At 49.0% G+C, this 60,948-nt stretch overlaps 1 protein-coding gene across 3 annotated transcripts; it reads right to left on the bottom strand.

Moving 5' to 3' along the window:
- Window positions 1–1,095: 1,095 nt before the first annotated feature.
- On the bottom strand, window positions 1,096–28,264 carry LOC144179734 (uridine-cytidine kinase 2-B-like). 3 transcript variants are annotated; one of them, XM_077708178.1, is made up of 8 exons: window positions 27,869–28,264; window positions 25,435–25,576; window positions 23,830–23,904; window positions 19,122–19,218; window positions 11,907–12,052; window positions 7,544–7,641; window positions 6,211–6,259; window positions 1,096–3,839 (listed from the first exon to the last, which is right to left on the bottom strand). In XM_077708178.1, exons 1-8 carry the CDS (start codon window positions 27,983–27,985, stop codon window positions 3,736–3,738), a joined length of 828 nt encoding a protein of 275 aa, XP_077564304.1. In that variant the 5' UTR covers window positions 27,986–28,264; the 3' UTR covers window positions 1,096–3,735. The 3 variants fall into 3 exon arrangements, with proteins under 3 accessions (XP_077564304.1, XP_077564310.1, XP_077564315.1); XM_077708184.1 differs by having other exon boundaries at window positions 23,830–23,898; XM_077708189.1 differs by lacking the exon at window positions 23,830–23,904 and having other exon boundaries at window positions 27,869–28,263.
- Between the last annotated feature and the right edge of the window lie 32,684 nt (window positions 28,265–60,948).

Raw genomic sequence — 60,948 nt, 5'->3', positions numbered from 1 at the left:
ACGTTGACTGTATTTGTTGAAGGCCTTCGAGTAGACACCCTTGTAGATACTGGTGCCAGCATTTCGATTATCAACGCAGATTTGTGTTCTCGTCTCCGAAAAGTGCGTACTCCTTATGTCGGTCTACTCCTACGTGGTGCTAACGAAGCCATGATTAAGCCTTCTGGAGATTGCACGGCACGTGTTCTCATCAGTGGAGTTCTTCATCATATTCAGTTCGCAGTGTTGTCGCCATGTGCTCATCAAATCATTTTGGGATGGGACTTTCTCTCATCATCGTCTGCGGTAATTTCCTGCCGTCAACCCTTTATTCACCTTTCCAACACCGACCTTGCCAGTTTATCAGGGCAAAGGCTGCTGCACCCCGGGGAAATTAGCTGGCAGTCGCGATGCACAGGTTCACCACGAAGGCAACATTTTCATAGGCACGCTCAAAAAACTTTCGAAACTCTTCAAACAACTTATTCTCTGAAATAATGGTAAAATTAATAAAATCACAGTCTCTAATAAGTTACCCCCCAAATATTAACATTGTTCGTAACTACAACCTTTGCCTGCAGAATAACAGGCACAACCGTTCCGGCAAAAAGATTCTTTACTTTTTTTCCTTAGTTTTAAAACAGCCTGTTTTTATTTTCCACTTACATAATTTCACACTATTCTTCGCGTTTTTGTGGCACTTTGTTTAAATTTGCGGTCACTAAAACATTTCAATGCAAGCCAATGATGAAACTAAGGCGAGCGCGATGTATAATGGCGGTCCATGACGACACAGACGACCTTGATGTGAGCCGCATAGATGCTAGCGCCAGATTCCTCGCTAGTGTATACTGTAAGAAACTCTATGGTGCATACCACACGTTGAAGCAGAATTTAGGGCAGGTAAATTTTCGTTGCAGTTGGCCTTTAAAACACCTGCACGGTGTCTCGGTGGCCAAGTGTTCCCATGCCTTAGCCCTTTCCCTTTTCAGTGTTGCCTATGATTACCCTTCGTAACACTCCACCAGCTGCTTTGTCTAACTTCTCGTCACCCGCAAGTGGCGAGATGTTTCGCAGGCAGCGCCGATAAGAACAGACAACATATTGCACACTGCATACAGTTGCCAGCCAGGTATAGCACGTTTACTGCATTGCAACGTAGACAAAAACAAGAGGACCAGTACAGATGCGATTTCCGTATTCAGTCTTCCCCACTTTATTACTAAATATACCTACTCACCTGACATATATCTAGCCGCCATAATGGTGACAAAGTGAAATTTGACTCGAAAAAAAAAAATTCAGTTTGAAATGGGCATTTAATTCTGATAAAAATGAACACGGTGGCAAAAAATTGTGCACAGAAAAATATGCATACAAGAGCAATAAAAACAGTTCAGAGAGGTTGGTTACAAACAAAACTGTAGACCGTTCCATCAGAAGAGGGGAAAACCTAGCCTCGCACTCAGATGACACGGCACATGGCAGCCTCTCCTCCTCTCAGGCGTGTGCATGTTGGCCATGGCACGGACGCTTCCATGCCTTCACTAGGCATTGTGCGTGTTAGTTTGCCAATACTGTAAGCGTATGCTATATGCACAACACTGTGTGCGCAAGATGGCTAAGAAATGAGCCAGTTGGGAAACTTGTACCTTGCAGTGTGGAACACACAAATAAAATTGTAAGTTTCGTCCAGCTGAACTCTCCCTCCCTCCACAGTAAACTAGGAGCAATAGTAGAAACATTTTTCATTATTAATAAGGACAACATTCAAGTGGGCCCTGTGCTTTGGACACGAATAGTACTCTACTACAGGCTGGTGTTGCAATGAACGAGAGATGGGGATTGAAATTTAGTCCATTGATCTCTGCCAGAAAGCCATCGGGGCCTTGCGTACCAAGTATGCCTTTGACTGTAGCAGCTACAGATTTTCTTTCATGCTTCACGCTTCAAAACGAGTTCTCTTCCTACAGACCGCATGCCTAATTGGTGAAAAGGCCACATCTGATCTATGCTGCATAGATTTTTTAACCATCTCTTCTAATAACACACACCACTTGGTATTTGTGCTCATGAGCTTGCAGTAGTTAGCATCTCACAGATGAAAAAAAAAAAAAAAAAACCAAGAGCAGTTTCTGTGTCCTTGAAACTTGCGCTCAGAACTGAAATGTGGCACTCTGCCCGTGCCATGGGTAGTGTTAGTCCCATGGCAGCAGCTGCTACACAAGGCTAAAGCGGCCACTTTGTCACAGCCAAGCACTACGTGGGCTAGCCACACCAGTTTTCCGCAGGCAGCGCGACATCGCTGGGTCATCACGTCCTCCAGCAAAGAGTTAGGCCTGCTGCCAAAGCACGACTCTCTACCACCGGTAATATCGAAATAAAAGATGACACGACATCCAAAAACTTCATCAAGTAACAACTTCCGTGCATACATCACAAAGCAAATGCACAAGCCAGCAAATCGGCCAGCTACCAGGTGGCGTGTAGAAGAGGTCACTTGAAAATTAACTACAAGCTCCTCAAACCAGCCTGCTTCAATATCGCTGCTGTCACCTCGTTATTTCAACACACAACGAAACCTCCGACTGGGGCACAAATTGCAGTTAAACTTGCTGCCCAGACAGACCTGACTAGACTGTTAGCCAGCCGTTACAAGCACATCCTTACAAGTACATCCCTTCTCCCCCACCTTTCCCAAATACAAATAGTACAACCCACAAGCCTCCCTGGCCACGCCAGCATGCGGCTAAAGGCCACCACTGCACTGTGATGTACGTCAGCAATAACACAAATACATTACATCAACTGAGAAAGTTGAAGAGGTTCACCACTGCTGCCAGCGTGACAGAAAGGATGCGTGCAAGTCCCTTCACAAAATCACCACACATGGCTAGCACTCTTGGAGATCTGAACAATAGCTTCTTCTCCTTTGGCACTCCTAAAAATAGACACTAAAACATTTCGCCTTATTCCAAGTTAGGCAGTAAAGGTGAAGATACGACGATAACTGGAAATTTCAACACGTAACGTCCGTCTTGTTGGGCCACAACCAACGCGAGGCAAATGCACGACGATGTAAAACAGTAATAACATTACGTACTGCACATCACAATGTGACTGAATAGGCCAACGACTGGCGATAGCATAGAAAATGCAAAAACGCGAAAACGCAATCGGCAGAACTGCTTTGCAAGAAAAGTAACCGTTTGCATCATTCAAGTCGCTAAAACCGGTTATTTAAGCTCCCGGCCAGAGGACAGCATTCCGGGCAGAACATTACTCGACACATCCCCTGCCGGTCCGAAGCATTTAAAAGCTCAAAGCAAAGTGAGCCCAAAATTTCTGAATACAGTGCCCTCGTCTCAATTGGCTTGTGTTGCTTCTGGATCAGCAACAAAGGTGCATCAACATTTGTCCCAGCAGGAGGGCACAATGATTACGGCATACCACTGCTACATTGTGCAGCACGACACAAAATTTGCTTTATGGCTGATAAAAATTTTGGTCGTTACCAAAGTGAAATATAAGTACCGTTTGGGGGGGGGGGGGGGGGGGGGGCGTGTGTTGCTCCTGACCCACCCATAGCGTGGATCGATATGTACGTGACACCATAAATTATTCTCCGCTATATTGCTGCGGCTGCACAGCCACGCTCTAAAACTTGCGACGCACAGAGGTTCTGCTGGTGTGTCCACGCAGTACGAGCTGTGCGGCACACTGGACGCCGGGTCACACGTGGAGGCGGCCACTGGGTCAGTGGGGGTGCTTGGCCAAGGATGTTCGCGGCAGGGGATCGTCCTGATTGTGGTGGTGGTGGAGCAGCTCCTGAATGGTCTGCACAATTAGGTCGATGGCCACTGCAGCAAGAGAACCATGCACCAGCTAAGGAACTTGTCGGCACAGGAGCAGGCACAACTCATCCTTGGGGCGGCGACCAGGGGTGGATCATTTCGCATGAAACGCGCACCATTACCACCGCACAAGCTGCAGCCGTAGTTCACCAACACTGCACGACTCCTGTCTGCGAGGCTTAAAGCTTTCCACTGCTGGGATGAGTTAAGAAGATGGCTCCCTGCAGCTCAGTCAAGGCTGTGCAGCTCATAGCGAGTCTGTTTTGGCCACATCTGCTGCCAGCCTTAGTAAGCCCTGCTCCTACCAACACTACACAAGCCACCGGCGCTTGACGCAGTGGGAAGGGGTTAATACCTGCGGCCCATCTGGCCTGGTTGGAAAGCATGCAGCACCTCAGGTATGCGCCCTCAATTTGCACATCCAAAAAAATTCGTGGGTAGCCCAGGGATCCATTTTTCCCCCAATATTGCACAGCTATAGATGGGAAAAAAAAAAAAAAAGAAAACCAACGCTGGACTGGCATTCCAGGAGGGAACCACCTAATCTAAAACAAACAACTGAAGGAGGCAACTGTATTTATAAAACTACCGCAATTATTAGGGGTGTGCAAACAGTGATTTTATGTTACAAGCAAATACAAAGCGACTAATGGTTTTGTTTGAGTAGTTAGTCGCAAATTGAAGAGAACGTTTTTGAATCAAAGTGAAGAGTTTGCGATTTCAAATAAAGAAATTGTATTTGAACACTTCTCAAGCACGCATTCGTAAATAGTATGGGTGTGCAAATAGCGATTTTAGGTTTCAGGGCATGAATACAGACAAACTATGATTTTTTTCAAATAAGTGCCAATTGAAGAGAATATTTAGCCATTTCCAATAAGAAAACTGAAATTTCTAAGCATGCTTCGGCAAATAGCCTGTAGAAAATAACAAGCTTATTTAAGGGGATACACTGGTCTTGGAATGAAATTCATCCATGTATGATAACGAAAATCACTGTGCGCACGTGTTTTGTCTGCCTCATTTCAAATATGCAATTAGTTTTCAGGTGGCATGATTACTTTTTGAGTTATAAAGAAAATACTGAAGCCTAATCAGGTCATTTCTTATGGGCTGTTAACGTTTTCGTGACCACGGAAAAATCGGTTGTTTTTGGGTAGTCCAGGAAATATTCTTTTCCTGCCACAGAAAATGATTGGTGCTAAAGTGTAAGGTATGAAATGATAGAGGAAGAATAGGTCTTACCAACAGTATTAATTTCAAACAACAAAATATTGTTAGAAAATTATCAAAACAAAAAAAGTAACAAAGAAAAGAAGGAAAACATCGATGCTACTTTGCACAGGGTAAACATTAAAAAAAATTGAAATTTACACTTTGAATACAAGACCCTTACGGAATAATACTGCAAATATAAGCTCTGTAAGAAAAAAAGTTATTTACATACATACAAAAATATAAGCACTAGTTCCTATCATGCCACCGAGCAAAGCAGTTTCTCGACACAGTGAAACAAAAGTTGGCTGCACTCTGTGTGCAGCCGGCACCAGAGCAAAGTCGGCACCGTTCAGCTGCGACCTTTAGAACAGGCCGGATATATTTACATCAATGTGCAGCCGCGATAGAATGACCCGAGGAGAAAGTGAAACTTGCCGGCAGATACCTGTTGATGTTCTAGGGCGGTTCGAGAATCGGGTTGAAACGGAGCAGACGACGCACGCCAGTGTTATATTTTTCTTTGGCGTGTGGGTGCAGTGGTCAAAGGCGCGCCATGTCCGTGGCGCATCGGCCATCCGTGGCGCATCGGCCATGTCCGTGGCCGTTTCAGTGTTGCCAAATGAAGAAATTCACAGCTAAACTTTTCAATGAATACCGGCTATACTTTGTGTGTTGTTGTAATTCAAGTGCAATGACCGCTTGCTAGTCCTATTCGTGCCTTCTCGATAGCTTGGGGAGACCTGTAGAGAGCCGTTACCAGCCCCCGGCACACTGGTACGCCTTTTAGCCTTCAAACTGTTAAGCGGGCACATCCATGCAGGAACTCTCGTGCCGGCAGAGCCGAAAGCTGGCGTGTTGGAAAAAAACAACAATGCCCCATATCTACAGCTGTCATCTCAGGGTGGCTAACTTTTAATGCTTTTGTTGCAGGCAATCCGGGTTATGCAACATGGTATGGTATTCTCCAAACTGCTACGCTGCCCCAAATGTTTGTGTGGGGGCAAAGAAAACTTGGAAAGCTGCCAGCTACCTGCACCATGTCGTGTGGTCTATCTCGCACCACTAGACAGGTGGGAAATCTTGGTTCACTGACTGATTGAAATCACCGCTGAATATAAAAATAGGCGTCAGACAAGAAGAGAACGAGCAAGCCACAAACCTTCATTGTCAGCGCCTCTCGGAATTATAACATCCGCATACTTCTTGGTCTGAAAAAGAGGGCACAGCCAGTTATAGCAGCAGGGCTAAGAGAAGCGTGCTATATGAAAAGGGAAAGGCACACACAAGAGCAAATATTTCAGGTAATGAGAAGCACCCCTCAAAAATGCACAGTATGTATGTTACAATTTACACCAGCTCAATTTTCGATTCCCCCCACTGGAATTCTTTTGCACCAGAAGATTTGTTCAGGATTCCAGGTAAGACAAATTCCCCAGGAAAAGTGAGAGGTCATTTCTCTCAATTCTTTTCACAGAAAAAAATTAACAAAACATTGCTGCGTTACATTGTAGTTCAAGCAAATCTGAATATTAATTTTTCGTAAGATTCGTTAAACAATTTCTGGCAAAAAAAGGAAGGACTGCCAGGCCCTAAGAAACTTGTTTAGAAACAGGATGAGCATGAAAATCTCGGGATCAGTCCCTGGGGCAAGCCCTTTCTGAGCAGTACGTCCAGAGAAAAACTGTTTTGAGAAAGCGGCCAGTAAAAAGTTAAGCACTAATGTTTTCAACTTTCATGTCTTATTTTTCAACGACAGTAGAACACCATACTGGTAACCGGGAAGTTTAGTAGCAACATCTGGTGTAGTTTTTGTCCTATACTTACCAATGTCGATACAAGTCACAGTGTGTATTCACAGTGCAAGGTGATTTCAGAAAAATTCGAACAAAGAGTGGCTGGTCAACCTCTTCAATTTGCCTGAATTTTTTTTTGTATCATTCTCTGATTCTTCAAAAGTCGAGATTCATCAATATACTCGCTGGAAAAAATTTCACCAAAACAAAAAAAATTCTGGAACGCGACAAGGTGGGCACCCGCCGCTACCTGCCGTGCACCTTGGACAAACTTAGCGACATCTATCAATGAAAATATTTATGAGGGGCGTTTTGTAAGTTTTATGCTAAGATATGCAAGATATGTAAGATATGTAAGATATGCGGCCACTTTTGTTTTCAGTTTCTATTTGCTCTTTTGACACTGAGACAGGTCTCCTAAAAATATATGTTTAACATGATTTCCGTGATTTAAAGGCCCCATCCCCACCTCAACACGAAACACTATTGGAGCATAACTGCGCATTTCTAGCATGCCTCTGCAATACAATCAGCTAGAAAAGTTTTTGTACTTTAGTTTGGGTATTCTGTTTTTGTAATTCGTATAAACAAATACTTTTTTTTGTTTCACCGATACATCTATTGACTGGACTGACTCATTACTTATTTAATCCCCACGAGTGCGGAGCTGGCTGGCCCGTGAGGTAAGTGGGCACTGACCGGTAGGCAGAAGTCCTCGAAGGCAGGCTTGACAAAGTTTGTGTATTGTTGGAGGACCTTCTCGAGATCTCGGCCCCGCTCCTTCACGTCACGCAGGACTGCGAAGGAAAGGTGGAAACCCACGAATGAAAAGCCACACATGATCCCAGCGCAGTTTTTCATCTCCAAGCAAACCACGAGTGTGCGCAAAGACAAGAAAAATTTTTTCATGCTTGTGGAATACTGCTTGTGAAAAGCCACGATGCAACATGTTTTCAAATACAGTTAAACCTGCATATAAAGAAGCCGACAAAAATTTGCATTTTTTTCGTTACATCCAGGTATCGAGTTAAAGCTCGCATGAATGAAGCAGAAATGAAACCAATATGCTAGACATCAGTGATGCTGAACTCACCCTCGTTCAAGGATATATTCCGCACAAAAACTGCGTGATTTGTGCCTGCTGCTGCTGCTACACGGCCCCCGAATTCACAAACGTAACTAAGTGGCATAAATTCTGCCTTTTGATACTTTTTGGTGCCTTAAAGGGGCACTGACACAAAATTTTGAAGGCGAGATAACTTCAGAGATAGATTGGTGGGAACACATATACATCATCTGCAAAATATCAGTGGCGAATACAGCCTAGAACATATTTAAAATCAATTTTAAAGCGTGCGAAACGCAACCGAGCAGCCAGCAGAGGACCACGCGCAATCGACATCCCGAGGATATCGTGTAAATAAACAACATGCAAACACGTCACGAGTTTGTGTTTGCCGCTTCCGCACTGCCGGCGTTTTTCGCCGGCTCGCCCAGCTCGCCGCTCCAATCGGAGGGCCGGAGGGCGGAGCTTCTGCTCTCGAGAACGAACGACCCGATCGTTGGCGGCGGAGGCGCCGTGATTTCGTCAGCTCATGGGGCAGCTGGCCGCTACCAAAGTTCTACAGCGATTCCAGGCACTCTGTTTCTATTACTGTTTATTACCATTGGATGCGAAAACGTGCCGGAGGCACGAAAAGCCCACTGAGCTAGCCGCACGGTCGCTGTGCAGGCGGCGGCCACGGCCGCGAAGTGGCCCAGGCCGGCGCAGGTAGCTCGAGTGATAGCTTGTTACCGCTGCACAAAATTGTCTCCAAGTCCCGACCACGGCGGTTACATGAGAAAGGAGTTAATGATGCGATGGCGGGTTGCATTAAAAATTGTCATCTGCACCGCTTACGAGAGCGGCACTCGAATATCCGCCGCAGTGCTAAGCCGAACACATCTGTAGGCAGACCTGTAGGCAGACCGGCCGGCTGCTCCCAGCGCGCATCTTGCCACCCACCGTCTCGAGCGTCGCGCGTCGTTCTTTAGCCGCGGTAGCATTTGCACTCGCAGCGCCTGCGTCACATCCACGGTCGCTTTTTAATTAAGCGCCTCACGAGATCAGTACGTGGGGGCATTCGCAGAAACTGCCGTCTATGCGGATTCGACAGTGCTACGGCGGCTCTGCTCTGTGATATCCCTCCGACGGTCACGTGGTCAGCTTTGTTCACACAAAATCCACAAAATCCATCGTTTCGCGGCACTCGCTGAAACCGAAACTGCGACTGGCCGCATTTAAAATGCCTCTAATTAAACAACCGTCGCACGCTGAAGCAAATGAGGTTTCTACAGGTTATAAGTAGGTCACTAGCTACTTATCGCAACAAAAAAAATGCAAAATTTTTGTGTCAGTGCCCCTTTAATGCGTTTCAAGAAGCAAACACGCTGAAAATGCGCCTTTTCGTGAACTTGATGCTCTTTTCCAGACTCAAAATTGCTGAGGGGATGCTAGCTGGCACACTGTACTGGATGGTGACGTTCTTTCTCGCCGGCGGAGAAAGAATATTAATATTGCGAGCTTGTGTTGAACAGACAAACCTTGTCGTTTTCAGGCAGCAGAACTCATCACCCACAAACCCATACCACAGGCATCAGTGGAGACGAGCGACTACACGTTGACAGGCAGGCCAAGCACCTAACCGACACCGAACTCGCACGTGGAAACGCATGGGAGATTGCGGTGCGGCCAAAATTTGCTAAACCAGTGCATTTTGCCAGCCGATTTTTCAGAAAAAGGGGCAAAAAACTGACTTGTCAGCGTAGCGAATTCGTTACATCCAGGTTAACTGTAACAACTCCTTCGTTACATGGAGGTCGGAAACACATGGACTGCAATGAGGGTGGAAATGGGGAAATTAAAAACTTCGTTAAATCCAGCAATTCGTTACATACAGGTTCGTCACATCCAGGTTTAACTGCAGCTGCATAGCTACATTAAAATGAAAGTTAAAGACTTTTTCCAACCACATGCACCCCTACTTTCAATTTTATAGCTAGAAGGCTGCCCATGTTTGCAGCAAGATACCATAAACAATTACCCTCCCAGTTCACATACATTTGTTCTGCACCTTGCTTTTGCAGTTTCCCTCAACTCGGGTGAGGTGGTCCTGTTTTTGTTAGAAAATGAGCAAAACGTCTTTTTAAGGTAGTACTTGATTCCCGACACAAGGGCATCTGGGCCAAAGTAGGCCCAAACCCTGCATGAATGGTCACTCAACATCATGTTCATGTAAAAGGGTTGAGAGTTGGGCGAGTTGGTAATGATGCATCTCAAAAAACAAACTGCTCGCAAATTAACGGGGACAAGAACACATGACGACGGCACAAGCGCAGACTCGCACCTAGTTTATTATTGCACAATACAAAGCTTTAAATGCCCAAGCGCCCAATCGCCACGCCCCCAATGCGTCCCAGTTCTCGGCGCACTCAGCCGACAATACAATTTGGATTCAAGGATTCAGCCGACAATTTGGATTCAAGAAAGCAATTTTAAAAATGCAATGCCACGAAACGTGCCAGGGTTTAACAGGACGTGCTTTGCATACAAAAGTGAGCTCGAGGGGCACTTCTGCACTCCAGATAGGGAGTACAACATGCACTTATGAAGAGCAAAATTACAGCAGAGAAACTCCCCATTTCGACCACTAGAATGCAAAAGAACAAGAGGCCCGCTGGCTGTGGCTCAGAAACAATACACAGGCGATTTTGGCAAGGCCAAGAGCCCGCTTCAAGAGAATAGTGGCATTTGTTTGTGCACTTCTTCCGAAGCAGCAAGGCTGCCAAACTCTCCTCCGCACACACGTAGCATCGAGGACCTCGTGGGAGTTTACCTTGCCCCACAACTTCCAACTAAATTGACTTGGCACTACAACATTCTTCTCTCCCTTATGCCACAGCGTGAAAAAAAGAACTGCTCGCGCACTCATACGCCATCCTTAAGCACACTTTTCAGTCCTGCTCAGCTGCAACTGTATTACCTCCTGTTGCCACACTACACCGTGACCGCAATTTTCTCAGCTGCAGCAGCCAACAGCAGGGATCAAAGAAATGTACTTTGGCCTTCCCAGTTTGCAAAATGTGGACAAAATAGAACTAAGCCTCACACAACCTTTCACAACTACTGCGGAACTGTTCAAAAACCCAGAAATAATTCACGAAATTTTACCAGATGCAGCCACAAAGGAAAAAAAACAAACCCAAGAGACGTACAAATTGAACTTTTCTTTTTTTAGAACATTTGTGTTTGTTGCGTTGTTTCCAGGCCAGAATATATTTTGCTTTACCATTACAAAGAGGAACAAGGGTGGCGGCTCATCAAGAGTCCCCTAGTTTGGCAAAAGGGGACCTGTTTCAATCAAAGCCTTCCGGGAACCAGTCATTTGACTGATTGTAGAGTTTAACGCACCAACGCAACGCAGGCGATGAGGCACGCCGTAGTGGAGGGTTCTGGATTAATTCAGACCACCTGCGGATCTTTAACGTGCGGCGAAATCTCGAACACACGGGCGTTTTTGCTTTTCGCCTCCATCAGAAAAGCGGCCGCCGCGGCCGGCAACCGAACCTGCATCCTTGTCCGAGACAAGTCAACCCGTTGAGATGCAACACCAAACAGGAGGAAGCTACAAACTCCTGCGCTGGTCTGTAGCTGCTTGCTGGAGTGGTTCTGAATGCATTCTGCACGACGAGAGATGGTATTCATCATGCGCTATTCTCGGGCATGCACTGGGAAGCGCATGCCCGAGAGTAGAAGAAAAAAGTTTCAGTTATATTTTCGAGATCAACGGGGATCGTGATGAGCATGCCCTCGATAGAAAGAGTTAATGCCCTTCCTTTTCTTTTCCATCGTACACACACCCCACCTGTCCTCCAAGTAACGGCCTTCTTCAAAAAGAAAGAAAGAAAGAAATCCCAGCCAGTCCTAGTGCTATTGGAACGGCCAGCAGAGACGTACAGCGCACATCGCACAATTCCACACAGTAGCTCACACGTGCGTCACATGGAGAAAGGCAGAGCCCACCTCTGCGTGCGAGCCGCGTGTCTGGATCCGTGTCCACGAAGAGCTTCATGTGGAACATGTCCCGCAGGCGTGGGAAGTAGAACAACAGCACCCCTTCCACGAGGACCACGTCAGCGGGCGCTATTCTCGTCCACTGGTCCCGCAACCTGCAATCATGCACAGGCACCACCCGTTAAGGAGCACTTGGGCAAGCCTCGAAACAAGGCCCAGCACTCAATGCTCTTGCAGGTGCGATACAAAGCTGCAACAGCTGGGGGAGATCTAGTGAGGGGGACAGAAACGACATCCTTCACGTTTGTATTGGCAGGAAGCCGGCGGACGTACGCACATACCCAGGTGTTTCCAAGTAGTGCCACCAAATAAAGCTGCAGTGCAGGAAAAAACTTTTAACTGATAACAAAAGCAGCTTTGAAGTGAGCGCAACATTTTTATTTGAGAACTTGCCTGACTGCACACGCGTCTACTGCTAACGTACGTCATTTTCATTCCTAGGTTTGAGCACAGGCTTATGACCACTCATAACCACTCTGCAACTGCCACTGACATCCTTACAAAGAAAAGTTTTCCGTGTATGCTTATTCAATAAAACTTATCCCCACCAGAACTTTAGCCAGCCAACTAATCTCAAAACCAGCTTACTGCTCTTCATGTGTCGACCGCACATACAAAGCTGCAAACATTTTTTGCCACACAAACTCTTTTTTTGTTCCTTCCTCCTGCATACGTCGACCGAATGGAAACACCTTCGCCGAGATATGGCATCAATAGCAGATTACAATTTTTTTTCAGCAATCGTTGTTCGCCTGTTTCGGGTGTAGTGCTTCCGTGTGAATTTCTTTTCGGTGCTCGTTGTTTTGTTTGCATTTCCCCTGAATAACTGTGATTGAGCATGTTTTGCATGGTTTCTTGTGTAGTACTGTGTAAACTTTGTGTAGTTTGTTTTGCAGCTGGCAAATGCTTTCTGATTTTTGTTTACATTACGAGCATTTCTTCAGGTCTGTCCAGAACAACCACTAGCATATTTTCTTATCTATTTCTGTGTCGGTATTTGTAGTCTATATTACCTTTCTTGCCGCTTTGTTACTTGCTACTTGCATTAAAAAAAAATACCACTCCCCTTTTCAATGCTAGTGCGATTGAGGGCATGAAAATTAAATAAATAAATAAATAAATAAATAAATAATGCCAGTTTCAGTATTGGTGCCATTTTTCAGGATAAATGCATTGACCATCAAAAAAGAGAAGAACTGCATTGCAGTAGGTGCATTGAAGGCCACACGGAACTTCCAACGCCCCTCCCAAGCTCATGCTTGGTGATCCTTGCCTGGAATCGTCCCTCAGCTGACGTTTGGTGATGACAGTCGTGGCAATCTGCTAAATGGGAAGCCAATTTGGAGATAATGCTGCAGAATCCTCCTGAGACTACCACCACTCAGGGCACTAAATACAGAGCAATGCTCAAATGGAAAACTGCTTCGCATTTGCCGATGAAGTTCATTGGCTGTTGTGTTGCATGTGCTACAATAAAACAAAGTGGCCCACCTGCCAAGTCCTCACTACACCGTTCATGGCTGCTGTTGCCTACTTCCTTTTTTCTTTTTTTGCAACCTTATTTGGTGCACATCCGCTTCGAAAGCAAACATCAGAATTCGCACAACACGCCCAGTGAACAGACTCCACCCGTGCAGTCTTCTGAAACACACCCCTGTTCAAAATGGTACACCAATGCCCCTTGGCCATGGGTGCATTCATGTGAACCATCATGACTGATGGAACGACGAACTAGTGTGAGTGGCTGCTGCACTGCTGTTAATGTCTCACGTACAGGGCAGTGGGATTGACAGCAGCGCGGCTGGGCGCACTCTGCTGCCACAACTTCAGATAGTAAACAAAGGTGCTTTTCATGCCAGGAAAATTTCTGTGCGTTCCTGAACATGCAACCCTATGCGGCGCAAATTGCGTCCAGCATAGCTGCACCCTCCTGCTTTGACTGGATGGCCAATTGCGCCCTAGTGCAGTGCAGTGGCAGAGAAAAACCTCCCTGTGACACTTTCAGCACTAAGGGCCAAACAAGTAGTAGACAAGCTCAGCTTCCCAATTGCAAATTTCATGCCATCGTTGTCTACCCTTTGAAGTCCCGTGTTCTGCAGCGCTGAAAACGTCACCGGCAGCTTAGCCAACAACTAGCCTCTTTCAATGCCTCAATCAAAATCGCTTCAAAATTTGGACTCCTCCCACTCAAGCGCACTACTGAAAAAGAGTCGCACGGCTACACCTTGGTCACACTTTTTTTTTCTTTCCCCACACTTCCAAGACGAAAATTGTTTTCACTGTTCAGACGGGCCAGCACATGTGCCCTTTGTTCTTGCCTTCAGGACCACTCAAAGTGTTGTTTAACTCTTTCGTTACCACGCCTATTCAAATCGATCACCGGTGATCGATGATTTATATTGCCTATTTCGAGATGTTGTAGTCGTTTCACGTACACCTAATTCGGACAGTGGCTGGTCTAGGCACTGCACTTTTAGAATCAGCTTAAATTTTCCCGCTCCGGCGACACTGAGATTTTTGACGGCGTTTTTTGCGAGCTGAGGTGCGTGTGTTTTTGAGGAAGGGGGCGTGGCTGCTGCACTTGGCAAAAAAGCATGCCGCTCGTGGTTAGGCTGCGTTACCATTATATTTTTTATGTCAAAAGGCTCCTGGCAAGTCAAGTACCAAATAATGTTATCAGCTTTGTAATCTGACAGCGTTGAGCGGTGATAATTACTTGAAAATGACACCAGCTATTCACTAGTGATCTTTGGTTCGGAGAAAGGGTAGCTATAATCTGCCAAAGCTTATTTCTGATGGTCCCCCGCATTTTCAGCCAGTTTCAAACAGTTTCAGTTTCGTTTTAACGTTGCGAAATTCATATTTGGCGCTACTACGAGGTTACTCAACTACAAGCTCATTTGCCATGGCGCCTCCGTTGCCCGCTACTGTTCCTCGAAACAAGCATGCCGCTTGTGCTTCCACTTTAGCCATGCCTTACTTCTGCGATAACAGCTTCCGCTGAAAGTAGAAAGATAACACCGAGTCGGCGGATATCAGTTCAGATGAGGAGAACACTTCCAATTGGCCTTAAACACCGCCAGCTGCTCGCCGGCTAGTTTTGTTTTTGTCTGAGGGTATTTTCGGAAGTCTAGTGTCGCTTCTTAGTAGAGCTGTCTATTCTGACAAAGTCTCGAACAGCCTTGTAATTGTTTCTTTTCAAAATTGTTCAGTGGCGCTGCAATGTAGTAGGCTCGTAGTGCTGAACTCACTTCATAGCACGGCGGCGGCTTGGTGAAAGCTTGCTAGGTACCTACGATTCTAGTGCATCGTACCTTATTCCTGCAAGCAGGGCTACTATAGCGAGTCAGAACGTGATAATAAACTGCAAATTAAAGTTCTGACTGGTAAGTGATGATCAGAACGTCAACAAGCATCCACCACAGAGTTTGGTTTTCAACTCCAAGCGGATTTTTTCGCATCGCCTGCTTGCCTTCAATGTTGCGCTTGTCATAATCATTGACAAGGTGTTTTTACATCATGTGGAGGCTAACTGGGGCCTTTAATGATGTCAAACCACCAGATTTCTTCCAGAGAACCATCCAAAAAAGCAAAATTTGAAATCGAGGTTAGGCTTCACTGCAAGGCACGGGCACCATGCGTGCTAACATTTTTTTTTATATCTGACAAATTATACCGCGCAATTCAATTTTTTTCTAGGACGGGTATTTGAAATGTTTACCTACCGTATATTCTGAACTTTTTCTACTGCTGGTGGTTTATTATACCCAACTTCCTATTGTTTGTTTTCTTCAACGAATGGACAAAAATTTCAAATTTGATCATTTTTTTCGCAATCATTATTCATGAAAACATTAAAACTGGTGTTGATGGAAAGCACGTGGAATCATCTGCACTTTATGTCACTGCAACGTGTGCCTAACCAATATGTATAGCACAGAAAAAATGTTTTGTTAGACCCCTCAAAATTGGTCAATTTCCCGCGGTAACGAAAGAGTTAAAGGGACCCTGCAACACTCTTTGAGCAGTGCCGGTAACCTGTGCGACGTTTAGGTTACACTGCAAGGAATGCCTGAGCCAAATGTTACACGTGCTCGTGAAGCAGTGAGCGCGAAAATCGCTGTGAAAGATGTGGAAAAACCAACCGTGCTCTCTTCAAATTTTCCTCATTATGCACCCCTGGCATGGCCTAAACAACGTCATTGCGGCCATGGCTGTCCTAGTGGCTGTCACTGGTCAACTTCGCGGCTAATTTCTTGCATTTCCTGTGATGATCTGCTGGCACCGGCGCTGTGTAAACCGCGTCTATGCCTGAACCTGCACGCAGTTTTGATGTTTTTGTGTTTCGAGTGCGCGCGGAGTTTGAGTGATGAACTCAATACTCCTCTTTCAACCAGACCACTCGAAAATAAACGTCTGTTGCTTCAATAATGCACTACCAGCCTGAGTGCGCACTTGCAAGCAGGCAGCCATGCCTGTTTTTTTGTGGCACCAGCCCAGAAATAGACCCCTCCACGTTGCGGAGAAAAGGAGAAAACTCCCCCGGCCTGTGATACTATTCGCCGCGAGCTCGACATGTAGGTGGCGACACCGTCGCGCTGCTAGTGTGGATGCTCCGCTGAGCGGCCCGTAAGAATGCACACTGTGGGCGCGCTTCGTGCCTTTTTCTCGCCGTATGTGCGCACGAAAGGTGCAAACAAGAGTGGTACGCGGTAGTTCGGTCCTTCAACGTTCAATGCGTAGCATGGAAGCGGCAGTCAGTTTTCATTACTACGCCAAAAAAAGCGACGACTCATCGGGAATCTCAGAATGGCCGTAATTGTGACAATGAACTTGTACGCTGTCGCTCGTAGCAAGCTCGATCTTTCCAGACTATGGCTTTGAGCTTTTAATAAAAGCATAAATATAAACAAATCAGGAAGCCTCGATCTCTGAAATTCAGTTTACAACGGCAATCTCAATCGCTTTCACTGGTAGCATGACGCATTCTTGCATTTGTGGAATGCCCTGAAATGGTAACACTACTTAACTGCCCCAAAATTCTTTCTAAGAGCTTACGATATTTTTTGTGTGTTCAAAAGGTAACATAAGTTTACTGAATTTTGATCAGTGCAGAGATATAAATGTAACCGCTCTAACGGGTCTTTTAAATGAAATTTTAGTGACTCTGGAGGGAGGTTTGATGAATAACGGTTTCGGATCACTTATTTACGGCTTTCGTCGCAAGTGAACTTGCGAATTGAATTGTCAACGCACGCAGTACAATGAACATCTCATGTTTAGCTAGGTTTTCGCGAAGTGACAAGCAGGTTTACAGTGGGCAAACCAAGCTTCTGGGACCTCACAGTGAGCACAAATTTTCTGTTACGGCTGCTGTGTTGACCATTTCCGTTCCTTTTAAAATTTAACAGGTGCCTGCAACAGCGAGATGTGTTTGCATTCTTGCGTATATAAGGTCGCTTACGAACCCTAAAGATGGCAATAAATAAAGTTGCGCTGTTGCAGATGAAGTAAAACATTTCCTTTTTGTTTCTCGTTGCGAATCAGCGCAGCGGGTTCCCGGTAACTACTTTGTTTTGTAAACTGAATATCGCCTTTGTCTTGGCATTTACTTCTTGAGGATTGGTTAAACAATACAATTCTGTGCAATTCGTTTTTTTTTCGGGAACGGGGGGGGGGGGGGGGGGGGGAGCGTCCTGCCAACGTTGAAAGAGCAGCGAGAAGAGAACGCATGTAACGCGAAAAGCCAAACTATGGTTATCACTGTTACTTACAATCGAAACTACACTAGGCGTCGTGTTCTGTAGCGGTGAAAAAGCAGTACTTTAACACGTATTTTCAAAACTGATTAACCCCCTTTGGTCCGAGATGGTCCAGTAATTGTGGCTCGCCGTTTTCAAAATTGTATTGAAATCAAGCATTGTGGGGGAAAAAAAAAAGCAGCGAGTCATGGCAAACACACCTCACACATTTGGGCAACAACGTGCATTATACTACGCGATTTTTCCTCTTTCTTTCAACTTATGTCCACCTTAAGAGGTTAAGACGTGACCATATTAGGCATTTGGTTATGCTGAGTGAGATACATTTCTGGACAAGGTGATTCATGTCGGGATTTGAAAATGATATATGTGAAAATGACTCGCGAAATGCCACATGAAAGATGTACGCGAACTCACAACTGCTTAATTTTACCGAGAAATCCCCCTAAATACTCTTGCGCATCCATAGAAACGTATTTTAAATAATACGTAAAATTACCAACTCAGTATAAACAACGACTGTGCAAAAATGGTATTTGTTTTAGAAAAGGTACGGGAAGGACACGATCACACAGGCGCTTGCGGGTGTAAAATACGTGTCCGGTAATGTATGGGCGGGTCGTGTGCAGTGTAAATGTTTTTGTTTGTTTCTTCTTTCACAGTGCAATTTTACAAGGGTGTGGAATTTGCACGCTTATGCACTGGTCTTGTCGCTTCTTACCCGTTTCGCATACTAAACTTTTATCCTTTAAATAATCACCACGCCACCTTCAAAAAGCACCCTTCGACGTTCCCGAAACGGCTGACGACTGCACCACGGCGAAGATGTTTCGTGGAATTAAAACAGCGCATTAACGCGCAACGGCCGCTGATTATTGCGTTTCTAGTGGAAATGCGCAAGCAGCGGTAATTATGTAATTGCTTACTGCCAAACGAGCGCACATATTGGTTGTTTTGTCGTGTGCAGCACGCGTCTTGCGCCGCACGCAACGTGAAAAAGCAGACGACGCGAGAGCGCCATCCACACTAGGAGCGGTTCGTCCCGCCGCCGCCAGGGGCCGACTGTGTTCGCGCTCGGGGCGAATATCGAAGGCTGCCGAAAAGAATGCCGCAAGCCCCGTCTCCAGAAGAGAGAGTGCAGCTTTCATCGCGGTTGAGGAGAGAGGGAACAATTATGTGCGGCATGTAGTTTCGGTGATAGTGAATGGATTTTCATAATTCGTGCGGGAGGAGATTGCTGGGAGACAATAGACGACTTTACCCCAGAATACATTCCGAGTAGTCGATGGTAAGTGCTGCAGGGTCCCTTTAACCAAGTTGACAGCCACTTCAGCGCACGGCTACAGTGCGAAAGACAAACCAGCCAGTTGCCCTACAATCGGGAGCCAAGAAAGGCACGCACCTGGTGCTGGTGATGAAATCGTAGACGGGTACCTCCACCACCTTTTCCTGCAGGATGTCGCCCAGGGTTGCCGCCATGAGCTCATCGTCGAACACGTCTGCGCACACAGGGCAAAGGTCAAAGGTCGGTCCAGGCAACCACTTACCAACACCCTCCCATGCACACACCAGTCACTGAGCATGCACAGATATGGTGGTCATTCAACATGCCACAAGCGTACCTGAAGCACTATTTAAATTCCCCATGCACATTCGGCGAACGCAGAGACCCCACTGTCCAAATCGAACATTTACAACAATTGTCAAGTACAGGCAGGTCATGGTACAAGCTTTGACAACAATCACCCATCCTTGCTGATGCCCCGAACGTCGTGAAAGCGTTACATATTCATCCTTGTCAAATGCGCCCATGGAACTCCATGCAGTACTTATGGCAGTAACGTTTAGCTTAACACGAAATGCACGCATGTACCATCTATACTGTTCGTTTACTTCCAGGTTCCACGGGTACTCTTTGAGTTGAGCTACGCGTTACTGTCAAGGGCCAAACCATGGGCACTGTGGTGAGGTTTGAGCAGCGGCGTGAGAGCAATTTAGATGCTGACATTCCACCGGACGGCAACGCACACATCCTCTTCAGTGTGCCAACTGCTTCTCTAGAACACGGACAGTTGTTTTGCACCAAAGCACGTTCGTGTATTTTTTTTTTAATTGCGGCACACACCCTAAAAATCTGCCCACGGAAGATAGCCTCCAATTTTTATACAAACTAGAAATAAATGAACTTGCTGGCACCACATGAATGAGCATAAGAGGTGTGAAAATGCGGCCTCATCATTCAGAGCTAGTTGTTGAAATGCAATTGGTTGGGACACTTTCCAGCTCATTTGCAGCAGTGTAATCTACCTGTAGTCAAGGTGAAATGTTCCTCTGTGAAGAAACACTACAGTGTTCCTTCAGAGAGATCCCTACCCTGTGCATGTCCAGCCGCCCAACTCACCACAACAAGCTTATTCACTATCGTAGATGCAGCAGAACAAGTGCGAATTACTAACACAAAAATGTCCCAAACTGAAAAACTGTTGGCAAAAAGCCTTTTTTCCCCATTATCATGCTTGTTCATTATATGAGCCCCGCTGTGGCCCTTGTGGGTCTGCTGCCACAGGCCAAAACTGCCTACTACTACCCCACACATTCCAAGCCAAACTGACTCAGCAGGAGTCGTAATCATGAGTTGCGGAACGAGCCGTCTTAATTGTACAAGCTTACAGGGACATTTGTTCAAAATGCCTCCTTCCCTCAGAGTGCTCGCCACAACATCGCAGGCAAAAAGCTAACACCTACACTCTCAGGGCATGCGCATCCCATAACTTGCAGGGGTGGAAGTGGGCTTGAGCATTTTGGAGCAGCTCAGGGAGCAGGAGTAATGCTGTTTTGGAGCAGCTTTGGAGCAGTGAAAGGGGAGTTTTGGAGCAGTGCAAGTCTGTTTGGGAGCATATTTCCAGAGTCAAACATCACTCTGGTAAATACACAAAAAAGTTCAAATGGCTTTTACCTACTCAACATTCTATCAGTACTATAGCAGACCACATTTTCGAAAAGTTAGAAAAATATCGTTCCCAGAATAATGTGATGCTTACTTCAGACAAGTGAGAAATAACACAGTTACAGCCATGAGAAAAAACCAACGGAAGACGCGAGCTAGGCAAAATGGTCTGTCTTGCACCTTAGAATGTTTACCTTCATTTTACACTTAACGAGACTATAGAAAAAAAATTGCGAGGAAGACATTATGAGGAAAAGAAACTAAGAGGAAGAGATAATCTGAACTCCACATGACTAACAAAACAATGAAAAAAAAAAAAACTTGGGTATTATTCAATCGCCTTATGGACCAAGTACATGCTTCTATCTAAGCAAAAAATACTGTGCAACTACGTCATGTTTATCGAAATAACTAATGTACCACTGTTTATTAACTTGTTCTTCGAGCATAAACCGTGCGCTTACTGGAGGGAGAACGGGGGTGGACAAGCCTCCCTATGCCCCTCCTCCTCCCCCACAATGTAAGAACTGGCGGCTTTGGGCAAGACACAACTATGGAGCTTATTACTAGCAGATAGCTGCTAGTTTAACAGAATCTCCCCTCTCGCTTGAGCCAGGGCATCGCCTGTTATCTCATCCTGTTCGACACGGAACGGTGGCATCTAACCTTTGGGATAGCAAGCCTACTCGCCATAGAATAAAATGGCAAGGGTCTGACTGAACAATAAAACTATATTTTACTTTTTGCTTTTTACACTAAGCGGAAAGATTGCAATTACTGCTGGCAGTGAGGCATGCCTCACAGCGCAGCGTGCTGTGTGGTGAAGCTGCATTTCGGGGCAAAGTTTGCGCACCACCCGCACCCCAAGATCAGTACCAAGTCCCGTGAAACTGCGCTGCCATGTGGTGACGATTGACTTCGAGCCCCGAGCATTAGTCGTTTAGGGAGTTCGGTGGAGCGCACCAAGTTGTGAATGACAGCTGAACGGATGAGTCCCTACTGCTCCCGGCCTGCTCAATGCGACTGGCATTGAACATCACAACACACTAGTTGCCTCACATCTTGCGGGGGCCGCTTTGGAACAGTTTCGGCGCAATACTGCCTTTTGGAGAAGGACGGAGCAGGAAAATCAGACTGGCGCAGCGTGGAGCAAATGGAGCATCACTTCCACCCCTGCATAAGGTAGCGCCCCAGAAATGAGACAACAAAAAAAGAACAGACAAGGACCACCACTAGTCCTTGTCTATTCCTCCTTGTTGTCCTGGCTTTGGGGCGCTGTTTAACACCATGAATGTGGGCCAACTAGCCCAATCTCAAGGGCATTCTCACAGCACAAAACTCAAATGAGGCAGCTCCAAGCTATGCTGAAGGTGAGAACCGTTGGCCCGAAATCCTGCCCACTCGGTGCCCCGGCTGCTTGCACTGCGGGGACCCCAGAGTGGAGGCCTCCCCCTCAACGTTACCGTAGTCAGTGCCCCAAACGCGATCTGGTCGCACGGCTCTGCCACAGTAGGCAACACCTAAACACCAGTAAGCAACACCTGAACACCTAAGCTGTGGCACCAACAAAACTATTCTAACACCATGCTTTTGAGCATGCATCAACAAGCATGTGGCAGCCTGCAATACAGGCCCTGCTACAAATGCTTCAATGCACTCTGAAAAAATGACAAACATCCACTAGATGCTCCAAACACAGAGGTAATTAGCACAGTGTACAGCTTTCTGTGAATGACCAAACTAAGCTTAACAACTTTACGATTAATCTGACACAAACATAAATGGAGCAAAGATACAATGTTACCGACACCAATGCATCCTTAGCAGCATTTTTAGCAATCTACATTGTGCTCTGCGAGTGATGGACATTAAGGGCCCGCAGGAGAGAGCGAAGTCGGCGCTCCTGTTTATCTTGCTCCGTGGGCAGGGCTCATGGGTGCATGGTGCTCTAGCAATGCCACGCAACAGCGCATAACAGGAACAAAACTAAGAAAACTACAACCAGGACAAACAAACCGTCTGTTTGTTTGCAGCATTTTTTGGCTCCGTACAACCCTGTTTGAAAGTACTATCCCGACCAGCGTTCAGTTGCAACTACGTGGCTTTTTTACGCTAGCAGCGACCACATGCACTGCTATTATTTGTTACAACCTAGACAAGAAATGCAATGCGGCAGCAAGTCTAGCTGTTGTGGTGTTGACCACTGCCACAGGACATGTCCCTGGGTGCAAAGGGAGTGCCTGGGAGGAGGGGGAGGGTAACACTGGGGCAGCCACGGGCGCCACCGGGTTTCCGCAAGCAGAACACATGTCACAGGCCACAGCGTGACACAACCAGAGCAGTGCCGGGTCGTTTTTCATCCTGATGAGACAGTGCAGCAATGTAGCTCTTGAGCCCTTGTATTTAGGAACAATTAAAACCGCGTAGTTTTAACGGTGGTTGAGTAGTTCGTGTAAGCTGTTCGGCAGAATTAGCTGTGCAATTCCCATGACAATAATACCCATAATAATGACACGTTGAAGCCCAGCTGTCAAAGTGAACACACAAGATTTGACGCGAGAATCGTAAAATAAATTTTTGGGTAGTTGGCCCACTTCTCAAGCATTACCAATACGCTTTGGAGGACTTTTTCATCTTGGGTATACCAGACAAGTCCACTGCAGCACATCAGTGGCATGCAGAAAAGTCAATCTCCAAGAATAACATTCAAATGCAAACTTTTCTTACGCAATTTTTTCCCCAACTCAAAAAACAAATTTACCATACTTGAAAAATCACTTTTAAACATTACGGTGCCACCCGGAAGTCTTCCGAATTTCTAATGAAAACAAAATGGCAGCCTTGCTGGTCAATCATCCAAAAAAGTTTTACATCTCTGCCGCCCTTGAAATGAGATTTGGCATTTTGTGTCAGGCCCCCTTTTATGCATTCTTGGCTCGAATATTAAATCAGGATCACCCAATCTTGTAAAATGTCAGGTATGAAAAGCCTTTTTCCCTTGCAGACAAGAGTGCCTCCCTTGGTGCCGACACCAATTTTGACTGCCAGCACAAGCGGTCAGGGTGGCCAACGCGACTGTTCCTTCCGAAGCACCCTCGGCCGACACATAGTGAGAAAGCACAGCAGGCATGCCCAGGACAAGCTCAGTCACGGAAATACAAACCTATGCAGTGGCTCTCATCACGGTGCCACACATAACTCTGTGCAGGTATCCCCACGAGTGACGCGCGGCCTGTCTCTTCCGTCCATGCACACGGGGGCCACATGCACAGTAAGCACACAACGTCACTCACCAGCCACTGACACGCACGCACACGCACACACGGAGGGGTGCAGCAGCAAGCACCGGCCCTAGGGACATCCATCCACAAGGGAGGGAAAACACCGCCATCTGCATCCCCGACCCGGGCCCACTCACGACGACTTGCCCTCTGTGCTCCCCTGCCGATTAACTGGCTGCACAGGACATGTGGAAACTAGGTGAACGATGCAATTTGCTCTGCCAAGAGGGCAGGCAGCAATGAGCGTCCGCGGCGAACATTACGTCCTTCGCAGGGTGATAGAAAGCAGGTGGCTAATATATATCGAGGCATGCCCTTCGGCCGAGAAACTAGCAAAGCGGGCATGGGCATCGGGAGATCCAGCGTGGAGCACGTCTCATTACGGCCCCACCGGCTTACAATGCAGAAATGCAAAAGGAATGCCTCAGTTAGAACCATGTTGGGCAAAGCAAGGACAAGTTTCGAAGCATTTAATGGGTTTTAAGCGGCACTTGACAAAGTTGAAACAAACGGCTGTGCCCACTGGGCTGCATTCACCAACTCGACACAATGAGTAAGAACGCAGGTGAGAACACTCGAAGGTGAAGACCCACTAGATACTCCTCCACCTAGGCCCATGGGGGAAGTTGGGAGCGCAAGTTTTCCTTGGCAAGCACAGAGTGCTGAGATCATATCTTTCTAAGGGGGAAAGAAGGGAGTGCCTCAGAAAACAAGCACACAGCAGTGCAAGGTGTGCCCCTTCGTGGCTAGCTGTGGAGAATGGAGCAGTCGATTATTTCACCAGAAAGGCGGGAAGATGAGAACTGTGCCACACATAATGAGCATGCAATGGCATGTATCGCATTTAAAAACACACGTTATGCAGGTAAGGGCCCCTAAAGGCATATATTTGAAGTTTGCCTTCAAGTATTGCATTTTACACGGACACGTAAAGTCAGATTCAGCGACTATAACCGCTAATGAGGAGTAGCAACATGGAACTCAGCAGTTAATTTCGGCAAATAGCACAAAGACGAGTTCACGGTGCCATAACTGTTCACTGTTATATCTGATATACTGTTGTAACCACTGTTGCTATAAGTGTGTCGGACTCTATATGGCAAGCAGTAAGAGGAGGGGGGCAAGCAGGTTCGTAATCTAAAGCTGGAACAAGCAAGCAAAGAATGAATAAGCCTTATGTTCCTAAGGCCTTTCAAGGAAAGCTCAATGTGTAATACACCTTTGCGCTGACGATCGTAAAAGTGCACCAAGAGAGCTCGTACACCGCTTGAGCCCCTTCACTAGCGTAACTGACCACGCCACCTACGTGACTGTATCGCGCGGCCCCCATGATCTGATATTTGGAGCTTGGTCAAGAAATGTCTTGCTCCATGTCCCAATTCTGGGAGGCCATGGCTGGCCACCGTTCACAACTGCAATTGACAGCAGCACTAAAAAAGAAGAAGATGAGCACCAGGGGCTCCCCTCATTGCCGACACCCTGCTCACCGGGGTGGTCGTAGTTAAAGAGGCCCCGATTGGCTCTGTCCCGCTCCACGGCCGACAGGCCCTTGTAGAAGTTGTCCTGGTGAATGCACACCACCTGTCCCTCCTGGCCCACCCGCGACATGATCTTGCGGCACACCGACGTCTGAAAGAGCAGAAGGGGTGCGGTGTGCAGCAGCAGCAACCTGGAGCTCTCGCGCAGACTCGCACTTGGCGATTGGCATGCACAGACGCTCTCACACGTATTTGTCAAGTTTTGGAGAAGACCGGCAGCCCCCCAGCCTACCACGGCGTCCATTCACCCTTCACTGTGGTTAGGGCTCACGCAATTGAAATTGCTTTCGTTTGATTTCTAAGCAACAATGTCTTGGTGACAAGCAACTTGGGAATGCGGCATTCATGCCACATTTGGGCCAGCGCAAATGACCAACTGGTTTACAATAGAAAAAGTTTCAAGTGGCAAAGTTATTATTCCAACGCCGCGCATGCCAATCACAAATGTCTTACCTCTGTTCACACTGCCGTTAATGACACCTTCAACATCAAACTGGGATAGCAATATTTGTGAGATTGAACCTGGCGCAGCAGTTTATTTAACCTGATGGAATGCAAAATCAATCTGCTTACAAAACAGAAAAGGAAAAAAAAAAACCTTGACTGCAATAGAACTGTGCATCAAAGAACGGTTCAATGCATATTTATTAAGATTGTGCAAACGTTCAAATTCAAAATGTGCAAATATTCAAGGTTTTAAACGCGCATAGAATACTTCTGATATAAGATTTACGTTCGATTTGAAAATTTCACATTTGCTACTGTTATGTGAGTGGGTGCATATTTGTGGGTGTTATCATTAATCAGGGCTTCATTGAGGGCAAGAAGTACCGGAACGTGGATCAACTTGAACACCATTTATTCACATAAAGTTCGCTGCCCAGTGAGTTATTCAGGAAGGGCATAGCGGCAGTTCTTTCCCACTGAACAGGAACTGAATTGTAGATTTTTTGTTAGCCCAGTCATGCTCAGATACTTATGCAAGGGACAAAATGTTACTCAACAGTAACTTGGAAGAGCCCGGACAACTTGCGCGACTAGAACGCAACGCTCTATGTCATTCTTATTTTCTGCATTTCCCTTGGTCCCGTGTTAGTCCCAGTGTCAATATTGAAACAATGAATCAATTAACACAGTAGGGGACAAACTTGGCAAGGTTAATCGTACAGGTCATAGCAAAATACTAAATTATCTTACTAGCACAGAATAAGACCCTATTAGTTATCGGCCTAAAATAAAATGGTGTAAATTACACACGGCTACTATGACTGCAACAGCACCACAAAATCCCTGGCACCACTTTCGGATAATAGCTTTGCAAGCCACGAAGAAGACTTTGTCCAACTACTCGCTCAACACCGAAACTACTGGTCAGGTGTTCACTTGGACTTGCAAGCGGTCTTGTCAACTGAGGATAAGAAATTGCGGTAAAAGCAGTGTGGGAACCCTCCCCGCAAAGACATGCGCACAAAGCGGCATGCATCAATCCCTGGAAAGAAAGAACACTAAGCACCAATTGTCTAAACTGGCACCCTTTGTTGATTGTACATTGCAAGAAGGACTGTGTGATGCTGTCCCTACCGATTCGCGATACATTTGATGTGATTAGCATTCCTGGCCTGTTCCACCCACTTGCACAGAGCTGTCTGTGCGTTGATGAAGTTGACCAAGACAAAAGAGCGGCAAGCCAGGGTGTCAGAGGGACTGTGGGGCTGAGAGGTGGTGGTGCTCGGAGGAGGGGTGGAGCAAACTGAACACAAATCCCACACAAGCAAAACAGTACTGCTTCCGAAGGTCACCATGCAGCGAGAAGCCACGATGTGCAAAGTGCGCACGCGCAACAACCCCCGTGAGTGTTGGTTTACGCTCATCCATCGCCTCCTCTATTGTTCATCTTCGAAAAGGCGTGAAAAAACGCGCGGACGTCGGTTGAGGCGCTCTGTTTACTCTTCAACCTAGGTCCGTCTGTGAAAATTTTTTGTTTGCTTTTTGCGACTTTTCGGGGATGAAGTTCCTCGTTATAGCCTATTTTACCGCAGGAGGTAAAGTGACGGCTACCCCCAGCGGTCAAGTAGGGGTAACCGTCATTCATTACATCCCCACCACTACGAACACAACGCTAATCGCACTTGCGGATTCACCCCCCAAAGGGTGGGTTCTGCCTAATTTCTTTTCGCTAACATTTCTCCTCCAGCATCCCGCGATTTTTTAGCTGTCCAGTACGTATGTTCTACGGGTCAGAAGCAGGACTGCGGAGATCCCGCTACTGCCAGATAAATGCTTCTGATTACAACTGCAGTGCACCCGCCCATTTGGTTTCTTTTCGAAGCAGCAGATATTCGCCTCCAACTTTGCAATACTCGCACAGCTGTAATACGCCCACCTTTCCGGATGCCGTGCCACCGGCGACACCAATCAAGAACGGCGTCTTCGTGTTGAAGCCACTGAAGCTGTAGTAGCCCACGGAGTTGTTGGCCTCAGAGCCGCAATCTTCGGACATCGCTCCCCTGCCTCCGGCGCGGTGATACGTCGCAGTCGGAAGCACAGGCCGTCGCAGATCCTACTCAGTGGTTGCAGCAGTGCGCTCGCATCCGAACGCCGTCGGGCTTGGTTTGCCTGTTTATTGCCACAAGTGCGAGTAACACAACAACCTCTAATAATGCCCGCAAGCAGCGAGCGAGCGCTTGCTAATAGTAAGAAAATTGTGTCGGCTGCTTTTCTCATGGGTTTTGAGGATGTGAGTTTGCTATTGCAACGGTGGACGGGATAATAACAGCTACGACACCTTCTGGAGCATCTGACTTTCAACGCGTGAGGCGTGAGGTTGGGTGGTTGGTTGGTGCCAAAAGAATGGCTCATACCCACTCAGGGGGATTGGCCAGGAAATGGGCGCTAACTGAGAGGGAAAAAAAAACTGGACTCGGTATTAAAAGAAATAAAAAGTGAATGCACGAAGTACTCGGTTAGGAAAAAAGTGAATATAAACGGGAATAAAAAAATAATAAGACGGTCAGAGAATGAGGTGCGGCAGCAGAGAGGACACACCAACTAATCGACACTAATGAATAAGGAAAGGATAGGCAGAAGGACAGCCGTGAAAAGTACGTAAAGAAAAAAATTACGCCCATCTTCCCGCGAGGGAACCCTGGTGTGATGCGACGCATCGGGGGGCGTTTCCATTGGGTTGATTCTCTAAATCGGGTGAAACGTGTTGTGAACGCGTATGATGCATTCCATCACATGCGGGTGTTCTCATACGCCTGAGAGAGAGAGAAATAAACGTTTAATAAAGACGAGCAAATTTGGTGCTAGGCGGCAGGGGCACCAGCCCTGTGGGGGGCATCGGCCCTGGTCCTGGCTGGCTGCCCGGGCGACGACTTCTTGTTGCGCCGCAAGGTCCGATGCTAGTCAGCTGGTCCAGCTGGGCGTAATTTTACTTTTCATGAAGGGACCGTCGCTTCCATCACGTCTTCATCGGAAGAATCAAGTCAAGCACGCAGTCGTCAAGCAAAGTGACGCGAAGTCGAACGAGATCGAGCGCTCACTGAACCGCCGCAGCACGATACCCGCTTTATATTCACAGCGCCTCAGGGAGAGGAGACAAAGGAGGAGAGTCGCGCATGCGCAGCTGGCGTGCGGACGCCGGACAACGCCGACGCAGGAGGGACATGCCTCAGAGCAAGAGATGCGTCGCATCTAATAAAACAAGAAGATACAACAGTGAAGGAGAGGCAGCTGAGCGGGAAGGCAGTGGGTACAGGCGCTGACGTGTTTTATAGAGCAGCCCGCCATCTTGATCTAGCGGCTAGCACGGTAGACGGCGAGATAAATGAATGTACAGTGCGGCAAAGATCCCCGCGGCAAAAACCCAGGGCTTTCGCCCCGAATGATAAGATTAGAGGAAGAGAGATTGGGTGGGCCAATTGATTAAAAGTGTTTTTCAGATATCTTTTTCGTATTGAGGTAAACCGTCGACAGAAGAGGAAAAAATGTTATATTGTCTCTAATTCATTGCAAAATGCACAAAGGGGTGAGGAGGCCAGATCACAGCGGTGCAAATAATAATTTAAATCTGGTACGCCACGGCGAAAGTTAGTTAGGCTAACTTCACATTCTCGTGATTGACTAATCCGGAACTTCCATGAGTGCCGGAGGTGCTCAAGCTCTGAACCTACGCACGCAGTTTCAGCCATGCTTGGTAGGAGCTCCTAATCTACGAAAACGTGCCGAGGTGAGGAAATGTATGGGCGGCAGGATTTCCACCACTGGGCCACCCCATGCAAGTCCACACCAAACGAAGTTCTCGTACTGATGTAGGCAATAAATAATTAAGGACTTGACGTAGAGGAGATGTATTTGGGGACGAAAGAGCAGTGAAAACTGAGATGGAGTCAGTCACTATTACATATGTTGTTTAGCAGAATCTAATTTTCGAAGGGCTAGGATATAATTGCCAAGTATTCTGCATGAAAAGAACTAGTGAAGTCGGTAGTCGGAGGGAAAAGGCCCAATCTAAACCGAGAGGAACAATACCCACGCCTGCCTTCTCATTTCGGACGGAGCCATCAGTGGCGATAATGACACAGGAAGGAAAACCTGTCGGGCAAAATGCCGGATAAGAGATTAGACGGGAGCAATTTAGAATTCCAGGGGAAAATTTCATCGAAAGCTACATTTAAGGATGAGGCATAACGATTAGGCACGGTAACATATAATAGGGCCACACGTAACGGGTCTAGTAAGGATTGTACCAATATCACGTTTGAACCGGGGCCATGGGCTGCTGAAAAACAACAACGGCCATGTTACAAAGGCAGTCTGCGGTCTGGATATGGCGACACCATAACTCTTAGGAATGCATCAACAGTGAGGGTGTGAAGGTGGGAGACTAGTGTGGGAATTCGAGTTTCAATGAAAAACGTTTATTGGTACATATCGTGGAAGACCCAGACATAGCTGAGAGCTTGCCGTTCTAGCGTTACCAGCGGCCGAAGTTTGTAATATATGTGCGCTTCCCGAGAACAGCACACATCCAAATTCAAGGATTGGTCAGACGTACATTCGATAAATCCTTAATAAGGTGTCACGGCGCATACCAAATTTCTTGCGACTGATGCTTCTCAATAGCGAAACAGACCGCGCACCGTTAGAAGTACTATAGTCAATGTGCGGACGCCAATTTAAAGTGTATTCATATATTATTACTAGGTATTTTAGAGAATTGACTTGGGGAATGGTTTGCTGGCGGTAAATAGGAGAAATGGAGTATGGGCCATCCACCGGAAAGACAAGGAGAGCACATTTGTCCTCATTTAAGTTCAAGCATAGACCATCTAGCCAAGCCTCTAGGGCGCATAGATAGGTCTGAAGACGCGTTGGTACGATGTGTGAATGTCTTTGGCTGATGCAAAGAAAGCGATGTCGTCAGCGTAAACGTACAGCTGAACGTCTGGGTGTATTGGAATAGAGCTCATCAGAACGTTAAAAAGCACTGGGGACAAAACAGAGCCCAGAGGAGCACCGCTGGTTTGACTGTATACTGGAGAGGACAGACCTTGCTGTGAACAAAAAAAATTCTGTTAGACAAAAAAATCGATAATTCCTGAGATGATCTATTTCGGGAAAGGATAACGCTTAAGCGTATTAAAAAGAATTCAACGCTGTCGTAAGCCTTGGCAGAGTCATTGAAGGACTCTGGCCTTGGCGACATCCAAGGGGACCAGGACGACAACTTCTCTTCGTGTGCGTGCCAAATGAATACGGCTCTCCAAATCGATGTGGGCAGACCATATTGAACAGCCCAGCCTGAAACCTACCTGTTTGGGGCTTAAGATGCTGTGGCATTCCAGGATATTTTCAATTCGAGTGAGTAGAATTCTTTCTACCTGTTTTACTAAATTCTACGTGAGGGCAATGGGTCTAATACTATCAACTGCAAAACCCAAACCTTGTTTTTAAGGAGGGGAGCAATCTCAGCCAGCCGCCACTCAGGTGGAACCCACGAATGCCGTAAAGAGTGATTAACCACGTGTAGTAGGCAGGCGGGGTATTCGCTGAAGAGGAGTTTCATCATGCTGTAATGTTATCAGGCACTGATCTCCACTAGAGTTGTTATCGGGTCCTGGAGCCGAGTCAGGGGCTAGACGCAATCCCTTCTCGAGATCTTCCAGAGTGGCTTCCTCAAAGTCATCGAGACCATATCCAGTGAGGATTGATGGCACCACTGATGTAAAACGCGTATGCAATCCTAGGGCGGTCCGGTCGAGAAAATCTTGTTTCATCGGGGGAATTGAAAATGGAATCAACATTCTGATCGGGAGGAGCCACTTTCCAACTGCGTAACAATTTAAACAGGGTGCTTTTTTTCCGTGGGTCTGATAGAAGAGAAAACCGATTTGACTTATATTCCTCTTTAGCCTTAGCAATAGTTCGTTTAAAAATTGCGCGAATAAATTTGAAACTACTCCGATTCTCAGGGCATTGATTGCGAAGCAGCCTTTTCCACGCAGCATTTCTACGTGTGCATTCATCATTCCACCAGGAACTGCAAGAACCATCCCTAACTGACGAGGCTGTGAATTTGGATCGTACTGCTGCATCGGTAATCAAATTTAAGACCTCCGTAGCCACACGGTCTTCGTTAACGTGGGCCATTGAAGAAAGAGCAGTGCGCAATTCTTTACCAAACCGAGTCATGTTCACGAAAGATTGTACTCTGCGGTTTGGAGTTCAGTCAGAGCATATGAATACGAAAAAAACGGGAACGTGATCACTATTGGTTGCATCGGGGACCGTGTCCCACCCCGTTACCAGACCCGGCGTAGAAAGTGTCAAGTCTACAACCGAGCGGGACTGACCCCTAACCCTTTCCTGCCCAACAAAAAAGATTTTAGGAAAAATGGCCACAAGTAATTAAATCTTGTGTATTTACCCATTCCTAATGATGCTTCGACAAATTAAAATGGAAAGCTCAGAGTATTTCACACAGAAAACGCTGGGCTTCTATTCGTGATCAGCGGGTTAGTAAGAATACCTTAAAAACGGCATCAGGCGCATAAACATTGTATTTTGACGCATTATTTACAAGTTTTATGTTGTTTTCAGGAGTACTTATATTATGAATAGGATTTTGTGAAAATAAATAATAATGAAAGTTTTAATTAATTTAATTAATAATTATATTTAATATTATTATCACAAGAAATTACGGAACTAGTTCGAGGTTAAGGCGCAATAAAACATTACCAACGAGCCAGCACAAAACCGCGAATAAATGAGACACCAAGAAAGCAAGAAAAAAATATTTATCGCTAGCGCTGCAGTGCACGAACCCGCCACCCAGTACCGCCCAGCAAAATTTTCGTCACGACGAAAGTCAACAGAACAGAAAATTCCCGCGCCTTCCCGCGAGGGGAACACGAGTAAATGCAGAGCATTGGGGCCTCAGTACTGATTGAAGGCAGTGTTGCTTCCATCGCTTCTTCCGTGATGCTGGAGTAGCAGACACGAGTAAACGTGGGCACGAGCGTCAACCAAGGAAGGAAGGAGCAACGCAGTGACTGAAACACGAGCGACCGCTAGCTGCTATATTTGCAGCGCGCGCAGTAGAGGGAGAGCAGTACGGGGGGGAGAGCGCGCATGCGCAAGCAGCGCGCGCCCTTCCACGCCCCACCGCGCTGCTATCACGCACCTGTTACGCCGAGACCGCGACTGAGCGAACGGGCTGACTACGACGCATGCGCGCGCCAGTTGCTGTTGAGAGAGAGGAGGGAAGGAGAGGCGCACCTGCTGCGGACGCGGAACTGTTGACACCGTCCGACGCAGGAACAGGCGAGGCTAAGAAATGCTCTGCATTTAAAACGAGGTCTTGTTCTATTATTAGGTGCGACTGCATCTCATTCACTGGCCTTGTCCCTGCATCCGGCATCGGCGTAGTTGTCGGCGTCCGCCCCTCCCCCATTCTCCTCGCCGCGTGAGCTGCGCTCTCCGCCGCTCACCCCCTCTCCTCTCCGATAGCGAACGCTCTCTCGCGAGGGGCATTGAATTGGATTCGAATGGATCGGCTTGGATTGGCTTGGCTTAGATTTGGATTGGATTAAAGTGGATTGTGTTGGATTGTGTTGCGTCATAGCCGCGGGAGACGCACTGGCGCCGGCGCGTCCCCTCACCGTTATGCGCGCTATAAAACGCGGTGCCTGCGCCGTTCCGCTCCATTGTTCCAGCGCCGTTCCTCCGCTGTCCAACGCTGCAACGTGAACCACCTATGCGTCGCATCTACACAGGGGTTCCGGCGAGGGGAAGTGGGAGATTTTCCATGCAAGTTTATTCAGGCGACTCGCCTGCGTTGATCACTCTAATTTTTTCAAACTAAAAGCACCGGCCATCTCGAGGCACACAATGAAGTGCACCAAGAAATGACCGGCATGATGTTCAGTCCGAGCTGTCGCATCGGGTAGATGCACTACCCGTCTGGAACTCCAGCCCACACATTTGTGTGGGTGCATTTTTCAAGCGTGATGACGGAACGCACACGAAGGGAACGGGTGTATTTTTTAGCCGATCGTGTTTTTCCATGTCCTGCAAGTCGCTTCTTATTCATAAAATACGAGAATAGGCAGAAGATATATCAGTTTTCATCTTGAAGGTGGCTAGCGTGTTGTTGTTGTTTATGGTTATTAGAGAGGAAAGGAAGTGAGGGAAAAACCCGGTAACTGTCTCTCAGAGAGGACACCTTAACTGGGTTTATGGTTAGGTGAGGGGGGGGGGAGGAGTGGAGGGGGGTTGGAGGGGTGGGATCTTCAGGTGGGGTGGAAAGAGGTAGTGGGAGGGTAGGTAGGGTTGAGTTAGAGGAGTTCAGAGAGGCCGGAGGCTTCGACGAATTTTACGATGACGGATGCTACTTTGAGGCGGGTGGAGTCCGGTCCATTTGGGAAGAGGACGTCTAGAAGTGTGGGGTGTGGTAGCCTGAGTCTTCTCAGTGTGTTGATGACAGAGGTGCGAGGGGCGTCAAGGTGAGGGCACTCGCAGAGGAGGTGCTGAATTGTCTCATTTGCGCCATGGCATAGGTGGCACAAGGGGGAACCTGTCTTTTGTAGCCGATGTCTGCGTTCGGCGGTCCAGGAGTAGCCTGTCCTGAGGCGGAGGAGGAGAGAGCGGTCTCTTCGTGAGAGGCCGTGGGCTGGCAGAGGGCGCGGAGGACTTGTGTGGGAGATTCGGGGGTCGGGGTGGGATGCACTCAGGTGTCGTTTGATAATGTTGCGGGCCTCGTCGATGGGGAAGACGTCGAAAGACTGTTGGTGAGAGTTGTGGGCAGCACGGGCCAGGGCGTCCGCATTCTCATTTCCTTGGAGACCTATATGGCCTGGGATCCATTGGAAGTGGACCTTGCACCCTTCTTTTTCAAGTTGGTGAATCTTTCCAATTAGGTTGTGGATGCATGGGGCAGCACGGGTGGGGTTAAGGATCTTTTGTAATGCAGCCTTTGTGGGGATCCTGACGCCCAGGCCATTGCGCGATCACTGGGTTTGTGCCATCACGCGGCGCTTTTCCCCTCTCTCCTCCGAAATTCCGGCTCGTCTTGGCGCCTCTGTGTAGAGCCGAGCCGTCTCTCAAACTCTTGCGTGAGGTAAAGCCTGCAGAGACCGTTGCGGCGATAAAACACTGTCACGCAGCGGGCGCTCCGCCCTGGTAGCGGAGCTAACCTCACCTCATTGGTCCGTTTGAACTATGCCCGAACCCGACTCTCGCCGGAGACGCGAACGCGCGCCCTGCGCGGGGGTCCGTTCGGGGAGACGCTTCCAGGACGCCGAAGGCATTGGCCGAAGGTATGTGACGCTTTCTTTACCAGCCGGCGGCAACTCTGTTGCGCCGGCGAAAGCCCACCAGCCCTTCCGGCTGCGGCACGTGCCTAAGGCTGCTCCTGTCGCCCCTACGCTTGCATATAGTAAGGCCGTACCTACCACTCGACGATCACGCCGTGCAGTACGCGCCTGTGAGCGAATGGGCCCCGTCTCCCTCGCTGCTGCGAGCCGATCTGGCCAGCACGGCGATGCGCGCGCGCACAACGTGCGCGCACCCCCGGAATTTGCCCTGACCGAAGAGCCCACTGGCTCTGCGCCGACGAAACGTGCGCACTTGCGCGTGGCGCCCCATCGCCCCTTTCACCTAACGGGAAGTACGTACCTGTGCTGTAAATTGTGTAATTGGGACTGTAAAATATGTGGCTAGAATGTTAGTATAAAATAAACGTCTTCCCTCCGTACCCTGGGCATATTCCTTTGTCGCCCCTTTCTCCACCTGCCCAACAGAGGCGGTGTTAAGTTGGCGCGACGGCGTTTCAGTATCGTGAGCGTGCTCAACTAGCCCGAACCCGCGGTGGTTCCTCGCAGTGTGCATGAATGCCTGCCTTGTGCAATGATAGGATTATGCATATTGTGAGGTAGAGAGACCACACCTTGGAGTCAGAGAAGATGGCTATGGTGTCAAGTGGGAGACGGTCTTTTGCCATGTTACAGCTGTAGCCATGTTACAGGCCAGCTGTAGGGCTGCGATTTCTGCTGTTGTGGAGCTGACAGTTCAGTTGAGATGGCAGGTACAATTGTCATCTAGGGCTGGGACAACACATTCAGCTGCGCCTGTTCCGGTGCTTTGGAGGATGGATCCATCCGTGTAAAGGTGTGTGCTGTTAGCGAAGGTTTCTTGTATACGTGCCATTGCCTCTTGATACAGGGTGCATGTGGGGTGGTACCTTTTGACGTGATGCCTGGTAAGGTGGTGCTGATGCGCTGAGGGGGTCTTTCATGAGGGGGGAGGCCAGGTTTTAAGGCAATTGAGTGGTGTTTATGTGTAGAGGGGAAGATTTCTTGGTATAATGTAGCCAGTGCTCTCATTTGTGAGTGAGGTCTTGACTGGAGGCGGTCCAAGAGTGCCATTCCGTCTTGTGATTTATGGAGGCGGACGATGTGTTGGAGACCTCTTTGTTTGGCTTGCAGGGAAAAGGGCCATGCCTGAGCTTCAAAGAGGGTCTTGGCTACTTTAGAGCTGCGCGGAAGTCCTAGACACAAATGAATTGTTGCGCGTTGGTGGGCATCGAGGCGCCGCCATTGAATGGCAGTGAGGTTGATGAGGGGTAGCCCATACAGGATCCGGGAACCTGCAAGGGCTTCGTAGATGCGGAGTGCCAAGGTGTGTGGGCAACCCTTGCCGTGGGCGAGGAGTTTGCGGGCGATTTTTTTGGCAGCGTTAGCATGTTTTTCGAGGGCATTGAGGGTGGGTCTCCAGGTGCTCAGCTTGGGGTCGATGAGAAGTCCTAAGTATCATACCTTCGGTTCCCATGGTATTTTTTGGCTTCCAATCGTGAGGTGTCGTGGTCTCTTGGCTCCTCGGGGACAGGGCAAGAGGGCTTATGTTTTATTTGTGCAAATTTTATTCATGCAAAAATATATGCATGTTTTGAGATCAATTATAAAGAGCCGTAAAATTATTTTATGCCACGCGAGCGTACACATAAACGCAAGAAAATTAGCTACGCCTGCATTGTTGTGCCAGAGCACCCGGCCCCAAATTCGTTGCACGGGTCAACGCGCCAACAGCGGGGCCAATTCACGCCTCGTCCAAACCGGACCAACGCGGCCGACGGTCGCAGTCTTGGAGCGCCGCAGAGTCGCCTCTCCCTTTGCGTCGCGGCGGCTCGGCCGAATCGTGCCTCGGGTGAACGACCGGTAACCGACAGGCCGCCAACCGCCTGGAGGCGGCGTTGCGGAGACGGCGTGGGCGTCGCCTTCCCTTTCCCCATCGTTGCGGCTCGGCTGACGCATCCCCTTCGCCTCCATTCAACGGATTTCAAACTTCGGCCAGCGAGGGTCCTGATTGGAGCTATTCGAACTTCTCGGGGCAACAACGGGCTTCCGGGGGTATAAAACAAGCCCGGAGTCACTTACCGTCGGCATTCTTCGGCGGCACCGAGTGGAGAGGTGCTGACGCCTTTGTGCGAGCCATTTGACGCTGTTATTACCCTTGTACATGCTGTATATAAATGCTGCTTCAACTTTTTGTCGGCTCGAGGACTTCTTCGCTCTGCTCTGCGCTGCGTCGATAGCGGACGGAGCAACGCAGCGACGCGACACCGGTGTCTGAGCTCGGGTGGCCAGTCGCAACAATGGTGGCTGCGGTGAGAGGGATGCCCATTCCCAACAGCATGCACACAACTGAATACAAGCACAGTCATGCATAAACAAGGTAAGACAAATTACCAAATAAGGCAATAACCGCATAATAAACCCATAACAGAAACACATAACAGAAATTATTGCAAACACATATTTAATGAACGCAGCGACGAACTACCTTTTGCCGCGGAGGGAATCACTCATCGCTTCACTCGTTTCTGGCTCGCCAGAAAATATGGCTCGTTGCCGGGAAATTATAGTATAGTACCTATAATATACTGGCTAGTGTGCTGAGGCACTATATTCTAAGCACTATAATTATAGCGCCTAGAAAGTGGCCTGAGCGACTCCAAAGCCGCATAAGGGGCGCAGCTGCTTACGAAGATAAGGAGAGTACGGGGCGAGCGGCAGAGATAGTGTACCACAGAGGAGTAAAACCCTCAGCTTTCTTCCATACGTTTAATCGCTTTTTCGGGATAAATTCCAACATTAAAAAGTATTGTGGGCGTGCTTACTTTGATAATCCTATTTGTAAATAATCAGCGTACTATTGGGCGCCGTGCGGATGCACTGGCATCGTGTTTCTACGTCGCTCCCATGGTCGCTACGTATACGTCGCTCCCATGGGGCTGGCAGTTTGGGCGACGTAGGAGACCATTTCGTAGTTTAATTTTGAAGTAGACGGTGGTGCATATTGTCTTCTGCAACTAGCAGTTGCATTAAATGCTGATCTTGGTCTACTGAAAAAATACCAACGTACATAGGCTTGTCCCTGATTTTTACACACCAACGCGTGAAGCAAGTCGGCTCTCGTGAACCGAAACTCTGTGCTCGTAGGTGGAAGCTACGTACAACAGAAAAAAAATGATGTTATTACTCACTTTCTGGACTGCTCCATCGAAGTAACATTGGTCCCTTCTATTTGCCTGTCGAGAACAGTTACGGGCAGTTTGTGGGCAGCCCGAACCTACTCTCGCAATAAAAATTATATGCCAAAACAATTAAAGGAGCTGCTCCGATCTGAGCAATCTAAAATGACAAATACAAAAATACTTGTCATTGAACAAAGAAAATGCTGTTATACAGTAAAGCCCGCTTATATCGAACAGCGCGATGATTGTAAAATAGTTCGATATAGCAAAAATTCGATATAGAAAGTGAAGCAAAAAAAAAACTTATATGAGAGCAATCTTGCCGACGGAGTCACGAGCTAACGCTGAGCTCTTACCACCCTGCAGTTCACTATTGATACGACACTTTCTCGGAACGAAAACATTCATTTATTGGGGCGGAAGAACTGCGCGAGTGTAGCCTGCTCCTTGGAGCGCAACGTGTTGCCGGTGACTGCTTGCTCCAAGGTATCTAAACAGTCGACAAGCACAAGACCGCTGCCCTCAATGGCACTGCAGTATCGCCGTAGCAGGGCTACGGCAAAGGCGGCTTCACTCGTGCTCGAAAGCGGTACTGAGTCCTCGGCGTCTTCGACAGAGCGGAGAGTGAGTGAGTGAGGCCCTGTGGGGAAGTGAGGATGGCGGAGGGGGAGCGGAAAGGGAGAGTTCACAATTCACACAGTGTACACACTTCTAGTTTTAAGGTCCTATAGATTCACATTTCACTCTGTCAGTGGCACCAAAATGCACAGTTTGCACTGTTGACATTGGTCGTGGATGGGAATGGCCAGTCCGGGAAAGTCTGTCAGACCGCTATACCAGCTTAATGAAACTTTGAAAGACGCCAGATAGAGCGACACCACACCCTTGTGAGGAACAAACAACGACTAAATTTATTTCGATAGTGCTGCTGCCTACACAGCGAGCTCGAGGCGGATATACAGTGTTGCCAGATGGCTAGAAGAAAGAAGCCGAAGTTGGGGGTTTCTACATACTCCCCCCGGAATGAGCTTCAGATCATTCTAAGGTACATTCTATTGGATACAATAGCTGAATCGGTCTTCTGAGGATAGTTCCACTTGGTAGACGCACCATACACGCTCTAATATGTCCATCTCGTCCGACCAGCACATCGTCTACCACTCCGGTTTTCCACAGCTGTCTTGGCAGATGATGCTCATGAACTAACACAAGAGTTCCTTTCTTCAATGCACTGGATGTACTTGGTACGGCAAAATGCGCGGAGCGCAAAGAAGTCAGGTACTCCTGTCGCCATCTTCGCCAGAAGTGATCAGCCAACCTTTACCGGTATCGCCAACGACGGGTCAACTGATCCTGCGTTGATGGCTGTGTTTCCTGACCAGACCCACTGGGAAGGCAAGTCAAACGTCTGCCAACAAGAAAATGTGAGGGGGTCAGTGGTTCTGGTTCGTTCGATTCCGCATACACGTAGGTTAGCGGTCTTGAGTTTATGACGGCTTCGATTTCGGTCAGAACCGTAGTGAGCTCCTCAAAATTGCAGTAGCAGTTGCCCAATACCTTCTTTAGAGATGTCTTTACAGACCGCACCATCCTTTCCCAGAATCCGCCCCACCAGGCGGCTCTTTCGACGATGAATTCCACTGAATCTGATGACCCGTGAAATAGTTCTGGACCTCTTCTCCACGCAGTGTTTCCCATAGTCGCTTCAAATCCTTTGATGCTAGCTCGAACGTTTTTGCGTTGTCCGAAAAGATGGTTCGACAAACTCCTCGTCTTGCTATGAACCTTTTGAATGCCATGAGAAAGCTGGCAGTAGTCATGTTACCCACTAGCTCCAAGTGCACAGCGCGTGTAACCGCACACGTGAAAACCAGTATGTATGACGTTTTGCTCCTGCCCTGATCCTCTGTATTCAATGGTCCTGCGAAATCAAGGCCAGTCACCTCAAACGGTGGTGCCCGAGTCACCCTGTCACGTGGCAAAGGAGCTACTGGTTTGGTTGCAGCGCGGCTGTTGAAACGGTTGCACGTGAAGCATTTCTTCAAGGCCTTTTTGACCATCTGTCTTCCACGAACCACCCAGTACTGTTCCCCGAGCTCCGTAAGCGTTTCAAGTGCGCCAGCATGTAAAAGTCGGCGATGGGTGGCGCATATCAGGAGCTCGGTGAAATGATGGCCCGCAGGGAGAACGATCGGCTGCTTCGTGCTGTAGGAGAGGGCGGAGTCGTCAAGACGTCCTCCGACCCTTAAAGGGACACTGAAGTGATATGTAAACATTGCGGGATTACTAGCGCAAATTGTAGTCCGGAGTCCCCAGGCCATGTTTCGACCACTCTAGGCGCGTTTACGCGATTTTATTTAGTAGAAAAACTAATTCGAAAATGCTGTCCTCCTCTCTTTACGCTCGCCCATTTTCTGTAGCGTTTTCGTGTGACGTCAGGAGGGGATGAGCTGGCAATTGGCTGCGCCACGGCTGCGCTACTGCACGGCTCCCCGGCCGGCAGAGTCAGTCGGCCCAGCCTTTCGTCCGCCGGCCGCCGGCGGGTCGTCGCAATCAAGGAGGTTAAAAAAAATTGCTTGGTCGCAATTCGTTCGCTTAGTTGAAACGAAGCCAGGACACGTTTGTGAATGGAAGAATGTGCCTTTCTTTACTTGGTTTGTTGCACACTGTATCTAGCTCCAAGTCAAGGTCGCTTCACACAAGCGCTCGACGCTTCGCTGACTGGTACGCCAGTAGGAAAATATAAGGCCTCTTGAAGGCGGGAGAAGAGTCAGCGAAGCCAATATAGGTACTAAGGAAATAAAATCAACTGATATTTTTACCGTACAGCGTAAAACTAGGGCGCGGGAAGCACTTTTTTGCGCTGGGCGAACAAGCACAGCGGTCAGCAGCACGACTACGCATCTGCGAACGCTTTTCCGTCTACGAAATGCAATTGCTAGACGTGAGCTACTGTGGAAACTCGGGCGACGCTTACTGCACGATCGCAGTACAACAAATAGTCACCTAAGCTGCTTGAAATGCCAAAACTAAATAAAAGTGTAAACCGGTTGTACAATATATACCCTATATTAGCAAGGCCGGCCGAGCCCTCTCCGTGGCCGAGTTGTTTGGGGCGCTAGATATGCCACCGCAAGTATTTTGCAAGTCAGGAGTTCGAATCCCCGCGGGTACGTGCTTTTTTTTTCTGTAAGTTAACTTTTTCGTTTTCCACCGATGTTTTCTATATTGAGTTCACCTTTTTTGGGGCCGCAACGTTCATGGCTACACGAACTAGTTCACAAAACGCGCGCAGGCTGGCACTGGCGCGCTAGCGAGTTCTCGTTGGCGTGCTGTTGCCATAAGCACCGACTGCTTGCAGGCAGTGGGCACAGACCAGAATGAACAGACCCTTGGCCTGGTGCGAACACGCTTTTTACGATACAGGCATGAGGGAGGCAAGCTCCAAATATGGGGGAAAAGCGCATGACATTTGGGCGTCTGCGGGTACGCGGAGGGCGTTCATGCACTGCGTAGGTCTCGGCTAGTGAATGCTACGACTACAAGCCGTCCTGGGAGGCTTATCTTGTGCATTTTACAGCCGACAACATGTCAGAAGCGCGGTACGATGATTACTGAGATATTGAGAATGCCCATCCAACAACGCCATTGGTTATGTTTTACAGAACCGAAACCGAAACCGAAACTTGTGTGATTGCTAACCTTGGGCATCGTCCAATCACGGCGCCCCTCCTCCCAACGTCACAGCCTTAGTTGGTGCGGCCGCCGCAAACCGCGCATGGTAGTTTTTCTTCTTTCGCGCTTTGTAAAATAATTACCGATTTGTCAACCGGATAAACGATGAAAAGTGTGCTAATTTGAGCCAGTCTACGCAGTGCAAGCAAAAACGGGAGCTTGACAAATTCACTTCAGTGTCCCTTTAATATTCCGTCTTGGTCGCAGTAGACATCCAGGTCACGCAGAGGAGAGTTGCTTGCCAAGCGGGTTGACCTTTGAATACATTGCAGCTCTTCGGGGAAGGCCTCGCGCTGCACCTGCGCTATCATAAGCGTCTGAGCTCGTGCGATCTCGTCTGCTGTCAGATGTCCCGTGTGCTTCTCGTTTCGGTTTCTTGAGTTATGCAAGAAACGTTGCACCCACGCGACAACTCGAACAAGCTTAAAAAGGGAGCTATACTGCTTCATTGGCAAGACCGTTTCTTCGACTGTTACATTGTGAACGCGAACTGGTCTTCTTTCTTCCTCTGCTTCGGTAAGTTCGACATCCTCATGTCTCGGCCAGGCCGCAGGTGGTTCAGCAAGACAGCTTGGTCCATTCCACCAAACCACGTTTTCCTTGAGGGCCTTAGGGCTCACTCCTTTCGTCAGGAAATCAGCTGGGTTCTCCGCTCCGGGGCAGTGATTCCACGTATCCGGATCAGTTCGTTGTTGTATCTCCAGCACTCGATTGGCCACAAAGGGTTTCCAGAGTCGGGCTGACCCTCGGACCCAGTGTAGTGCAACGTTAGAATCTGTCCACATGTACCACCTCGCAACTGGTAGGCTCAAAAATTGGGACAAATATTCCTTCATTCCATGGGGCATTCAACTTGGCTCTCGCCACATCCTGCCCTGTCATTGTCCAGCAATCGTTGCAATGTCTTCGAATTCGTGCTCCACTTCCGTAGTGTCATGCTCGCAAGATTCATGACTTCGAGGGCTCGACGGTAGAAATCTTCCGCCTCTTGTTCAGACTCCGTTCCGGTGATTAGATCGTCCACGTAGAGGCTTTCCGCGATCTTTTTTGTCGTCTCGGGATGGCCGTCCGCCTTCGACAAGTGATGACGCAAAGTTGCGGCGAGAATGAACGGGCTGCTAGTCTCTCCAAAAGGCACCCTTGTCATTCTCCAGACTTCCATCGGTGGGCTTGGGTCGCTTTTTGTTGGCATACGCTCATACCAAAGGAATCGCAGAGCATCGCGATCCTCAGGGAGCACCGAAATCTGCAGGAACGCCTTTTCAATGTCAGCAGTGAGGCCGATGCGATGAATCCTGAAGTTCAGTAGTACCCTCAGAAGGTCCGGGTTCAAATTGGGTCCTGCCTCCAGACTCTCATTTAAGGAAGCACACCCTGCATCACTGGACGATGCATCGAACACGACTCTAATTTTTGTCGTAAGACTGTCAGGTTTGAAGACTGCTCGATGTGGCATGTAGTACATTCGTTGTTCGGGCTTGACGTCAGCCGCTGCAGGTACTCGTTCCGAAAATCCTTGCTGCAGGTACTGAAGTATCGACTCATCGTACTCAGTCATCATCCGTTCATTATTCAGCAGCTTCTTAGTGAGGTTGAACAAACGCTTCTTTGCTACAGCTTCGTTGTCAGCTAATTGGAAATTCACTTGCTTCCAAGGCAGTCCAACCTCGTAGCGTCCGTCAACGAGCCTGATGGAGGATGTAAATTGCTTGACAACATGGTCATTTTCGTTTTGTTGGGCGACTGGTTCGGTAATGCCCAGACTCTCAAGCTCCCAAAAGGACCTGAGTTCGGCGGACAGGCTCTGCGTTTCTCCACACACGTGGGTCCGGAGAACAGCAGCGGTCGAACAGCAGGCAGTTGAGCTGCTGCGGGGAATTGGCCCCTGAAGTGTCCATCCAAACTTAGTGTTGACCGCAACCAGAGCTCCCTGCAGTTTCTGCATGTCTCCAGACACGAGATTCCAGTAGTAGTCAGCTCCAACGAGAATGGAGATGCCAGTTCTCGTCAAGTGTGCTGGGGGCACGGTGACATCCGCCAGTTCCCGTATCTTCGCCTTGGCTTCATGAACGACATGCTCAGGAAGAATGAGATGGTCAGTGCAGATCTCTGGTATTTCTAGAGCTTCGATGGAATGCTCCTTTCGGTTGTATTGGCTCCTGAGCCAAAGTCGCACTCGCTTGCGTTTTTCCTTGATGATGTTTCCGGCTCCTCCGAAGGAGTATATCGTGACGTCCTCTTCCCCAAGAACCTCCAGCTGCAGTTCGCGAGAATGTTCTTCGGTCACGAAGGTACGCTGGCTACCTCCATCAAACAGGAGGCGGGCCAGTGCTCTTCGCTGACGTCCTCCTGCCCAGACTTGGGCCGTTTGGAGAAGCACGGAAGACGCCTTGTCGTTCTTCTTGCCCGTAGCGGAGTGCAGCTCTGTTGCTGTGTTCTCACTTTTCTTCCACCCAGGGTCGCACATCTGAGTCAGGTGCCTCTTGCCGCAATTCTTGCATCTGACGCTTTTGTTGTGACACTGTCTCGAAGTGTGGCCTTTGACAGCGCAGCGGAAGCATCTACCGGAATCCCGGAGGGTCTTCTTTTCTTCCAGAGAAAGTGGTGCTTGACATTCCTTCGTTCCGTGGTTCTTCGCAGCACAGAATGCGCATGGATCCATATGCCGCGACCCACTTCCTGAATACAGTGAAGCCGTTGACGCTTTCGACTCTTTGGTCTTTTCATTTTCGAAACGAGGTTTCGTACTGGGGTTCTTGCGTTCTTGTCGGCAAACTTGCAATGCTTGTTCTCTACTTTCCACTTCGGTTTTTAAGAAATCAAGCAAGCCCTCTATGCGCAATCCGTTGTCTCCCTTGATATTCGATGACAAGTTCGCTTGGGAGCGTTCGCAGCAGCGCGGAGCAAAGCAGTGCTCCGTAGCTTTCGCTGTTCACACGCAGAGCCGTGAGCGCCGACATGTTGCGCTGCAAGTGATCGTAGAGGCGACGTAGGCTGTTAACCACATTTTCACTTCGTATGGTAGGCAAGTCCAGTAACTGGGTGAGATGTTCCTGGATAAGCACATCCGAGCGGCCAAAACGCTCCTTCAAAAGCTCGATGACGTTGGCGTAGTTCGCTCCTGTCACTTGTATCCCAGCTACCGCCGATGCCGCTTTTCCAGTGAGCGTTGTCTGTAGGTACAAGAACTTCTCCGCGTTAGAAAGAGCTTCGCTGTCGTGAATAGCCTGCCGAAACTGCTCCCAGAACGGCTGCCACTCCGTGGCAGCGCCGCTAAATCGTTGTAGGGCGAGCTTCGGCAACTTCACCTTCGAACGCGCAGAGCTCCGGTTACCGTCGGAAAGCGGCGGCGTTGCTTCGCTCTCCGTTTTCTTTTTTGCTCTTTGTGCTTCTTGGGCCTCCTGGCCGAGCCTCGCTATGCACGTGACGATCGAGTCATCGTATTCTATGGTGCTGGCGTAGTTCTGCTCGGCTTCGTGTTCCAACACAAGTGGCTCAATGGCGGCATCCGCTTCGTTTAGTTTTATTTTCAGGGCGCTAAGCCTAGCCGTTAGAACGTTTAGGGCCTTTTCTTCTGCGTGCCTTTCAAGCACTGAATTCGCTTCGGAAATCAGTTTCGTCACCTGAGTTCGCAATGCTGCTCTTTTCTGTTTTAGCCGGTCCATAGCCCCGTTGTGGCGTGGTAGGCTTCGTTTGGTTCTTCGGCTTCGTTGGGATGGCGTCTTTAGGCTTCGTGCGTGGGCGCGACAGAGTCAACTCGCGTTTCAATTCCAAGTCTGTGTGCGTTCACCATGTCCTTGGATTTGTCGTCTCGTCGCCGCCCGATAGCCTCGTTGTTTCACGGTAAGCGTTGTTACTTTCCCGCGTTTTCGGCACCAAAATAATGAAACTTTGAAAGACGCCAGATAGAGCGACACCACACCCTTGTGAGGAACAAACGACGACTAAATTTATTTCGATAGTGCTGCTGCCTACACAGCGAGCTCGAGGCGGATATACAGTGTTGCCAGATGGCTAGAAGAAAGAAGCCGAAGTTGGGGGTTTCTACACAGCTTGTACAGACCGTTTTCAAGCGCGTACTGGGTAATTATTTCTAGAGTAGCGGGGTCTTCACGGACACGACTAACGTGCTCCAGTTCAGTCGTGGGTGCAGGACCCACAGTTAGCAGTTGACGGCGGTTACGGGCGAATATAGGACAGATCCAAATTAAGTGGAAGAGATTTGGTATGTCATTACTATTGCAGTGGGGGCATCGGTGCAGTTGAGAGCCTGCCGGGGCTGACCACTTATGTACAATGTGTGGTGTGTACGCTGCATTTGCATACACTTTATTGGCAAATACCTCGCCCGAACGTGAAAAGGGCTTGAGAGGCGCAAGGATGCCAGCCGGAGTTTCAGCTTGCAAACGCTTACTGCTTTCTTTTTTAAGGAGACGTAGCTGGAGTTGCCAATGTGCTTGGAGAGAGGGGACGGGCGTGGCGGGCACCGTACGTGGGAGGTGATTGTAGCCTCTCCCTGGCTGCGTCGTGAGCCATGCGGTTGCCTTGTGCGCCGGAAGTATGTCCCGGAGTCCAAACAATGCGAATTTTGAATCCTTCAATTTGTAGGTTTCGTATCATGGATACAAGCGAATAACGGCGAACCCAGCGAACCGAGCAAGTGCGGGCAGCGAGTGGCGCGCCCTTGAAGTTCGGTGACACTGCAGCCCGCAGCGCCCAATGTGGCGCTTTCGGCTCCAACGGCATGCATGCGTGGTGCTGGTCCACTCTGCCACCACGGCCCGTTTGGACGCACCCGAGCTCGCGCGGGAGTCGCAAGCGACACCCGCGCCACCACTGCGCGCCGATGTGTTGCGGGAAAGCCTGCCGCATGCCCAAGGAGATCAAAAAATCCCGCTCGGGGGAGTTCGATATATCCATTGTGAGCAAAATCGTGTTCGATATAAAAAGTTTTAAATGCATGTAATTTTTACCAGAATTATACAAGGGTTCGATATAGGCAATAATTCGATATATCCTTGTTCGATATAAGCGGGCTTTACTGTAAATGTTGTAAATAAGTAATCATTACTTGTAGCACCCAAGCACTCCGAAGGAAATTTCAAGACATAGCGGAGGCCCACGCTACTACTACCGGCGCGCGCGGGGAGGGCGAGGAGTTTGCCCCTCAGCGGAGCAAATGCGCGGGCGTGGCGAAGGCCGGTCCACGGAACTAATCCACCCTACAAGAACGAATTGCACAGTCGGGCCTAGCGTCACTAAATAAGCTACGCTTAAGAGTACCGCCACTTCGTGCACCCGGAAGCGTCTGGGGGCCATTTGTTTTTCTGGCTTGCCGTGTTACCATCTCTCCCAACGAAACCTCTGCCGGTTGTGACGGGCAGAGTGTGACCGGCCGCTCTAGCGTCCGCGCAGCAGAGAGAGAGAGAAAGAGGAGAGGCGCCCAGACACAAAATGGCTGCGCCCATTATGTACACAAATATCACGTGGTGCCGACCGACCAAAGAAAATCCTGGTGGCGCTTAACAATAAGAGAAAAGAGTGCCGATACTCTGAAAACCTTTACAGTGGTGCTAGTCGGGCCCAGTCGGGAACGGTCGGCTGCCCAGTCGGGCCCCGCTATCCGCCGCCGTAGCGTTAGCGGACGGTACCCGCTATGCTAAAACTCTCTTTAACATCGTCATCACGCACTCGCGCAGCGTGGCAGGGATTTAGCACACGCATGGAGGAAACAAAAGGTTAGGAGAGGCCCTGACGTCACATTTGTGAAGCCGAGTCCCGCCATGACTTGAGCCCACGGAGCCCAGCACTCTATCCCATCATCCTTTGCTGTCTCCGGTTTTATTTGACTAACATGGCGTCGCCCTGCCCTCCCGCTTCGAAGCGAAATCAGCTTCGTCGCTAATTCCTCGGGGCGATGTCATCTTCTAAGCTGTTGATTTCGCCTTCAATTTGTCCATTCTAACCCTCACCCAAAGTTTCAATCGAAAAACGGCCTTCGTTTTTGAGATAGAAGGACGATTTTTCAGCGGTTAAGCCTGGCAAAGTAGCGTTTGTCGTCGTCATAGCAACAGGCTCGCGGGATGGCGAACGCAGACGCCTCCGACGGCAGAGTTTTCAAACTGGCCTAATCTAAAAACGTTTGTCGTAGCGACTGCGCTGGTTTGCAAGCGTAGCGAAGCAGCCACATACCAAGCGCCTTAAAAATCTGTCCGTTCTATTCGCCCACCGCAGTTGTAAACAAGTAAGCAACATTGTCCATGGGCTCAAGAAAAATCACGTGACTTCCTCCACACTTTTCGCAATGCATTGGGGTGCTAGGGGCCTCTCCTGAGTATTCTTTCCTCCATGAGCACACGAGAGCATTCGAACCGGTCGTTGAGCAGACCAGCTGGAAAACCGCTGCGCTCAAGTGCTGCTGCCCTATCACGACGGCGGCGCGCGGCTGAGCCTCCCGCCCCAGGATAAAAGCCGCCGGACATGACATTGACGACCGGAGCGGCTGCGAGGACGGTACGGCAGCGGCTTTTTCCCGGCAGCTTTTCACTGATGGCTGCCGCCAGTAGGACTTCGCACCCGGAGTCGTGGCCCGTTCCATGCCCACGCTGAGAGACCAGAGGAGGGCCCGCGAGCACTGCGACGTCACATTCCGGACCATTGCAGGCGCAAAGTTCTGGGCTCATCGCTTCATCCTCGCCGCCAGGTACCCGGGCTGTGATGCGTTCTTCTCAAGCTGCTCTAGGGGACTAAACTCTGTCGTCGAGTCGGTGCCCGTGCAGCAGGGCATCGGGTGGCCGCCTGTCTGTGACGTCGTGGTAAGCGGGCTTAGCTCAGAAATGCTCGAGCTCCTCATCGACCTTGCCTACCACGTCCCGATTCACGAGCGCGCGCTGAACATCGCTAGAGTACGGGGTCACCTGGCACCAGAAAACTGCGTCAGCACCTACCAACTGGCTTTGAGCAAAGGGTACGGGGTTCTATCTAGCATTGCCTTCCACTACATAATTCGAAATTTTGACAAGGTGTGGAACACGAGCCCTCAGTTCCAATCACTGACGCCCGACGAGCTTAGGAGAGAGAGAGAGAAACATCTTTAATGAACAAGTGAGGTCAGCCAGGCGGGGCGCCCGACTTGCTACACCAAATGGGGGTGAAGGTGTGATGAAGATTAATGAAAACTCTCACTTACGGGCGTCCTGTACAATGAATGACGAGTTACACTCTCCTAAAAGTTGAGTGCGCCTTTGGGGCTATTCGCAGGTGAATCGCTGGGAACGTCAAGGACAGCGATGTTACTTGCCGCGACTCCTGCCGCTGATAAGGTTCGCCTTCTGCAGCCAAGCAGACATGGAGAAAGTCGAGTGATCCCCTGGTGCGCGCGAGCGAGCAGGCACTCGAAGTGTTGTTTGTTGTCAAGCGGACGCTGAGCCAGGAGCCGGTGGACGACGTTTATGGGAGGGCCAGACCGGACCTTTCCGAGCAGCGCTGGCTCAAGCCGCATGTTGCCAAGGACGTACTTTTCATTTTCGGGGGCTGAACCGGCGGCGCGACCAATCACCTCCTCACTTACAACTGCCGTTCCAATCGCTGGCTTCTCCAGCCTAACCAGAACACTCATCCGAGGACCTACCACGGCTTGGCCATACTACAGTGAACTAGAATAAGTATTCTAGTTCACTATAGCCCTACTAAATGACCTCTTATACTTTGTGGGCGGCTTCGATGGCCACAAATGTTACCACATGGTCGTAACTCTGAATGTGCCTCTGGGCGAGTGGGCCGACAGATCGAACATGCAAGTGGCCCGTTGCTACGTCAGCGTAGCAGTCCTTCAGGGCTACATATACGCCATGGGCCATGGGCGGCTTCGACGGTTAGGAGCGCGCACCGTCTTGCGAGCAGTATGACGCCAAGTTCAACCAGTGGGAGAGTTCAACCAGTTCAACCAGGAGTTCAACCAGTGGCGTCCATGCACGCAGCCCGGAGCGACGCCTGCGACGCGGCCGCCGCCGGACGCATCTACATCATGGGAGGCTACACGGGACACGAAGTGCTCAACAGTGTCGAGTGCTACGACCCGTCGGTTGATTAGTGGTCATACGCGATGAGCATGTCGAGTCCCCGCAGCGACCTGAAAGCGGTTGTGCACGACGACGTGATCTACGTTCTGGCCGAAAGGATGGACACGCGCAGGGGCAATTTTTCCGAGCTGCCTAGCATGTTCTTCACGAGAAGCAACTTCGTGGCCGTGCTCCTGGAAGGAAGCACCTACGTGGCCGGAGGGTTCGACGGCGGTACGACGGCGGTACGACGGTGTCGCTGGGCGAGCGATACGATATCCAGACCCGTCAATGGTACCGCGCCCCGGACTTCAACATTGTGTGAACCGCTGCTGCTGGTTGCATTTACCCGGGCATCCCTAACCCGAGGGACTGGCTGGGATGACCCAAGAGGAAAAGTACAGAGCCTTTGCCAACTGCGCCTTGTCAATCCTTCCCGCCAATCATTTTTCGCCGGGCATTCGGACCTTCTACTCACTCGTCTGTTACTAGCTTTCCCTGCTCACATGTTCGGGTGCTGATGGTTTAACGAGTAAAGCATACGCTACCCAACATGTTTGCCTGATTTTTATTGCAGGCGTTCTCTGTATTGTAAATTTCTGCAGCCAGCACTCTTTTTAACGCATTTTTTTTTCTTGTATAGGGCTAAACATGGAACTGGCTTGGTCGACTGCCCGGATTCCGATGATACAAACCACTAAAGAATTCGTTCCCACTGTTCACGCTTGAATGTGAGGCCTCTTTGCTTGCTTGACCAGAAACTTCGGCCGTACAGCAGCGCTTGTTCACAAAGAAACCGGACTGTAAACATTTCGATGCGGTCGGTTTTTGTTCGCCAATGGCTATAGGCTGGGTTGGATTTTCTAGTCTTCCCTTTTACAATGGTAACACACGAATGAAGAAGATTGGCCAGACCATATGGACCAATTTCTTTAGTACTTTTCTTTGTATCTTCCATTTTTGTTCATTCTTTTGGGTAGGGGCCACGCAGACAAAATACAAGTTTGCTTTATTCGAAAGATTTCGTGTTTTATAGTGCCCCCAGCGCTTGTCCAGCAGCAAACGATGGTGTATTCACTGAGAAGTTAATACATTTATGTTAAAATTTTGATTCCCCCGCCAAATCGTGTGTTTTGGTGACGCCTGCCATGAAGTCACAGGGGCGGGTATTCAAACGAACTTCCGGTGCGTCATTAGGCTCTGCCGTGGCCTCCGCGATCGGCTTCCGGCGGCCGCACGGCTGCAGCCGATCAGGAAGTGATTTGGTGCCCAGGAAGTGATTTGATGTCCGTCGTGTGTGTGGAATTGCGGCGAAATGTTCGCGTGTATCCATTGCGACACCGAGGATATACGGCTTCAAGAGCCGGAGATTCAGGTTTGTAGAGACAGGTTTTTGAAAATACAACTGCGGAGCAAAACTTTACCTGAAACTGCTGAAACTACGATGAGTGTTCGTTGAATGGGTTCAAAAAATGTCGCTTGATGCTTTCATTTTTAAAGACGATAGTCTTTCTTGGGCTACTTAAACCCAGAAATTTTGGCCTGTCTGTATGTCTGTCTGTCTTTCCGTCTGTCTGTCTGTAACTCGATTCAGCCACCCGGCCAAAGTAAAATGGTTACGGCGCCATAGTCTTATATACTCACAGCCAAATGTAAATGTCTAAGCCCGGTTTGTATGTTCATACTTGTCAACTTTGTTGAACAAGAACAAGACATTACGCAAATATAAGACAGCAAATTAGTACACCAAGGATATTTACAGTGTTCCTTTATTTAAAAATTCCTGGATACTTGCTTTTTCGATAGCAAATGATATTAGATGCAGAGCATCTGATTCACTCGCCTTGTCCCTCCGGCGTCGTCGTCGTCGTCGACGTTGTCCGCCCCTCCCCCATTCTCCTCGCCGCGCCAGCTGCGCTGTCCGCCGCTCACCCCTTCTCCTCTCCGATAGCGAACACTCTCTCGCGAGGGGCATTGGATTGGATTCGATTGGATTGGCTTGGCTTGGCTTGCCTTGGCTTGACTTGGCTTGGATTGGATTTGGATTGGATTGGATTAAAGTGGATTGTATTGGATTGTGTTGCGTCATAGCCGCGGCACGTTGCGTCATAGCCGCGGCAGACGCGCTGCGGCCGGCGCATGTGCAATACTCTCTCTTCCGCGGTTTCCTCTCCTTCGGGCGCGCTGCGCATATAACCGGTGTGCCGTTCTCCGGCGAAGCAACATCCACGCTTGGCTCAAACACCTAGAGTCCACGCCGCTTTACAAGTACGCCAACGTCGTCATCGACTGGGACCGGCTTACGCAGTCCCCTCAACGTTATGCGCGCTATAAAACGCGGTCCCTTCGCCGCTCCGCCTATGCGTCGCATCTACACAGGGGTTCCCGCGAGGGGAGGTGGGAGTTCTACATCTACTGCAGAAAACCGCCGCCTGCGGTTGCCCGCGCCACCTCCTGGCGGCATATGAGAAATCACGCGGCAACAGCAACGAAAGGTTCCACTAGCTAGGTTTCACGTTCTGCTTTGAATGCACGTGGAGCACGGAAACGCCGTTCTATAAACCTTGAAGTCGGCTGCCTCGATTCATGCGCGTCTCCGCCGTACTGCAGCGCTGGCATCAAGAAACCCAGCAACGGATTCCGGGATTGATGTACGCGGACGATATAGTGTTGCTGGCAGGTAATGCGGAAGACCTTCAAAAACTGGCCGACATTTGTGGTGATGAGGCAACGTACCTAGGCCTACATTTTAACCCACAGAAATCTGGAGTCATGGTGTTTAACGAGGAAGCTCATACAGCACCAATAAGAATTCAACAGGAAGCCATACCATTAGTAGATAAGTACAAATATGGTGCCGGCGCTCACGTTCTCTAATGCCGTATTATGCTTAAAGTCCGATATCCTGTCGGGACTGGAGGTTAACCAAAAGGCAGTCGGCAGATTAGCACTGGGAGCTCACAGTAAGACTACAAATGAGGCGGTACAAGGCGATATGGGTTGGACTTCATTTGAGGCGAGGGAAGCGCAAAGATACGTTTTGAGGAGCGGCTTAGACATTTAGATGAGAAGAACTGGGCAGCCAGAGTGCACAGGTACGTGTACCTTAAAAGTGTGGACACCCAATGGCGGAAGAGGACGCGAAAGCTGGCGACTAAATATACCTTGACCGCGGCAAATAAACAAGGGGGGGGGGGGGGGGCAGTTAAAAAGCTAGTGAAGGAAACGGAGACGCTCATGTGGAAAGAGAGGATGGAAAAGAAGGGATCGCTGGGAATCTACAAAGCAAGCAAAAAAGAGTTCCGGAAAGATAACTTTTATGACAACAATAAAGGTAGTGCGTTGCTCTTTGAGGCGCGGGCTGGCTGCTTGAGAACTCGAACTTACATGAGCAAATATTCGTCACAGGATGAGACATGTGTTGTATGTGGCGGGGATAAAGAAACAATCGACCACATAGTAATATGATACCAAAAGATTCAGCCGGATAGAATTGGGGGGAAAGTCCTACTTCCTGAGGCACTGGTCTTCGCAATTGATGGAAGCATTAACTGGTCAGCAGTAGGTATTACTAAGCAGCGGCTAGAGTATTGGTGGAAAAAAAGCAGGGAAGTCGATAAAATAACATCCCAGCCAGGGGTAGCGGCAGGGCAGAATTAAAAAGAAATCCGAGTTGAGGGACTAAATTTAAATTCAAACAACTAAGATAGGCTAGATGGCGCACGCCGTCACCCCGATTCAAAGGGGAGGCCTTTAATTATCATCATCATCATCACCCGCCTGTAGCAGTGGAACGCGGTAAATTCAAATCGCCTTGAGCAAACATTTAGTGTGTTTACCTTGGGATGAGCGCGACGGAACAGGAACAGCATGTGAGGTGAGCGGGAAAGCAAAGGGGGACATTTCCTTGGCAAATGTCTACAAAGACTGTTGTCTTTTGACGACATTTGCAACGAAAAGAGCAGATACGCGGCCATTTTTTTTCAAATGCGTTCGTATGTTGATGAACGTGTGCTTAACATGACGTAGATGCGCATGAGGAATATTTCACGAAAGCCTCTATACATTTATTTAACTTGGTGTTCTTTCTTCTATTAAACGACATCACCACGGGCCTGGACATGGCAAAGCGCACAACGGCAGCTATGATTTTCACGAATGGTTTCCCTCGCATTCACAGTGCCGATAAAAAAAAAGCCGTTTGGAATAATGGAGATCGTTTAAAAGCTGATAGAGTTGTACGCGATTGTTCGTCTAAATACATGCCAGCGTACGTAAGTTGCATGTGCTTGTCACATCTGATCTGTGTCAGCAAAAATATTTTGCGCAATAAGCTCTACTTTAACTCGTTTGCTTGGACCTACTGTTGTAGAAACGCAAACTACAGATTGTACAGGACCATGTATTTGAGAGTCATTTCAATAAAGCTGTATATGCGAGTCTCCGAATTGTGGCTGTTGTGTGCCCATCTGTTTATTGTTGTGCCGCTGCCTGACGTAAACATTTACGTTCCTTGTGTTTTCGTTTGAAGGCTATTTTAGGGTGCAGTCCTTTGGCGGCCGTCTCTGGGCTGAGCCGCGTTGTCGGCGTAGCCGAGTGAACGATGGCAAGCGAAAGAAAAAGCGAACGATTAAAGAAAGCAAAGGAGGAGAGTGTCGCGAAATTTGGAGGGAAGTTCGGTTCGCCGTGGCGGCGCGAGCCAGCGCTCTCCGAAAGTGTGCGGTGGGGGAGGGCAGGGGGCAGTATGCTGTGCCCGCACGAGGCGCTCGACGGAGCGGCCCTTGGCGAAAACGAGAGGGGGGCGTGCGCGTGACATATATGATGTGTTAGTTAGTTGAAGCTTTTATTTGAAAGGAAGGCCATAGTCAATGAGGGGGTGGTTGGGATTGGGATGGGAAGGGGATATATAGAATATGATCAATTTCAGTTCTTAGTTCGCACTTCGCACTTCCCAGTTCACACTTAGTTCACACTCAGTTCACATTTCACACTTAATTCGCATTTCAAACTTATTCACACTTCACAGTTTTTGAGTCAGTGTGACAGATTAAGCGTCGCCCTGCTAGACGACTCGCGCCAGACCACTCTTAATTGCGAAGCTAGCAAGCTCCGAAAGAAGCTCACCGCGGTCTATGTTGTCTGATATATCAGAGAAGGTAAACGGGGTGTGACGTGATAGAAGCTGAGTTCGATGCTTTTGGAAGTATACGCATGACCAAATAAGATAGTGTAAATCAGATTTTAAGCCCATATTGCAATAAGGGCAATGTTCCCGTCCTTCAGGTCTGCGGGTCCATTTCTGAATTATATGTGGAGTATACGCAGCGTCAGCACAAAACTTATTTATGAACACTTCAGCCGCTCTCGGCTGCGTGCCGACATTGAAGAGGTAACCTGTCGGGGAGGCCATCCGGTGTTCCTGTTGTCGTGCCTTCTTAAGTCGGAGAAGGAGAAGAGCCGGGGGCGTGGAAGAGGACAACGAGGAGTTCGGTGGAGTGGAACGAGCGATGCTCTCCTGCGCTGCCTCGTGGGCAGCCCGATTTCCTGTGTTCGTGTCCTCATGGCCTGGCGTCCAGTCAATTCGGCCTTGTACACCCTGTCCTCTGAGGAGTTCCATTTGCAGCAAGATAGAGTTCACTATTGGGTTGGATGAGAAAGGCTTCCGGAGTACAGCCTCAAACGAATCTGTGAGGATACGCACGTGTCCAGGGGGTCGGGTGTCGAGATCGTAACATAGATTTCTAAGGGCATTATTTATAGCGTACAATTCACCTTTCAGACTGGTGGCATTATTATAGTTGAGTGCAGAGCTGCCATTTAAAGATGTTTGTTCCGGGCCTATCCATGCAGTGCCAACAGTACTCGGTGTAATGCTTGCATCTGTGAAAATGTCCACTTCCCCTTTGAGTTTGGTGTCCTGTAGGTGCCGAATTCGCCGTTTTCGTGCATGGCACTTGGTTTGTGGTATCGCTCTGGAACTGTGTCCTAGGACATTGTCTCTGAACGTCCAAGGTGCCAACGCAGTCGGTAGAGGCACTTCCGGTGGAGGCTTCTGGGCGTCCCATGCCATAAGTTCAATGCCCTGTCTTGTGAGGCTGCGTTTAGCCTCAGCCTGACACCGCGTACCTTGCATAATAGTGTCTATTGGAGAGATGGGGACAGCACGCTCGAGGGCGTCGATTTAGGTGTGTTTTGGAAGGCCGGTGATTGCTCTCAGAGTAGCTCTATGTACAGTACGAAGAGTTTTAAGGTTTGTCTTATTAAGTTCATAAATGGGAGCGCCATATGTCATTGTGCCAATTGCGACAGCTCGAGCCATGGAGAGGCATGCGCGTTGATTTGCTCCGCCGTACTTATTGGACAAACGAACAATAAGTGCGAGCATCTGTTTCCATTTTTGTCTTAATTGTGACAACCAGGCCTTGGGACTGCCACTGCTTCAGAGGGGGAGGCCAAGGAGCCGAACTGATCCTCTCGCTGCCTCTATGACCCTTCCGCCGATATGCACAATGGCATCCTCTGTGTGCGCGTTTGCTTTGGAGTTTGTCACAACTAGAAGCTCGGTTTTCTCCGGGGCTAGTTCAAGGCCTAGATCGGGTAAAACATCCTCGAGTGTGTTCACCGCAGCTTGTAGTTCTGTAATCATGTCCTGCTTAGTGTGATAGTCACTGCCTTCGGTCCAAATAGTAATATCGTCGGCGTATATTGCGAACCGAGTCGAAGTTTCTTTCTCCAATTCCTTTGCGAGCGGAGCAGTAACTATGTTAAAAAGTACGGGGCCCAGTACAGATCCCTGTGGGACTCCCCTATTGTTGTAGTATATATTTGGTGCCCATCCGGGTAGTGAGCCACAGAGCTGAACCGGTCGATTTTTGAGGAAGCTGCGTATCCAGTTTTGTGCACGTACACTGGGGAACGCCTGGGCAAGAGCGTTCAGTATGGCCGCCTGGTCGACTCTGTCAAAGGCCTTGCGGAGGTCGACAGTGAGGACATAGTCTGGAAGATCACGGCGATTCGCTTGTCGGTTGATTACTCTTCTAAGTAGCCAGTGTGTGCGTTCGCTTAAGACGCAGTTCGCGGTCCCTTCCTGAGAATCACTTCGCACCGCCGACGCAGAGGCTCACCATAGCTGCCGTCGAGAGAACCCACGAGTGAGTGCTGCATCAGCGCACTGCTGCTGCGCCCAAACATCGCATTAGGGAGTATCGTAATCACCAGCCGATTTTTAATATTTTGCCGACATGACTGTACGTACTATGGAAGCATGCATATACATGGGATAGGATGGGATGGTACACTTATACTGACACCAGATGTCTACATGGGGAGCTACAAAAATATTTATTTATTTATTTATTTTTAGGTACCCAGAGGCCCATGTGGCCATTACACAGAGGGGGAATCAGTTGAAAGCCGATGAAACATACATTGCAAAAAGAAGAGTATCAAGAGGGGATTTGCGGCCACGAGTGGCAAACGGATAACACGTGCCCTTTCCTGTTGTAGGTAGGAAACTTTTGTTCACATTGAGTGCGATTTTAGCTAACATATTTTATGAAGCCGTAAATCCCGCCGCGAGTGCGTTTACAGTTGTGCCATGGGTGTCGACGTGTGTACGTACCGAGCACGCATCGGCGCCTTCTTTCCCGGCCGAGCGCTCGGGTGCCATCATGTTGATTGTTTTTATGGAGCTTTTGGCCTAACCCGAGTGCTTTGCCCTAGACCAACTCTGCTATTGTCTATGTGCCTTGCGCTGCTGCTCTTATCTGCTGGAGATATCGAAGCAAATCCGGGGCCCAAAATTGAGGATGTGATCATACTCCTCAAAGGGTGCCACGAAGAAACTAAAACGGCTCTGGCAGATATCAAGCGGCAAATCGGAAGCATCGACACTCGTGTTAGCGCTATCGAACAAATCATGAACAATGTGTCTGACTGTACGGTGAACATCGATGCCGCCGCAGACTCAGTTCAAGAAGTTAAAGTTCACATTAGCAAGGCCAACGGAGAGCTCGTAGATCTTGTTGATATTATGAATATCACGTGGTGTTTAGGGATTGTTTTTATTGGATTGAGTTGGATTTTGGGGGGACTTCGTGTCCGTTCCGCATGGCAATGCTGCTGGCCGCTTTAAAACCTATTTCGGTTTTGAGCCCGATTGCAACGCCCACACAAATATTAAGGCTACCTTTTAGCAAAAAAGGGTGCACGTTAGAATGGTGAAAATACGGTATCTCCTTTTTCGGGAATCCCTCCCCTCCCCTCACCTCTGTTCTTTCGACGGGGTTTATTAAACGTGGGAGGGGTCGAGGTAGCTGAACCCGCCAGTCGACTCGACCCTTTCTCGTCGAGGTCATGTATCCGGGGCTAGCGTTCTGGCCCACAGAGCCGCCCTTCTGCCACCCAACCACCCAGGCTGAGCTTTGCCAGAAATAAAACGCTTCTCTGTCTCGCGCGTGCGCTCACTCTCGCGAATTTCGGGCGGCGCTCCGGTGGGATGAGTGGCCCCAGTACGTTCAGCCAACGAGCAAAGACGGCGCAGCGACACGTGCAGCACGTAGCTGGCGTTGCGTTCGCTGCTTTCCTGAGGAGGCAGCAGAAGAGGCACAGTCGGGCTGCTTCTTTAATAAGGAGCATTCTCATCGGCGCTCTGCACCGTGTGCTGCTTCAGTGGCGCTTCACAGAGTTGTTGGATGGGAGCAGAGATGGGCGTTGTCTAGCGTAGCCGACGTTGTGCCTTGTAGCCCTGTTACGCGGGGCGCTAATAATACCCGGTCCTGCCCAATCCGGACGTGTATGCCTTTTGCACTCGTCTGCCTGATCTCGGTGAGAGAAATCGGGGGTTCCAGCTGAAGGGAACCGTCGGGGAACCCCGTAACTGTACCAGTCAGACCAACTGGGACACGAACACGACGGTCCAAGGCAGACTCCGTGTTCACCCGGGAAACCTCTGCCATACTCGGCTAGTCTGTCTTTGGTTTGTCGACGTCTTGTTGGCGTTGCTGCTGAAGCCCGTAACGTGATAATCCACGTCGCTATAGTCTTTGCCTCCGATGTTTTATTTTGCTGGCCATTCAACAACGTACAATCTGCGTAACAAGAGCATGCAAACAGTATCTATTGATTGAAATTAGTGTTTCTAGTTCTTTTTTTTTCTTTTTAATAAATTATTTCTGCCAACTTGTGGAATTCCTCTACTTGAGAAAACGCGTAGTTGCGCCACGCTGAGGACAGACGTGCTGGTCGGCTTTGCAGCGCTGCACTTAAACGCGCAAATGTTGCAATCGAGCTCGGAGAATTGCAATTCTCGGTGATAAGTTGCTTCGGAGGCTTCGGGAGAATTTCCGTGTGTGCGGTGGGCATGCCCATTTCCCCTCCTCCTCACGCACTGCACCACTTCCCCTTTCATACACTCGCTGATGCCCCCAAATTCTCTTATATTGCTCGTGACTAGGGGCGGACCACAAGTAAGAACGGCATATAACGACGACAACGGAGACGGCAGGGGGACCTCCTGCAAGGTCTCCCCATCACCCACAGCAGCGGTTCTCAACCATGAGTGTGTCGGGGACCCCTTCCGGGCTTGCAAAAGTGATGTGGGATGTCATAATTTCCAAGAATTCGCACTTGCAGCTAACGTACTTATCAATGGACGCCTTTTGCGTCTGACTTGTATGCTGATACATGTCCTTTTGTCAAACAGTTTGCTCTTGCAGCAGATAGTCACCCGAGCGCATGCAAGCTGCCTTTTGTGTGTCTGGCTTTTCCGCAGAGCTGGTGCGTCGCGCAAAAAGCCAACATTAAACCATGAGCTGCGCTACACTGGCTACGCCAAAAATTAAACGTCATGTAGCGAAGCCACCTTTTTACGTTTCCAGCAAAGTATAGCAAAAAAGAAAAATGAATTGGGGGGGGGGGGGGGGTTGAAAAGTTTCGGGGAGGGTTTGGCGGACCTTTGAAATGCCCTCGCCGAACCTTTTTGGGGTCTGGTGCTCAAACGCGCTGCACTGAAGCGGCCACATTGCGACAGCCACCGCTCCAGGCACCGCTTCGGCTGGGCAGAGCAATGCTAGCACCGCTTGAGCCGCTAAGACGACTCCAACGTTGCGCTGAGCTTCATTTACTTCCCATTAGTTTGTTCCCAGTAAAGTTGTAAACGTTACGGAATTACTTTCTGCTCCTAATGCGTGGTCATCTACGGAGGGGGTATGGCTAGCGAAAACAGCTATCACTCTCGTTTAATCAAAGTTAACCTGCAACAAATTATGTGACAACTAGCCGCAGGGCTCACTACGCCCAGTTTCATTTCCTTTTCAAGTAAGTAGTTCACAGTGAAGCCGTAAATATTGTGGACATCGCGTCTGGTGTCACTGCGTGGTCGTCTCTGGGGCGCAAAGCGGGCAGCCCTACGCCTGTCCACGACAGTAAAACTATGGTCCTTCCGAGTTTCATGTATAGCTAATTAACTGAAAGGCAGTGTCTGCTATCCCGGAAACCGTGAGAATTGTCGTCAGAAGTTTCTCACGGCAAGCGCCTCTGACTGGCTAAGCATGCAACCCGGAGATTCTCTCGAACAAACATTTCCTGAAAACTGGATCCTGCAGCTGTTCCTGTAGCGCTGTGGTACAG

The sequence above is a fragment of the Haemaphysalis longicornis genome, unplaced genomic scaffold (genome assembly GCF_048455015.1).
Source record: "Haemaphysalis longicornis isolate Haplotype H1 unplaced genomic scaffold, Haemaphysalis longicornis Haplotype H1 scaffold_1, whole genome shotgun sequence".
Lineage (NCBI taxonomy): Eukaryota > Metazoa > Arthropoda > Arachnida > Ixodida > Ixodidae > Haemaphysalis > Haemaphysalis longicornis.
The sequence above is the reverse complement of the archived record's forward strand: the minus strand, read 5'-3'. Positions and strand labels throughout refer to the sequence as shown.

Coding starts and splice junctions, on each gene's coding strand:
- LOC144179734 (XM_077708178.1), bottom strand. CDS start 27,985: ATGTCCGAAGATTGCGGCTCTGAGGCCAACAACTCCGTGGGCTACTAC. Junction 25,577..27,868: donor GTGGCACGGCATCCGGAAAG/GTGGGCGTATTA, acceptor CTGCTCTTTCAG/ACGTCGGTGTGCCGCAAGAT. Junction 7,642..11,906: donor CACGCGGCTCGCACGCAGAG/GTGGGCTCTGCC, acceptor TTTCCTTCGCAG/TCCTGCGTGACGTGAAGGAG.